The sequence below is a fragment of the Somniosus microcephalus genome, chromosome 29 (genome assembly GCF_052327205.1).
Source record: "Somniosus microcephalus isolate GS21.2 chromosome 29, FLI_Smic_1.0, whole genome shotgun sequence".
Taxonomy (NCBI): domain Eukaryota; kingdom Metazoa; phylum Chordata; class Chondrichthyes; order Squaliformes; family Somniosidae; genus Somniosus; species Somniosus microcephalus.
In genome coordinates, this window is record NC_141015.1 from 31,277,576 (window position 1) to 31,349,664 (window position 72,089).

At 44.4% G+C, this 72,089-nt stretch overlaps 1 protein-coding gene across 3 annotated transcripts; it reads left to right on the forward strand.

Annotated features, from left to right (window-relative positions):
• Positions 1-6,324: 6,324 nt before the first annotated feature.
• Positions 6,325-33,361, forward strand: rgra (retinal G protein coupled receptor a). 3 transcript variants are annotated; one of them, XM_085970529.1, is made up of 7 exons: positions 6,325-6,619; positions 7,335-7,491; positions 13,950-14,071; positions 16,548-16,701; positions 19,504-19,621; positions 31,542-31,655; positions 32,953-33,361. In XM_085970529.1, the coding sequence occupies exons 1-7, from the start codon at positions 6,448-6,450 to the stop codon at positions 33,094-33,096; spliced, it is 981 nt and encodes a 326-aa protein (XP_085826655.1). In that variant the 5' UTR covers positions 6,325-6,447; the 3' UTR covers positions 33,097-33,361. The 3 variants fall into 3 exon arrangements, with proteins under 3 accessions (XP_085826655.1, XP_085826656.1, XP_085826657.1); XM_085970530.1 differs by having other exon boundaries at positions 19,507-19,621; XM_085970531.1 differs by having other exon boundaries at positions 6,325-6,487.
• The last annotated feature ends 38,728 nt before the right edge of the window (positions 33,362-72,089 follow it).

Genomic DNA, 72,089 nt, shown 5'->3' on the forward strand with positions numbered 1-72,089 from the left:
TCCCACTCCAGAGATTTGAGCCCATAATCCAGGCTGGGCACTCCAGTGCAGTACTGAGGGAGTGCTGCACTGTCGGAGGGTTCATCTTTCAGATGAGACTTTAAACCAAGGCCTCGTCTGCTCTCTCAGGTGGGTGTAAAAGGTCCCATGACACTATTTCAAAGAAGAGCAGGGGAGATTTCCCTGGTGCCCTGGCCAATATTTATCCCTCAACCAACATCACTAAAAAAAAATGATCCGGTCATTTACCTCATTGCTATTTGTGGGACCTTGCCGTGCGCATATTGGCTGCCGCGTTTCTTACATTACAATAGTGACTGCACTTCAAATGTAGTTAATTAGTCATAAAGCACTTTGAGCTGTTCTGAGATTATGAAAGGCACTATATAAATGCAAGATCGTTCTTTACTCATTGCTTCTTAGCTAATAAAACAGGTAATTCATTTATTTTATTTTATCCATCCTCACAGAGTATTTGGCAATAAGGGAGCAGGAAGCAGCCATGATTAGAAACAGGCTTACATAGGTACAATATAATTTGTACTCAATTACTGTCAGTTAATGCTGCCATTAACACCATTAATGTATTGGGCAGTTAGTGTCTGGTGAGCATTCTAAGTAATAAAACATATTTTCTGGGAAAAGGAAATGGAAAAAGGGGTTTTAAAAACATTATGGAATTGGATCAGCGCTTATCTGTCTTAAATTGTGGAATTACTTTATGTAGCAAATGGGTCTGATTAAGCTACACGCCATTAAATAGTACATTAGTATCCAATATTTGTTAATATTAATTATTAGACCGAAAATGTGATTTATACTTTAGTGACAATGAATTCAAGCTGCTGATTAAATCAGCCCGCAGTGTTCTCTGTCCTAGGCTAATTTTTTAATTAAAGTTTGTCAGATGTCCATATGTAATTCCAAAGTCTAGGGCTGGGCAGTGGGAGTGAGGCGTTTAACAGTTCAACGAGCAGAAGAAGTCGACTAAATACTCTGATTGTGATTTGATACGCAGCCCTCAACGGAGTACAGTATTGTTGTGGTTATATTGCTGGACTAGTAATTCATGAAGCCTGGACTAATAATCCCGAGGAAAGCAAGTTCAAATCTTACCATGGCAGTTTGAGAATTTGAATTTAGTTTCAAGATATCTGGAAACAAAAAGCTGGTGTCAGTAAAAGTGACCACAAAGCTGTTGGCTTGTCATGAAAACCCAACTGGTTCACTAATGGCCTTTAGGGGAGGTAACCTGCCATCCTTACTCAAGCTGGCCGAAATGTGATTCCAGTTCCTCACCGACATGGTGGGCTCGGAAAGCCATTCAGTTGTATCAAACAGCTACAAAGAATAAAACACTGACTGCAGCACTGCCACTTTCTCAGTGTGACAAGGGATGGGCAATAAATGTCAGCCTTGCCAGTGACACCCACGTCCCGATAATGAATTTAAAAAAAAGTCCTGGCTGACTTACAGGACACTCTAGAAACACGAGGACACTCATTGATGTATTCCTCTCTTCCATGATCTCTGAAAATACAAAACCCAAGACCTGAGGATCGTATGACTACAACATATATGGACTATAACCCCAGCCTCATACAATTAAACTGTAGAAGGCACCCTTTCCATCACCACACGCTGTGTCAGCTGTGGCTCAGTGGGTAGCACACTCGCCTCTGAGTCAGAAGGTTGTAGGCTCAAGTACACACTCCACAGGACTTGAGAACATAAATCTAGGCTGACACTCCCAGTGCAGTGCCGAGGGAGAGCTGCGCTGTTGGCAGGTGCCGCCTTTCGGATGAGACGATAAACCGAGGCCCCATCTGATCTCTCAAGTGGACGTAAAAGATCCCGTGGCACTATTTCGAAGAGGAGCAGGGGAGTTATCCCTGGTGTCCTGGACAATATTTATCCCTCAAAAAACAGATAATCTGGTCATTATCACATTGCTGTTTGCGGGAGCTTGCTGTGCGCAAATTGGCTGCCGCGTTTCCCACATTACAACAGTGGCTACACTTCATTTGGCTGCAAAACGCTTTGAGATGTCCGGTGGCAGTGAAGGGCGCTATAGAAATGCAAGTCTTTCTTCCTTTTATTTAAAGAAGGCATGATTCTTTATTGAGTCCTTGAATATCTCTTCCTTTCTACAATGTTGCCTAAATCGTTTTTTTCCTTGGTTTTGGAAAACGATTAAGCGTTCTAACTGCAGTTTAGCTGAGATTGCATGGCCGCTGGTGGGTGGGAGGTGTTCGGGGTCATGATGCTCAAGCTATGATTGCTAAAGGCATCATGACGATGTAAGGGAGACCTGATGAACCAGCTGGTCTTTTCCTGTCCATTACTTTCATATGTTTGTATAAGTAGGAGTATTGCAGAACTAATAGTTAATTTAGCATTTTGAATTTTTGGTGAATTTTATGTTCATCAAAGCAAGGGATTTCAGTGCTGGGGAACAGTACACAGTTTCCATTTTGGTCACCCACTGTCAGAACCCATGTATTGCTAAGAGACAGACATCTATTTTCAGCTAGCAACAGACTAGTGGCCCGGATATTCCGCTCGGAGGCTTCCCGCGGGCGGAGGCCCCCGACCTGCAAAAAAGAACCGCACCGACCTTAATGCTCTGGGCCCACGTAAAGTTCCATTGTAATCCTGAGGACCCCCGGGCAGCGTATGACGTCACGCCGCCCAGGAGCGCAGCGTGTGCGGAGTCTAGTGCGTCGAGCGTAGGGGAGACCCGCCCTCAAAAGTTATATTTGTATAGGCCACGCCCCCGATTTTTTTCAAATGTTCAGAAGCATTGGAAACTGAACAAAGCTGGAAAACTGCACGGTAAGTTGTTTCTTTATAGTTTTTTGAATCTTTTGCAAACTTTTAGAAACTTTTAAAGACTTTTACATGGATTTGAAGAATCTTAAATAGTTTTAAAGAGATTTGAAGCAATTTAAAGAGTTTTAAAAGCCCTGAAAACGTTTTTTTCATTTATTTTAATTAATCAGCAAAGTGAAATGGCAGGACTGAGCACACTTTGCATCATTAAGAGAGCTCAGAATTTCAGTGACGATGACATCAGCACACTCCTCAATGAGGTTGAGGTGAAGCACCCGCGGATCCTTGGGAATGGGAAGTCCAGGGCGTCGTGGAAAGGACAGATGAAAGCTTGGTCAGAAGTTGGCCAGGCTGTCAGCGCGAACTCCACCATTCCACGGACAGCGGAACAAAGCGCAAAAAATTTAATGATTTAATGTGATCTGCCAAGGTTTGTATAGTTATTAGAAAAGTCAACTGTAATATTTCTTTAAATTTAACTGAACTAGTTTTAAAAAAGCTGTTCGATGCCTGTGTGTTGTCAAGTGACTTCATTATCCAGGCATCTGAGCTTGCCATAACATTTTATGGCTTTGGGGTCAGCTCAGGGCCATCCATTGTGCTCTTATCTTGATTCCACAGGTTTGAGTTGTAAAATTTCAATTAGTGAGTGTAAAAAAAAACCCTGTCTCCAAAGCAGGTTGTGTCCCTGTCTCAAAGAAAGGAACAGACACAATTTAAAGTGAAACAGTGAACTTTTATTGCAGCATCAAAGGCTTTTGAGGTTCAGTTTTGATGTTCTTAGTTTATAACTTTTATAAACATTAACTAGCTATTTTCTACTTTTCAAACATTCGCAAACATATTTTTTTGAATAACATTTGTAAACAGTTTAAAGTGACTTTTTTGGTTTCTTAGTGCAATGAAACATTCAAGATGGAAACTAGCTATTTTCTAATTTTCAAACAGTTGTAATTTTGAATATTTTTGCAAATAAAAAAGTTGACATTTTTTTCCAAAGTGACTAGAGGCTGTACTTTTTACACTTCCAGTCACAAATATATATTTCAATAAAAATGGCAACGACAACATTTAACATTTAAATAAAACGAAACATTAAAGAATTGAATGATTTGCCCCCTCGCATCTGTGCCTGAGGGTCAAAGGAGGTGGATTGTGTAAAGGGTGACAACCTACTGTCTCCTGCGCTTTCCCCTTCCCCGTGACCGGAGCCCTCTGCTGCCAATTGAAAGGCATCCATGTGCCATCTCTTGCCCTTCAGCAACTGCCTCCTGACAGGGTTGCTAGGTGATGAGGGGGGGGTACAAGGTGACACTATCATCACCTTGTGAAGGTGTTGGCTACTAGCAGTTCCCGAGCAGCCTTACCTTCGGCAGCACTTGGCTCCTTCCTATCAGGCCTGGCCACAGGCACATTGGCATCGTCCATGTCCTCCATTTCAGCAGGGAGCTCCTCTGCAGGGTTAAGGGTCGGTCTGTCCTGCAGGGCAAAGTTATGCAAAGCACAACAGGCCATCACAATTCTTGCCACTTTCAGAGGAGAATACTGCAAGGTCCCCACTGATCTGTCCAGGCACCGGAAGCGTGATTTCAGAACCCCGATTGTCCTCTCCACCACTTGCCATGTGGACATGTGTGCCTGGTGGTATCTCTCCTGAGCCTCATTATTGGTCTTGGGGTAGGGTTTCATCAGCCATGGTCTTAGCAGGTAGCCCTTGTCGCCCAATATCCACGCGGATCCTGGAGGCAATTTGCTGAGGGCACTATATAAGTTCGAGTTACGGAAGACGAAGGAGTCATGATCACTTCCCCGGTGCGCTGCATTCACGTTTAGGATCCTGAGGTGCGCATCACAGACTATCATGACGTTCAATGAATGAAACCCCTTCCTGTTGATGTATGTCACAGGTGCATCCAGTGGTGCCTTCAAAGCAACATGGGTTCCATCGACAGCCCCAATCACTTTGGGGAATCCAGCAATGCGATAAAATGCAAGGGCCATCTCCTTTTGATGGCGAGTGGACAAGTCATACTTAATGAACTCTGAACGCCTACGGAAAATGGCATCTGTGACCTGGTGAATGCAGGCCCTCGCAGCATTCTGGGAGATGTTGCAAATGTCACCGGTGCCTGCCTGAAATGACCCACTTGCAAAGAAGTTCAATGTTGTGGTTACCTTCATGTTCACTGACAAGGCAGTGTGGGTCTTCGAGCATAGCTGCAGGTCCTCCTTCAACATGTCACATAGTCGGCCGATTGCCTCTTTACTGAAGCGCAGCCTCCTCACACACAACTCCTCCGACAGCATCTCAAATGATCGCCTCTCCCTGTACACTCTGTGGGGTGGGTAGTTGTTCCTTCTGATCAGGAGACGGTTATGGTTCCTCAATCTTCTACGTTGCTCCCTGGCGTTCCGATTTCTTTGAAGCAAATACACATAGAACATCAGGGCAACATTTCTATAAGAGGGCATGTTTCTCGCTCACAGGACTCCTCACTACACAGACGTACCTGTACGGAGTAAATGGAAATAGTTGTTACAGTTATTTTAATAAACTGAGTGCCTATAACATCAACTCGGCCTATGCCAGGAAGCATGCTTTAACGGCTTGCAAACACATCCTTCCCGCCTGATGAATATCACAGGCCGAGATCCTTTTCCAATAAATTACATTTGCAGAAATTCATCATTACATAAATACATTCATCCACGTACTGAAAGGAATACATACATAAATGCACATCCTTCAAGGAATATATACAGACATACATACAATCATACATATATACTTACTAAAAATAAGATATATTACTGATGACAAGTTCATTTTGTAAGCATTTTATTCTTTTTAAAACAGTCATTTTCACATTTAATAAACTCAACAAATTCAATTAGGCCTTGCCCACAGCCACAATTGCTCCTTCTACCTACAGTACTGAAAAACCGTTTAAAAAAAAAGTTTAAAACTTACCTCAGCCTTTCTTAAAATAACTTTCCTCCCTTTCCCAAACAAAAATCGTGACTTTCAGAAGCTCCAGGATGAAAGACTTCTTCCTCCGCAGCTTCTCGACCAGCTGTACTGCTGCTTTTGTTGATGTGTAAGTTGTGAGGACTGACCCTCACTGAATCCATGAATGAAATCGCCCCATTTCACTGCGCACGCGCTGCCTGTGCAGATCAGGAATGCCGGTTTCCAGCACATGCGTAGTGCATGGCTGAATATCTTAATCACGTTAAGCAATATTAAACGTTTATAAGTGTATCATTTTGACAAACGTGTGTGTTGGTATTTGAAGTAAATGTCATTAAGGGGTAAGATTATTAACACATTTGAGAGAATTGCTGCTAAAGATTGCCTGTATATATAAATAAAAGCAGTACCGTATCTGAATGGATACAAATTACTGGCTGCAACCCTCAGCACGGCAACTTTGAATTGTGCTTCTTCACAAAGACCGTGTTGTAATGTAATGAATGCAGTTCAAAGTCTGCGAATGCGACTTAATGGTCTTGTGTACACTGCAGTCGTGAGACATTCTTTCCAGGATTGCAAAGTGGCTAAAGCTTCCCCTCCCACTCCCAGAGTTTATATAAGCAACTGGCACATGATCGTGCATGATTAATGCCTTTAAGAAGCAACTGTGTTTTTTTTTTGGTAAGCAGTGTGAAAGGGAACAAGTTGGGTTCTTGCGGTGCCGGAGTGTAAAGATGGTAACTTCCAATCCATTAATTGAGGGATTCAGTGAGCTGGAAGTGTTCGCATTGGGAACCGCTCTATTACTGGAAGGTAAAGCTACGGGACGTTCATTTCTGAGCCTCATGTAAAAAAAAGATGTACATTAGTGTTCGTCAGCTCAGCTGTTTATGTCTTCAGTTCCTGCCACTAATATAATATTCACACTTAGTCACTGTGACAGTGTGGTGCACCTGAACGTCGATGTGTGCGAGCATTTCGGCGTGCATGTGATTGTAGAAGCAAAGGTGTATATTTGAGGGTTACGTGAGTCCATGTTACGTGTGTGTGTGTGTAGCAAGAGAAGGGGTGCTTACCTTCCACAGCTGTTGGGTCGGCTCAAAGCTGGGTACAGCCAAGAAAATCCCAGAGCTCCACTGGGACTTTCTGCAGTCGATGACTAGGTTTAGTTTGCATACGGGTTTGAAAGCTGTGTTAGTAGAAAATCTGCATAGTGTAAATGCAATAAGGGTTGGATTAGTTTTACTGTCCCATTGCACAACAAGTGTGATTGTGCGAGAGAACAGGTGCGACAACGAACTAAACGTATTCTGTTTCCGCATTAACCAATACCTTTATTGTTTTTCAGATTTCATAGGTTTAAAGGTGCACGTGTCCAGCAATGGTCAGAAGTAGTTTCTGCCCCGCAACAATGCAAACACAAGTGCCACTGCAACTTTGTAACCAAGTCCCAATGTAACAACTGTACTTTGTGCTTTGCCATTTGAAACCACCCTCATGTTTTTTGTTTCTCTGATCGGCTCCACAGGTGTCCTAGGACTGCTCCTAAATGGGATAACGATTTTGTCCTTTTACAAGATAAAAGAGCTCCAAACGCCAAGTAATCTCCTAATAGCCAGCTTGGCTGTATCTGACTCGGGCATTTGCTTGAATGCATGTGTTGGAGCTTTCTCAAGCTTTCTAAGGTATACATGGTTATCAGTCTTTCAGTTTGGTTTGATAGAATTGCATAGAATGTACAGCACAGAACAGATCAGAGGTTTAAATGCGTGGCTCAAAGAGTGGTGTGGGAGGAAGGGGTTTCAGTTCACGGGGCACTGGCGCCAGTACTGGGGAACTGTTCCGTTGGGATGGGCTCCACTTAAACCGGACTGGGACCAGTGTCCTGGCGAACCGAATAACTAGGGCAGCAGACAGGGCTTTAAACTAATGAAGCGGGGGGGGGGAGAATTCAGGAAAGAGTAAATATAAAAGCAGCGAGAGAAATGTCAAGGCTCTAGAGCAGAGTAGAGTTTGGGGTAAAAATAAGCAGAGTGGGTCAGGAAGGGACAGAGAGAGTAACAAAGGTAATAAGGCATCAGTGACTGAGGTGACATCAGGGAAAAATAGAAATAAGTCAAAGCTAAAGGTACATCTGAATGTGCAACACATTCGCAACAAAATAGATGAATTAATAGCGCAGATAGAAATTAACAGGTTCGATCCAATAGCCATAACGGAGACGTGGTTGCAATGTGACCAAGGTTGGGAACTAAATATTCCAGGATACTGAACTTTTAGAAGAGACAGGCAAAATGGAAAAGGAGGAGGGGTAGCCCTGATAATAAAGGATGGGATAAAGACAGTAGAGAGAAAGGATCTTAGCTCCGAAAATCAAGAAGTAGAATCAGTTTGGGTGGAACTAAGAAACAGCAAGGGGCAGAAAACATTGGTGGGAGTTGTTTATCGGCCCCCAAACAGTAGTTGTAATGTAGGGCAGAGTATAAATCAGGAAATTAGAGGCGCATGTAACAAGGATAATACAGTAATCATGGGGGACTTTAATCTACATATAGACTGGGCAAACCAAATTTGCAGTAATAGTGTGGAGGACAAATTCATAGAATGTATGCAAGATAGTTTTCAAGATCAGTATGTTGAGGAACCAACTAGGGAACAGGCTATTTTAGATCTAGTATTGTGCAATGAGAAAGGGTTAATTAATAACCTTGTAGTAAAGGGGCCTTTAGGGAAGAGTGACCATAATATGATAGAATTTTATATTGAGTTTGAAAGTGATTTAGTTAAATCCGAAACTAGGGGCTTAAATCTAAACAAAGCAAACTATGTAGGTATAAGGGGCGAGTTGGCTAAGGTAGATTGGGAAACTACATTAAAAGGAATGATGGTAGACAAGCAATGGCTAGCATTAAAAAAATTAATACATAATTTACAAGTATACATTCCTTTAAGGCACAAAAACCTCACAGGAAAAGTGGCCCATCCATGGCTAACAAGAGAAGTTAAAGAAAGTATTAGATCAAAGGAAGAGGCTTATAATATTGCCAAAAAGAATAGTAAGCCTGAGGATTGGGAGGATTTTAGAATTCGGCAAAGGAGGATCAAGAAATTGATAAAGGGAAAATAGAATATGAGAGTAAACTAGCGAGAGACATAAAAACAGATTGTAAAAGCTTCTGTAGGTATGTAAAAAGGGAAAGATTAACAAAAGTAAATGTGGGTCCCTTACAGGCTGAGACAGGCGAAATTATAATGGGGAATAAGGAAATGGCAGAGAAATTAAACAAATACTTTGGGCTGGATTTGCTCAGTGGTGTCGGGATGGTGGCGGGACAGCTGTTTGCTGGGTTTTGGACCCACTCCTGGCTGCAGCCGCTCTGTCAACGGGATTTTCCCTTGACTGGCCTTGTTAAGCCCACCCTGCGGGCTTCCCGGCCAATTAACAGGAAGTGGGTCTGATGACGTCATTTGATGATGCATCATCAGCCGGATTCCTTAAAGGGACCATGTCCACATTGAGTTTGACAGTTGTTCTGTCAGTGTTTTACAGCATTGAGGTGCTGCAAACACTGACGAGCACTGCACAGAGGCAGACGGTTGCACCCAGGCTCTCCAATGGAGGGAGTCACAGCATATGGAGGGAGTCACAGCACGCAGGGAGGTTCTCTTCCCTTCCAAGGGCAGAAGAGACCTCCCCAGGACACCAACGCAGCCTGGTTGCACATTGCACAGGAGGGCAAAAGCAGGGATATCGTCAGGGGTCCCTGACTGCAGTGGCGCCAACCTTTCAATGATCTCAGTGGATCACGAACTGTTACTGCAAAGCCACACTCAAACTCACCCTGCTGTGCCATTCAACACGTCCCCATCACTCTGCCTTCCCTACCCTTCTCCTGCACATCCTTACTTACACCAACTTACCTTGCACCTCCACCCAACCCTCTCTATCTACATTATCACTTCCCCATCTCACTAGCCACTCCTCACACTCACCCTCATCCTACTGCAAGCATACCAACTAACAACACACAAGGGTAGGCACTTGAGAGGTTTCGCCAATGTACATGTGAAGTTTCTGGTAATGTGTTGTCATACAGTGAAGTCTTTTTTTTGAACACTGCCCCTTATTGGACAGATCTGTGCGCACCTTGAGAAGTGCCTTACTGAGTTACAGTGAATGTTGAGACATAACTTCACCACCCCCCCACCCCGCTATTGTGATGAGTGTGCATGGAATGGCTTGGACATTAAAGGATGCTTTACGGTGCTGGTGTAGGATGGTGTTAACCTGGCGCATCATGTGGCAGCCAGGGTTTACAGTGTCAAGTGAAGTAAATCTGGCCATGGTGATGCCATCACTTGCCTTCCAGGCAGCAATGTTGTCAGGGGCTGATGCCCTGTGTCCTGTGCAGTATCAGGTGATGGCGGAGAAGGTTGGTGATGTTGGTGCTGCTGGTGTGCCTGGTGATGTTGGTGATGGGGCTGAGCATGGAAGGAATCAGAGGCGCAAGGTGAGATAGTTTCTAGGGCACCAATGTTGCTGCACTAGATGGCAGCTACAGGTGAGATGACAGAAGCGATCTGCCAATGGTGAGAAAGGTTGTTCCAATGAGGTGGCACTGGACATACAGTTGCCTCTAAACACTTGCAAGCTAAAGAAATCTCTATATGTCTTACAAATGCAGTAACCAGCAATTTCTGCGCTCTGAAACTGACCATCTGCAACATGGCATCCTTTACACCACTTCTGCAGCTGTCAGGTTATCAGAGCAGACTCAACTCATGCCAGGGTGAGCTGGCGTGTTCCCCGAGCAGCGGGTAACTCGTGGGGGAGCACATAAAATTGCAAGGAAGCCTCAAAAAACCATTACATTGGCTGTTAATGAGCTCAATTGTCTCCCCCGCCGCTTGATGTCGGGTCAGTTCTCCACTGACAGACCCGACACCTGGGAGACTCGTGTAGAGGCGGGTTGACAGCGGGTTTCCTACCCGCTGTCAATCTTTGCTACTTGGACAGCGGACCCGCATCCAAACCCGCCCTCTGAGTGCCGACAAAATTCAACCCATTGTGTCTGTCTTCACGGAAGAAGACGCAAAAACTTTTCAGAAATAGTGGAGAACCAAGGGTCGAGTGAGATTGAGGGACTGAAAGAAATTAGTATTAGTAAAAAAAGTACTGGAGAAATTAATGGGACTGAAAGCCGATAAATCCCCTGGACCTGATGGCCTACATCCTAGGGTTTTGAAAGAAGTGGTTATAGAGATAGTGGATGCATTGGTTGTCATCTTCCAAAATTCCATAGATTCTAGAACGGTTCCTGCAGATTGGAAGGTAGAAAATGTAACCCCACCACTTAAGAAAGGAGGGAGAGAGAAAAATGGGAACTACAGGCCAGTTAGCCTGTCATCAGTACTAGGGAAAATGCTAGAATCTATTATTAAGGATGTGGTGACATGGCACTTAGAAAATAATAATAGGATTGGGCAGAGTCAACATGGATTTATGAAAGGGAAATCGTGTTTGACAAATCAGTTAGAGTTTTTTGAGGTTGTAACTAGCAGAATAGATAAGGGGGAACCAGTGGATGTGGTGTATTTGGATTTTCAGAAGGTATTCTATAATCCCCTGGAAATGGTGTTAGGGAAATTGATGGGCTTGAAGGCCAATAAATCCCCAGGGCCTGATAATCTTCATCCTAGGGTACTTAAGGAAGTGGCCCTAGAAATAGTAGATGCATTGCTGATCATCTTCCAACATTCGATGGAATCTGGAACAGTACCCATGGATTGGAGGGTAGCTAATGTTACCCCACTATTCAAAAAAGGTGGTAGAGAGAAAACGGGGAATTACAGACCGGTAAGCCTGACATCGGTAGTGGGGAAAATGCTAGAGTCCATTATAAAAGATGTAATAGCAGAGCACTTGAAAAACAGTGACAGGATCGGACAAAATCAACATGGATTTACAAAAGGTAAATCGTGCTTGACTAATCTACTGGAATTTTTTGAGGATGTAACTAGTAAAATAGATAAGGGAGAACCAGTGGATGTGGTGTATTTGGACTTTCAGAAGGGTGATTGGGCAGAAGCATGGCAGATGCACTATAACGTGGATAAATGTGAGGTTATCAACTTTGGTGTCAAAAACAGGAAGGCAGATTATTAACTGAATGGCAATAGATTGGGAGAAGGGGAAGTGCAACGAGACCTGGGTGTCCTTGTGCATCAGTCGCTGAAGGTAAGCATGCAGGTGCAACAGGCGGTTAAGAAGGCAAATGGTATGTTAGCCTTCATAGCGAGAGGGTTTGAGTACAAGAACAAGGATGTCTTGCTGCAGTTGTACAGGGCCTTGGTGAGACCACATCTTGGGGCAGTAATTCCTCCCCAAACGCGTGAGTACGGAAGGGGTACTCACGCGTCTGGCCGGAGGAAATGCCGGTTTTCAGCATGCACAGCGCATGCGCTGAAAACCGGAATTTCCTCTCCTCTAACCCAAGAGGTGAAGAGGCTAGCGCGTGCGCTGTAGGGGGCAGCGCGTGCGTCTTGGATTTCCTCTGTTTTGGGGGATTTGCGCATGTGTAAAGGCCTCCGGTCTTTACGCTTGTAAAAAGCACATAAGTATTTATTTTTACAGGTAAGTGGTGTTTTAGTGCAATTTAGAATTTTTTTTTCCACAGATTTATTATTTTAAAGAATCTACAATAAGGTAAATTTAGTTTTAGACCCTTTTTAGTAAAAATTAATTTTTTTCAAAAAAAAAATTATTGTTTAAATTTTAAAAAAAAACTTATTTATACTTAATTTAATGGCTGGGATGTTTTTTAAATTTTTATTTAAAGTTTAAATAGTGTTTTGGGCCCCCGTAGTTTTCATGAGTTTGACAGCTATTACTCTCAAACTCATGAATGAACCTTCCCCTCCCCTGATTGGTTGTACAGTGCTCACCTGATCCCAGCCGGCACATCGCACTAACTACGCCGCTGGATCAGGTAAGCACTGCGCGCTGACATCTGAACCGGGTCAGGGACAGGAAATGCAAGCAGGCCCGGGCTTCAGATGTCAGCGCGCCGGGTGAGTGCAGATCGGGGGCTTGCACGCGCGACAAGCCCCCGATCCTAATTTCAGGGCCCTTGAGTATTGTGTGCAGTTTTGGTCGCCTTATCTGAGGAAGGATATTCTTGCCATGGAAGGAGTTCAGCGAAGATTCAAAAGGCTGATACCTGGGATGGCAGGAATGACGTATGAGGAGAGATTGGGACGATTGGGCTTGTACTCGCTGGAGTTTAGAAGAATGAGAGGTGATCTCATTGAAACTTATAAAATTCTAACAGGACTGGACACACTAGATGCAGGGAGGATGTTCCCGATGGTCGGGGAATCCAGAACCAGGGTCACAGTCTAAGGATAAGGGGTAGGCCTTCTAGGACAGAAATGAGGAGGAACTTCTTCACCCAGAGAGTGGTGAACCTGTGGAATTCTCTATCACAGAAGACAGTTGAGGCCAATTCATTAAATATATTCAAGAAGGAGTTGGATATAATTCTTAAGGCTAAAGGGATCAAGGGGTATGGGGAGAAAGCAGGGTACTGAACTTGGATGATCAGTCATGATCGCATTGAATGGCGGAGCAGGCTAGTGGGGCCGAATGGCCTACTCCTGCTCCTATCTTCTATGTTTGTATAAGGTGCCACACAAGAAGTTATTAAACTAAATTAGGCTCATGGGATTGGGGGTAATATACTAGCATGGATTGAGGATTGGTTAACGGACAGAAAACAGAGAGTAGGAATAAATGGGTCATTTTCGAGTTGGCAGGCTGTAACTAGTGGGATACCGCAAGGATCAGTGCTTGGGCCTCAGCTATTCACAATTTACATCAATGATTTTGATGAGGGGACCAAATGTAATATATCCAAGTTTGCTGATGATACAAAGCTGGCTGCGAATGTAAGTTCTGAGGATGATGCAAGGAGGCTTCAAGGGGATATAGACAGGCTAAGTGAGTAGGCAAGAAGATGGCAAATGGAATATAATGTGGAGAAATGTGAAGTTATAATGTAATAATAACTCAGGCCTGAGCAGGCAATCCATCTGGAGTTAAAATCGGGGCCTTACATTTTTCACTTGCTTGCTTCCCTCCCAGGTACTGGCCTTACGGATCTGAAGGTTGCCAGACTCACGGTTTCCAAGGATTTCTGACATCCCTGGCCAGCATTAATACATGTGCAGCCATTGCCTGGGACAGATACCACCTGACCTGCAGCAGTAAGTAATTCCAAGCAAATTCCTAAACACAAAATGCACAGATTAAATTGCCTGTTGACAAGAGTCGTGTTTGCTATATTATTGGCCCGTATATTCCGATGCCTGCGGGTGTGTGTGGGCTGTGTACCCACCCATAGGGATATCGGAAATGCAGGTTTCAGGCGTGCGAAGCGCATGCGTTGAAAACCGGCATTTCCGATTTGTCAAGAATGCTCTTGACAGATCGGACGCCTGCCCTGGAGAAGGGCCTCTGCGGGGGGAGAGTTCCGCTTTCTGGAGAACCTCCGCCCGCAGAAAACCCTCAGAAATCTTACGCCTGGCAGAAGCAGGAATAAGGCAAAAGATTTGAAAAAAGTAAAAAAAATTTTTTTCACTCATTTAAAAATACTTTTAAAAAAGGTAAGTTTATTTTTAGCCCTGTAAAAAACTTTAATTACTTTTTTCAAAAAATTAAATTTTTGTTTAATTGTAATTTCAACTAATTTTAAAAATGTGATTTTTGAAAAAAAAGTAATGTTGTAACATGTTTTTGGGGGTGATTTCCATTGATATATTTGACAGGTCTATCTGTCAAGTGTATGAAGGGAGATTCCCTTCTGTGATTGGCTCCCCATGGCCCACATGATCCCAGGGACGCTTGCGAACCGCATGGGCCTCTGGGATACGTGGGCCCTGCGCACTTCGAGTTTGGAGAGGCCTAGGAGCGGAGGTGTCTGCACCTCGGGAGCCCTCAGGTAAGTGCGTAGATTTTTTTCCCGATCGGAAGCCTCCGATCGGAAAATACGGCCCATTGTGTTTTCTTTTCAGTTTGCGGAATAAATTTGAGGGGGAAAAGTTCAGGAAATTCCCAAACTTAAAAAAAAAAGGTGGCAAAATATTTCCCCTTTTATTATTTCACCAAGCGATTTAGACTTGGAAAGGCATGGAAAACCTTAAAATGTAACGCAAACACTTGCAGGTGACTGTCCGAGTTGCCTCATTGAAACCTCGGGTAAACAAATAAGTTTATCTGAATGTCAGCGATGTGAACAAACTGTAAAATGTAAAGCAGAAAGAAGAATTCCAAATCCATTTGGAGCCTATTGATGTTGTGGCCAGCTCGTCTTTTAAAATGGACGTCACTCAGAGGCTCATTTGAATGCAGCCTTTGTGGAGAAATTAAGAATTAGTGAAAGACTGACTATGGCACATTGTGGAGATGGTCTTTGTTCTTGTAATCTCTGGGTTTATTTTTGCCAAGAAGATGGAAGTTCTACTTATTTCAGTTTCTTCCTTAGCAAAGCGGTATAAGCAATGTAATTTCCAACAGTCTGAATGCTGTTTAGTTATGTAAGAATCTGTGGAAATAATCCCATTCTTGAACTAAGCGGATTACTAAAGCTGATTTTTTTTTTTTTTTAATCGTTACAATTCTCCTCTCCTCCTAACCCGAGGATGCTGATTCCTTGCTGAACCGTAATTCCGCAGGCACCCAAGTGGCCACTATTCCCGTGAGAACTGCGGCAATGAAGCATTAGCAAGCTACTTAATCAGACGGACGGCGCCGTGGCCAACCCTGAAACTGCCCACAGGTGCACTTTTTCTAGAAAAAGTCACTGGAGAACAATTTGGGGGTAAAATGAATCCTGGCTAATTTCGCCTCACCTAACCCTAGATAATCAGGGATCAAGTTTGAGGCCTTTCTGGTATATGTGGTTCAGCTGATGGGTGAATAAATTCACTGAGCCATTGGACTCTGTTCCTCTACCTTGATGTATCTGAATTATGACAATAGTTGGCCCATGGCCTGAAAATAAAGCATGACATGCGCAAGCTATGATGTTAAAGTTTATACATTTTTGTAAGTTAACTAATAAAATGCTAACTGGTAATCTTAATGGCATTTATATATTTAACATATACAGTAAACTCTCGTTTAAACGGCACTTAATTATCCGTAATTCTCTAATAACCGGCAAAATTGATACTCAGAAAACAATACCTCAATAACCGTAAATGTTGCCGAGTCCGAGTCTCCCGCAGTGGCCGAGTTACTCAGTGGGGGTAGTTCTCCAAACTGCCACTACTCGGCTTCTTGGCGCTGTCAGAAGTCTGAACACCTCAATAACCAGAAATGTTGCCGAGTCTTGAGTCCGAGTCTCCCGCGGTGGCCGAGTTAGTCAGTGGGGGTAGTTCTCCAAACTGCCACTACTCGGCTTCTTGGCGCTGTCGGAAGTCTCTACCGATCCAAACACCTCAATAACCGGAAATGTTGCGGAGTCCAAGCCCGAGTCTCCAGTGGTGGCCGAGTTAGTCAGTGGGGGTAGTCCTCGGTAGATATACCTCCCCGTTATCCGGAATTTTTAATCAACCGGCGCCATCCTGGTCCCATCGGTGCCGGATACGAAAGAGTTTACTGTAAGTTGGTTGAACTTAAATTACACACATTGAAGACGAAAGAGCTAATTGATCTACAAATTGACATCCTATATTATAGGGTCAAGATTACAATGGAGCAGTACAATGATGGTTCTATTAATTATCTGGGCACTTGCTGGATTCTGGGCTGCTATGCCATTGTTGGGCTGGGGTGAATATGACTACGAACCATTGAGAACTTGCTGTACTTTGGACTACTCTAAAGGTGACAGGTGTGTATATGAACTTTTTTTAAATGTAATTCATTCTCAGGATGAGGGCCTCGCTGGCAAGGCCAGCTCTTATTCGCCACCCCTAGTTGCCCTCAGAAGGTGGTGGAGGATCTTATTCTTTGGAGCAGTTTGATACAACTGAGTGGCTTGCTAGGCCGCCTCAGAGGGCTGGTAATGTGGCCATGGGTTGGTGTAGGACTGGAGTCACATATAGGCCAGACCAGGTAAGGACGGCAGGTTCCCTTCCTTAAAAGACATTAGTAAACCATTTGGGTTTATTATGACAATCCGACAGCTTCATGGTCACTTTTACTGCCACCATCTTTTTATTTCCTGATTTTTTTTGAGTTGAATTCAAAGTTTCGGGTGACCATGGTGGGATTTGAACTCAAATTCTCTGGATTATCAGTCCAGGCCTACTAGGATTACTAGTCCAGTAACATAACCACTACACTACTGTACCCTTGGAAGTGTGGCACCCTGAGACTGAAACCATTAATACAACACCACTAGAGACGCCAGTTCCATCATACTACATCATTTGTGTCAATGAGAAGTGGTTTCAGCTTCTCATTAGCACAACCTGTAGGACCAATAATGTGATTAGAGCTACCTGAAGTACCATAGCACCTCGAACACCAGAGCCCCATCTTATTGGCTGAGGCTTAGGGGTTGATTTTCATTCAGCAGTCGGGAAGGAGGCGGGACTACAACTTTCGGGTTTTAGTCCCGCCTACATCGACGTCCGGCCAATCCACGCGATTTTCCCTTGATTGACCTTGTTGAGCCTGCCCAGCGGGCTCAGCAGGCCAATTAAGGGCCACCCGGCAACAGGTGACGTCACAGACTGAAATTTCATCTGTCAAGAGTTTTTGACAGATGAAATATCAGTGTTTCACAGCTGTTTGAAGCTGTCAAACACTGACAGTCTGACTTCTAACCTGAGTCCTTCTACACAGACTCAGTTAGAACTCTCATTGGCAATGAAAGCTGAAGGCTGTCACTTTTGACAGCTCGCAGCCATTTTGCTTTCAGTGCCGGCTGAGTGATGGACTCCCGAAACCTAGAGGAAGAAAGGCTGTTAAGGTAAGTACAGGTAATTTAAACTTCTTTACACACTTTAGACACACCAAACACTTACCTTTGCACTCATGCACCCATCACTCACCTGAACACTGACATCGCGACCCCTCCAACTCCTTCAACCCGACGGCCCACCTGCTCTAACCTGACGTGGTTTGGAGCCGTCGGGAATCCCACACGACACCCCTCAAAATAGGGATTAGGCTAAAAACTGCCTGTTAACTACCTGCTAACAGGCAGTTAATTGGCACTAATCTCTTCCCGCCTCGGGTCGGCGGGTCCCAATGTGGGGCGGGTACCCCGCCTCCTTTGAAACTTACGTGGAGGCGGGTTTTGGGCGGGTTGGTGTCGGGACCCCCGAATTCGGGATTTTTGACCCCCGCACGCCTAAAAGCCCGCCTCACGGCACACTGAAAATCAACCCCTTGCTCTTTGCCTGAAGCGTACTGTACTTGGCAATACTACCCAGAATGTACAAGGACCACTAAGGTCTCAAATTTCGTGAAAATTTCAGGAAAACCCCATAGCCTTCCAGATGCTCAGAAACCATTTGCAATGAGTGCTTCAAGGGAGACAAGGTTTAAAAGAAAAATTGCAAGCTTGGTTCATCGCTGGACTTTTCCTCAAAACATGTCCCCCCTTTTCATTGCAGGATGCCCTGCACCAGGGTCTCCATTGCCTGATCACTAAATCAAGCCTTTTTAGCAAAATCCATTGGGGGAAAAAAAAGGCATGGCTTTAAAAGCAGCCCTTTAACAGCTTCTGGTGCCTGCTAACCTGCTGTCATAACCTCGACATGTCACATGCTATGGGCCGGGAGCACTGTCTAAATATGTAAATGAGATGCTCTCACTGCCCTACTTTCCATGCATTTTAGGGGAGTAACTTTCTAGTCTTTGTTAAATCATTGTCCTGTGTAGTTTATCTGAATGCTGGCTCCATTGAGTGTGTTTGGATATTATGAATGTTTAGAGTTTCTCAGTGTGTGATTATCCATCTGAAAGAAAGAAAGACATGCATTTATATAGCGCCTTTCACGACCATCCACGATGCCCCAATGCCCTTTACAGCACGTTTAAAGTGTAGTCACTGTTGTAATGTAGGAAACACAGCAGCCAATTTGCGCACAGCAAGCTCCCACAAACAGCAATGTGATAACGACCAGATAATTTGGGTTTCTTTGTTATGTGGGTTGAGAGATAGATATTGGCCAGGACACGGGGGATAACTCCCCTGCTCTTCTTCGTAATAGTGCCAAGGGAACTTTTACATCCACCTGAGAGAGCAGACGGGGCCTCGGTTTAACGTCTCATCTGAAAGACGGCTCCTCTGACAGTGCAGCACTCCCTCAGCACTGCACTGGGAGTGTCAGTCCAGATTTGTTGTGCTCAAAGTCTCTGGAGTGGGGACTTGAACCCACAACCTTCTGACTCAGAGACGAGAGTGCTACCCACTGCTGACACAGATGTCTATCTGTCATAAGTTCATAAAAATCAGTGGTGGATCAAGGCAATTCAGCCCATCAAAGGTTATCTGTTCAGTACACTAATTCTCCCATCATGGCATCCAATTGTACTTTGACTAAAGGAGGTTGTCCTAATATCTGTTCTAAATTGATTTTTCACACATGCTGCAAAACTATTTAGATAATTACTTTGTGAAACATGAATTGGAGTCGAATGTATAATATTGTCTATACTTTTATTTATTTTTTACCAGAAGGTTTATCTCGTACTTCATTCCGATGGCAATTTTCGAATTTGTCATTCCACTTTTCATCTTGGTAACTTCTTACCAATCTTGTGCGAATAAATTCAAGAAAACGGGACAAGTCAAGGTAAAAAATAAAATGATGTAATCTTATTAAGAACGCAACAGAAAATCCTTCGAGTTTTTCATTGCCGCAACTACACATTTTCGGTTTTAAAAATGATTTTCTTGTCTGCTCCTTGACTTTACTGTACATGCTTTTGTTATAAAGCTCACAATTCTATCAGATCGAAATGAAGTGATGTTTTTGGCTCGTATTTTCAAGCTCCACTGAATGATATGAGAACATAAGACATAAGACGTAGGAGCAGGAGTCGGTCATTTGGCCCCTCGAGCCTGCTCCGCCATTCAATAAGATCATGGCAGATCTGATCTTGGCCTCGACTCCACTTCCCTGCCCGCTGCCCATAACCCTCGACTCCCTTACCGTTCAAAAATCTGTCTATCTCCACCTTAAATATATTCAATGACCCAGCCGCCACAGCTCTCTGGGGAAGAGAATTCCACAGATTCACGACCCTCAGAGAAGAAATTACTCCTCATTTCTGATTTAAAAGGGTGCCCCCTTATTCTGAAATTATGCCCCCTAGTTCTAGATTCCCCCATGAGGGGAAACATCCTCTTTGCATCTACCCTGATAACGACCAGATAATTTGGGTTTCTTTGTTATGTGGGTTGAGAGATAGATATTGGCCAGGACACAGGGGATAACTCCCCTGCTTATGGGGGAAAAATTCGGTTGCTTTGCACCTCCCTAAGAGGGCGCTAACGGGGCGCAAAGCAACTAGCATCCGGGCGATGCCTCCCACGAAATTCAGCGGGAGGTTAGCGATGGCGGTAACCGTTAGCACCCCATGGCACTGTGCCGTCGGCGATGGCGTCATTGCCGTGCGCAGTGCCCCGCTCGCGCCCCGGCCGCGATCTTCGGTAGCGCCCCCTGACTTACCGCCGGACGCTATGCTCCATGAGCCCGGCACTTCTCTTGAGTGCCTGGCTCTTTTGCCGGCACTCCGATCCCGGTGGCCCAGCTGTGCAATGCCCCTCCCCTTTAAGAAGGGGAGGAAGGCCTACAATACCGCGGCGTGACATGCCACAGTGCCGCGATATTCCCTTGCAGCGCCCCAAGAGGGAGGCGGGGCGCTTCCAGTAGCACCCCACATCCCTCTTGGGGTGCTACCATTCAATTTCAGCCATGGCGGTGCTAATTTTTCTGGGGCGCTAACCGGCAAAGTTAGCGCCCCAAAGGGGGCTCGACTCAATTTTTCCCCCTAATATGTTTCACTAAGATCCCCTCTCATTCTTCTAAACTCCAATGAGTACAGGCTCAACCTGCTCAACCTTTCGTCATAAGACAACACCTTCATCGCTGGAATCAACCTCGTGAACCTTCTCTGAACTGACTCCAATGCAAGTATATCCTTCCTTAAATAAGGAGACCAAAACTGTACACAGTACTCCAGGTGTAGTCTCACCAATGCCCTGTACAGTTGTAACAGGACTTCCCTACTTTTATACTTTATTTGAAATAAAGGCCAAATTTCCAATAAGTTTTCAAATGACTCTTTTGTGAGTATTGCAAGAGTCAGTCAATCCTGAGGAATGGAGGTTTTTCCAGTTTAGGACCCAGCATTTCCCACTCCAAGATTAGATACAGCATGTCGAGTAAAGATCTCTCTACCGAACAGCATTCCTCAGAAGAAGGAATCTTACTGTGCCAAGGCTGGTCTTTTCTCATCAACCATCCTGTTGCCTCTCTGAGTGAGACCGACAATGTAGTGCTGTACCGATTGATTAATTAGCGGGAGATTTTGTGCAGTTGGCCCTTTTATGCAGGTGAGAGTTTCAACCCATTAATCTGGGCTGAACATGGCTCCCAATTCCGGAGGTGAAAGACCAGTCCTGAGCCACTGCAGATCCAAGAGGCGAAAGCCAAACATCAAACTGAGCAGCACTCGGTTTTCCTATTTGCAGTTAATGCATGTGTAACCCCTTCACGGTTCTTTAGATATATGTGAGATGTGGTCTCTGTTGTAGACAGTATTCTATAGTCCAGTAAGGAGATCACTACTACAATGGCTTAATTCTAACTATCTTACTTTATAGTTTTAACATCAGACAGTATAAGAAGATTACAGGTCAATGAACTAAATTAGACATTTGCATACATTAGAATGACTCTAGACATAATAAACATACATTCTCCATTTACATGGATTCAAAGGACTGTCCCTGTGTCCAAATTCGAGTGCACTCTTTCGTTGGCGCGCTTAAGTTGGAGCTCATGGTATGTATAATGTCTGCAAGACTTACGACTCCGAACCCCTTCGTTGAATTCTCTTCACGATCACTGAATCCCACTTTGAGTTCTGGATGCAGAGCACCCAGCAGCCGCTGGAGTTGGTGACTCTCTCTCTCTCTCTCTCTGCAGCTTTTCCAAGTAGCTCCCCATCAGCACGAGGCAAGCAGCTCTCCCCAGACCTCTGCCTTGCAGATCTGGGTTCAGACGACGATCCCCCGGTACTGGTGACTTGCAGCCAGCCAGTTCAGGATGCAGTGCTACTAATACGAAGGGCGGCGGCCGAGTTTGGAAGCCCGGGACGGGATGCGGCAGCCATTTGCCTCCTGAGCCCTCTTTTCAGAGCTCCTGCCCTCCTCTCTTCCAGTCGCTCTCTGCAGCTTTTCCCGCTCGAAAAACCCAACTCCACCCCTTCCTCCTGGGGTTTCTGCCTGGAGACAGCGCAGCCTCACTGTCTGCAACAGTTGATACTGGTGCAGAATTATGGAAAGTCTGCTCTTAGTCACATTGTGTCCTTAAAAGTTCTTGCCGTACCTTCACATGGCAACTTTAACCCAGGGATTTATAACAATGATAATACAGTGTCTAAGTTAAAGATTGATAACCATACTTAGCGTACATAACATTTCCAGTGGGTAACACCGTTTGACGTAAGAAAACTACTAGGCACTTGGGCCTAGAAATTCGGTAGGCTTAGCGCCGCTTTTGAGGCGCTAGAGGGCCTAGCGCCGGAGTTATGGCCAGTTTGGAAATTGAGTGGGTCCCTAAATCGGCGTTAGGCCGTTAGCGCTGCGCCGGCACCGATGACGTCATTGGTGTGCGCAGCGTCCCGGTTGCCATGGTAACCCGCCCGAACTCCGAAATTGACTTGCGGCCGCCTCGCCCGTGGCAGCCGCAAGCAACGTTCTGGCAGAGGTGCCTTACTGGACTTTGCGCCGGCGCATTAAAGGCCCCGTGGCGGCCGGCCGCTTTCCCGCCGGCCGCCTGGCCGCAGCTCCCTCCCCGGACTTCTCCCCCCCCCCCCCCCCCCCCGGGACAGATGCAAGCCCGGCACTTGTCCGAGGTGCCGGGCTCATTTTTACAATGATTTTCGCGGGCCGCGGCCGGGTGCAGGCAGCTCCTCCTTAAGGGAAGGAGGAGGCCTGCACTTCCCGAACCTGCCGCACCGCAGCGGGCGCCGCAGCGCCAGAATAGCGCCGCAATTCAGCGCGTAGCGCCAGTTTTCAGGCGCAAACAGCTTTCAGCAGCGCCGGCAGCCGTTTGGGCGCAGAACTAGTGAATTTTTGGCCCGCCCAGCGCGACTTAGCTCCGGCACTAACTTCCGGCGCTAAAGCCGTCGCTGCGCCAAAACCCAATTTCTAGGCCTTGGTCTAAGCATTAAAGCTTTAATCAACTGTTTTGCAACATGGAGGTCTAGTTGTGTCCTTCACTAGTTCCTGTTAAGAATGTCCTGCGCAAGCTGGGCCCGTGCCCGAGTATTTATACTCTCCCTGGACAGCGCCACCCGTAGGCCGCTCAGTATTATTTCATAAGTCTTTCTTTCATGAATGACTGCTTCACGTCACCGTTCAATACAGATTTTTCATGTTACATTGAATTCCAACCTCAGTACATTTTTTCCTCCTCCCATGCCTTACTCTAAAGTCAGGAAATACTTCTAAATTTAGCTAAATGGAACCTAGTATGTGCATAGTAAAATATATAACTGAGTGCCAAATAAAGAATGCTAAAGGATAACTGAAAGAGCAAAGACATTGAACATATAAACATAGATACCAGCAAGGGACTGCATCATGCAGTAAATTAGCGTAGTATCCTAGGATATACTACTGCTGCGCATGTCATGGGTGCATGTCATATTTCTGCTCACGGAGGCATACGCAGACACACAACAATGAAGCCTGCACAATATTACAATCACCACATGGGGATTTTTGCAAGCTGGTGCTTTCCACCTCTGACACAAATGTCATATGCACGCTGACAAGGGTTTTCAATGGATGCAGTCATAAGAACATAGGAACATAAAAAATAGGAGCAGGAGTAGGCCATACGGTCCCTCGAGCCTGCTCCGCCATTCAATAAGATCATGGCTGATCTTCACCCTCAACTCCACTATCCCGCCCAATCGCCATATCCCTTGATTCCCTTAGAGTTCAAAAATCTATCGATCTCAGCCTTGAATATACTTAACGACTGAGTAGCCAGAGCCCTTTGGGGTAGAGAATTTCAAAGATTCACAACCCTCTGAGTGAAGAAATTCCTCCTCATCTCAGTCTTAAATGGCTGACCCCTTATCCTGAGACTATGCCCCCTAGTTCTAGACACTCCAGCCAGGGGCAACAACCTCTCAGCATCTACCCTGTCAATTCCTTTTTTAGATTTTGAAACGCCTTCACAAGTTAATTTCCTAAGTCCGATTCCAGCCCAAACAGACCGAATGGAGGTTTCCTCCATCAGACTATAGGGAACCAACACGTATTTAGTTCAAAGATTCCTTCTGGCCTCAAACCCCTGCCACCTCCTTCTCACTTTCAACTTCCTTGCACAGTCTGTGTTGTGAATCAGTGATCAAATGCAGCGAAGGGGTGAGGTGATTGCTGATGAAAGATAATTAGATGGGGGGTTTTTTCAGATTGGTGGGCTGGGCTGTATCCCAGGGATCTGTTCTGATGTTTTCCGGTTACGTAAATGATTTGGACAGAGACACAAAATGAATGATATTGAAGTTTGCTTGTGATACCAAATTAGGAGGCATGGCAAACTGAGAAAGAATACAGAAGATTGAAAGAGTATATAGACAGGTTCATAGAGTAGACAGCTAGCTGGTAGGTGTAATTCATCACCGAGAAATGTGAAGTACAGTAATATGTTTGGCAAAAAGAATTGGGAAATGATCTGCGTCATAAATAAGATTCTGAACAGAGTGGAGGAACAGAAGGATCTATGGGTGCAGATTCATGAATCTTAAAATGTGGAAATGCATAAACAAGAGAACTAGATTCTGGAAATACAACAGAAAATGCTGGAAAAACTCAGCAGGCCAGGCAACATCCGTGGAGAGAGAAATAGAGTCAACGTTTCGGGTCGAAACCCTTCGTCAGAACTGAGAGAAAAGGCAGGAAATGAAACAAAAGGCAGTTTGGGGGCTGGGAAATGGGGGAGGGGAATGAAAGAAGAGACATTGAGAGATATTCAAGGTGAGACGAGATGGTAATAGGACAGGTAAAGAGACAAAGGATGGCTCTGGATGAAGTGTGAAATGCGCTGGCAGAGTGAAAGACAGCTGCCATGTGGGAGAGAGAAATAAAGGAAAAGTCACAAACCAAAAGTGTGGATAAAAAATATAAAAATATAATAGGGGCCGAGGTTATGATCTGAAGTTGCTGAAGTTCTGGGATTCTATAGCAGGCCAGTGAATACAAAAGCAAGGATGTGCTGCTGAATTTAGTTGAAATATTGCGTGAACTTCTGGGAGCTCCATTATAAGAAGGACATTAGATCCATGGAAAGTGTAAAAGCTCTGGGTTTTGGTATTCTGACAAATATATGCCAGGGAGCCAGACTGAACACTCTCGCTTAACGTCTCACTAGGAGCCATCTAGGGTTTAACCATCCAGTTTTAGATCTAGGAGTGAGTAATTCCAAACTGCCTTCCATTTAACCAGTTTGAATCGAGTTTGTAGGTTATCTTTCACCAACCCTCGGTTAGAATGCCGACAAGCTACTGAGTGAATGAATTAACACTTTCTCACCAAATCATCAACGATGTATTGTGTGGCCCAGCCGTTTGAATCGCAAGTCATTAATGGAGAGAATTACTTAACAAAATGAGTAACAGAGGTTGTCAAAGTAATTCAGTGTAGTCCTGTAAATTAGCATTAACAGATGCTGAGAATTAAAGCAGTGATCAGAGGCTGAGATTATTGCAATTGGTGGAGTTATTTTAGGGTTAAATTCCTAGATAGCAAACAATCTGACAGCATTGGTCCATTGAATAGCTCAGGATCTATTGGGGTGACTTCAATGGAAAAGAAAATTGGGCAGAGTGTAAACCAGGCTGCTGATTCGCTATTGCCCATTTTGCACTACTGCCCAAGACACATTTCACTCCCTATGTCTATGAGTAGCAATGTTCCAGAACTTACATGTCCATCTCCTTATGAGTGGCGTGACTGAGTCAACCTCATTCCTTCCCGGGAACACAAGTGTTAGTTTCAGGAGCGTTGTGTCGATGAGCCCGTTCGGAGGCAGGGTTATCTGTCCCACTTGGATCTTCTCTCCGGCTGAACCCACCTTCTGCACAAGCACTATCTGAGCTAGCTGGTTTGCCTCTCACCTCTCTTAATCTCCCAAAAGGCATTTGAGAAAGTGCCACGTAATAGGCTTGCTAGCAAAGTTGAAGCCCATACAATAAAAGGGACAGTGGCAGCAAAGATACAAAATTGGCTAAGTGACAGGAAACAGAGAGTAGTGGTGAACGGTTGTTTTTCGGACTGGAGGAAGGTATACAGTGGTGTTCCCCAGGGGTCGGTACTAGGACCACTGCCTTTCTTGATATGTATTAATGACTTGGACTTGGGTGTACAGGGCACAATTTCAAAATTTGCAGATGACACAAAACTTGGAAGCATAGTGAACAGTGAGGAGGATAGTGATAGACTTCAAGATGACATAGGTAGGCTGGCGGAATGGGCGGACACTTGGCGGATGAAATTTAACATGGAAAATGTAAAGTCTGTGGGTTGTGCAGTTAATAAATACACAGACTTCAGAAGTAACAAACAAACAGGTCTTTACTATTCGAAGGTCCGGGCGAATCTGCCCCAGCAATCCTGCCACAACACTTATATACTGGTGTGGTCACTATCGGTATTACAGTATACAGAAGCCAAACAAATAGTGCCACACCTAAAGTAGTTCTCTTAAAGGTGAACGGTTACATTCAATAGTTCCCTTAAAGGTAGACGGGTACATACACTACAATCCTCCCTTTTTAGCTTATTACTTACAGAGTCCCCGTTAAACATACATATCTTCAACTTACTATAAAACAAATTACAGATATAATCTCGGTGGAGTCAATGTCATATAAAACAATTTACAGATATAATCTCGGTGGAAACAGTTCACAGGTTCAGTCTCTGCGGAAACAGTTCATAGATTCAGTCTCTGATCTTGACTCGTTCCGAACAACATTTCTTTGGTGTAGCCGGTTCACCTGGCTAGCGTGACTCCTCCATAGCCTTTTTCTTGACGTAACAGCTTGAACTTTCGTCCTGTTGAACCAGCAGTGCGGACTTTTACAACCAACTGGCTGTCTTGACATTTTCCAGTTTTTCAACTAATTTAGCTCCTTTCGTAATGTCCCGCCTGGGATGGTAGAAGTGCTAATATTTTAGACAGTTATTATCTTCTGCTTCTTCTTTTTCTTTTCTGCCTTTTTGAAACTCTCGGAGCTCCTTTCTCGGCTGCCAGCTGTAGCGCCACCAACTCTCTATGTTCCTTAGACCTTAAGTGCTTCATCCGGATTTCAGCACTTTGGGAGTTTTCATCACAAGCTGGGCAGACCACATCCTCGTAATATTCAGTGTCACTCAATAGGTCATGGTAATATTCGGGTTCGTCCTGAGTTAGGCCAGCGAGAGAGCCTTCTTCTTCCTCCTCACCCGTCTGGACGTTAGCTGACGGTGGTTCCTTCCCTAGACATCTTTCTTGAAAAGACTTCTTCATGCATTCATATTCATCCCGCTCTTCCTGGGTTATCTGCCATTCCTTCACGACGGACCTCATTTGTGAGTTCAATACCTTCCCTTCCATCGGGAATTGCGTTATCAGGCTATTTAAACCTTCTACTGAAGTAACGGTTTCCACATTCTTCTGTTCACCTTGACGTGATTCAACGTACTTTTGGCATCCTTGTAAAATTTGTGTTGCCACCTCAGCTATCTCCGTGACTTTTGAGAGCTCCGAACTCGTTCCCCCTGAAGATTGAAGCTCGTGTTCAGATGGTTCCCCTTGCAGAGTCTTGTCCTTCAGCATATGAAGGAGTTGGCTGACCGTTAACTCTTCCCTGGGAACACGGTGGATCAGAGTCTTCTCCATTTCATCCACCTCTTTCTCCAATACTTCCACCTTACGTTCCTCTTGAACTTTGGCTTTCAGCGCTCGGAAAAGTTGCGCCCTGATTCTCTCTAGTTCATGTTCAGGGACCATTCTTACAGTCTCTGAGTTTCTTACAGTTTCCTTTTCTTCCACTGAAAGGATTCCCAGTTGAATCTGTTCTTCAAGTTGTTGAACCTCAGTCATTGCCGCCTCATATTTGTCTTGGGTGTCCTTCAATGTTTTTATGAGTTCTTGGACATCCTGTCTTTCATGCTCTGCCATGTTTTTCACCTCTAATTTCTCATCTATGGATGGAACTTCTACCGATGAGTCTGTCTTGGCCTTGAGCTCATCAAGAATTTCCTGCAGCCTTTGGACTTCTTGCTCATGTTCAACCTTTAGTTGTTCATATGCTTCTACTGAAACTAGCTTTTCGGAGGCTGCCGAGTTAACCCCCTCCAGAATTGTAGCCTGGGCCTGTTCATACTGTTCTTTCAACTTCTCACACTCTGCTTGTAAGGAGTCGTAGAGAAGAACTGGAATAAAATCCTGGCTTCCTAAAGATTCCTCTTCCTTTGGTTCGTTCTGTAAATATTCTAGTTCCTGAACAGCATCAGGGGAATGTGATTGGTATTTGACCACGATGGCTCTATGGTCGCTCTCTGCTTGAGCTAGCTGTCTCTGTTGTCTTTCCAGGTTCTCCCATTCGGTGTCCCAGAACTTTTCCATATTTTTCATCTCTTGTACGAGACGGTCACTCAACTGACTTCTAACTAACAAAGAGAAGCTAAGAAAGTCTAAGAAACACAATAGAAATACTGTAATAACAACAGAAAATGCTGGAAAAACTCAGCAGGCCAGGCAACATCCGTGGAGAGAAATTACAGTCGACGTTTCGGGTCAAACCCTTTTTCAAAACTGGAAGGGAAATGAAATAGATCGAAAGGCAGGGCTGGGAGGGAACAAAAGAAGTGGAGAGACATTAAGAGGTATTCAAAACGAGACGAGATGGTGATAGGGGACTAGTGGAGACAAAAGACGGCTCAGATTAGGTGTGAAATGTTCTGGCAGAATGGGAGACAGCTGCCATGTGGGAGAGAGAAAAAAAAGGAAAGGGGGGGGGGGAAGGGAGAAACCAAAACCAAGGGGTGGATAAAAAATATAAGTAAAAATGTAATAGGGGCCGAGGTTATGATCTGAAATTGTTGAACTCGATATTGAGTCCGGAAATACTGTTGTCTGCTTCTATTGCTATTTCTACAAGAGACAGAGAGAGACTGACTAGAATATAAGAGAGTCTAACAATGTCGGATACTATTAACTGGAGAGAGGTGTCAAGCCCTCTATTTTTATACAGTACCTTAATTTCAAAGAAAAGCTCCTACATCCCATTAAGCGGTCTGAGTGACACCTTTGTCAAAAAGGAAAGGTTCTGTAAGATGTCAAAACGTCTTGGAGAAACATCTCGGAGTCCTGGGGCTACCTTTTAATTGGTGAAGCGTGGATTCTTGAGGATTTTGGAACTTTGTGTCTTGTTCTTGTTCCCAGCTGATCCATCAAGGTGTTCGACACGATTTTGACAATTTGATGTTTCACTGAGTATTTCCCTTGGGTCTGATTTTTTTGAAATGGCTAATGACACCAGTAAGGAATGACTATTTGTGCACACAAGCTTTCATGGTGTGATTAACTTTGAATCTTTATGTCCTAATTAGCTGAGAAGACTTGTGTTCGCTAAAAGCCTTATGGTTTGATGGTTTGACTTAGCCTGATTTCCAGCCTCTTCCCAGCATTCAGTTCAACCACTGTCTTTATTTTGACTAAGCAACTTTCAAGCTGAAACTCCATTTTGAGCACATCTCAAGCAATTGACAGGGCATTTTCCTTACAGAAGGGTATTGTGAAGATTCAATAGAAATGAGAAGTAAAGCTATGAAGAAAAGTTTAAAAATTAGGGTGTTCTTTACTGGAACAGCGAAGGTTATGTAGACATGCAGAAGAGGTATTCAAAAGATGATAAATAGTGAAAATCTGCTAGTTAGTGAATTGGTACCAAGAGGGCATAAACTCAGGAAGAAGGAAGAAATAATTTAGAAGAAATTTGTTTCACGGTGATGCCTTACCACAAATACCTAATTGAGAATGATTTCAACATCATCAAAAGGCAATTGGATTAATATTTGTAAAGAAAGAATATGAAAGGATACAGGGAGATAGCAAGGAATGACCTCCATCTGTTATGTGATTTCTATTATTCTATGAAGAGGTTTCTTTCACTGATCCTGAGAATGCCAGGATAGCCTACCCTTTGTCACTGCAAGAGTAAGATAGAAGCTACTTGGTATCATAGAATCACAGAATAGGACAGCACAGAAGGAGGCCACTCGGCCCATCGAGTTTGCGCCAGCTCTTTCGAAGAGCAATCCAGTTAGTCCCACTCCCCCACTCTTTCCCCATATCCCTGTGATTTTTTCTCCTTCAAATATTTATCCTTTTGAAGACTACTACTGAATCTGCCTCCACCACCCTATCAGGCAGCGCATTCCAAATCCTAACCACTCGTTGTGTAAAAAAGTTTCCCCTCATGTCGCCTCTGGTTCTTTTGCCAATCACCTTAAATCTGTGCCCTCTGGTGATCGAACCTTAAGCCATTGGAAACAGTTTCTCTTTGTTTATTCTACCTAAAGCCTTCATGACTTTAAACGGTGATAGCTCTCATGTCGGACTGGGTAAACCCAGCGTGTTAGTGAACTATACAGATCAGGAAAATCCGCAGTTTGATATCTGGTCTGCGTTTAGTTAGCTGATCAAAGTTGTGCAGGGTAGGGGCACTACAATTTGTTCTTTGGCCCCAAGCTAAAGAAGGAAACAAAAAAAAAAGCCAAATAATCTCACTTCTGATTATTATCCAACCCCAGTTGTGGGAGGTGATCTCAGACAAGCCCAATCATCATCCTGTCATCATTCAATATGCAAGAATGGCCAGTTCCAGCAGGGGCTACTGGATAATGATCAGAAGAACCTGGTCAACTTTGCTCTTCCTAGCCCAGGGATGCTGAGGCCAATTATTAGCCCCCTGCTGCTGCCTCTCCTGAGATCAACCAACTGAATGCAGATCCGACCTGGAACCTCCTGGTCTGCAGGGCACAGCCACTCACAAGCTGAACCATAAGGGGAACCCATGAACGGGTTTTAGGAGGCTCAGTGAATCTTTGAGGATCTTTGAACCAGTGCAGGCTCGATGGGCCAAATGGCCTCCTTCTGTGCTGTACTCTTCTCGGAACCAACACTCACAGAACCATAATCCAGCAAGGAATCAATACTGTAAAAGAGATGGGGAAAGGATAGAATTGGCAGCAAAAGCAGTGAAAACTGCTGTAGGGTCGGCCAAGGATGGTGGGTTAGGGAGTTATCTCTGATAAATAAAGAAGTATAGGGGGGTTGGGGGATATCATAGGCACAGAGTGGGCAGTACTTCCAGTGGGACCTGCTGGTTTAACAAGTAAAAAGATGACTGTAGTGTTGTGATGATGCAATCATTGCATGACTTGAACCATTCTAACTCAATGATTTTGTTTCCGCTCAGTTTAATACAGGACTGCCTTTTAAAACCCTACTAATTTGCTGGGGACCTTATAGCCTGTTGTGCATGTATGCTGTCATTGAAGATGTTACCATCTTATCTCCAAAACTGAGAATGGTAAGTGACAATAGCTAGTGTTATTTTCAGAAGGGCGTGTGTACAAGGATGAGTGGGGGGAGGGGTGGGGGGTGGTGCGGGGTGGTGGGGCAGCGGGGAGTGACATTACACAAATTGTACTAACTTCGCTCAGAATGTACCAGGGTAATTTCTTTTTGAGTTTTGAGTTTATTTTTTAAATATTGTACTGATTACAGCCAAGCGGCCAATTATATAATGGCCCAGAAATTTGGGTCTCCACGGGTGAGTACGCACAGGGTACTCACCCGTAGGCCCAATGGAAGTGCCGGTTTTGTGCATGCACTGCGCATGCGCGGGAAACCGACACTTCCATTCCCCTGAAAGAAGGGGTTGACAGGTGAAACGCGTGCGCCTGAGAGGCAGCGCGTGCGCATCTAACTTACGTTTTTTTTCCAGGTTTCTCCGGGAGGGTAAGTCTCCAGCAGTTACACTTTAAAAAAGCAGGCGTAAGACCTGCTTTTAACAAGGTAAGTGCTGAATTAATTAAAATTAAAACATTTTTTCCACAGGTTTATTATTTTTAAACACTTTAAAGAAAGGTAAGTTTATTTTTAGACTTGTTAGAAAATGTAATTAATTTTTCAAAAATTTAAATTGTTTAAAATAGTTATTTCATGTAATTTATAGTTATTTTTAAAATGTGATTTAAAAAAAAATTATTTGAAGTTTTAGTGATGTTTTGGGGCTTATTGTATTTATAGGTTTGACAGCTCTTCCTGTCAAACTTATGAATGAAGCATTCCCTGCCACCATTGGCTCTCCATGGCCCACGTGATCCCAGTGGACGCATCGAACTAACTGCGCCCCTGGGATACGCAAGCACTGCACACCGGCAGGTGGAGGAGGCCCAGGATCGGAATCCCACGTGGGCCCACAGCTCAGCGGCCGGCGCGCTAGGTAAGTGCAGGTCGGGGGCTTGCACCCGCGGGAAGCCCCCGACCCGAATTTCTGGGCCATAATATAAAATAAAAACAGAAAATGCTGGAAATACTCAGCTGGTCAGGCAACATCTGTGGAGAGAGGAACCAAGTTAACGTTTCAGGTCGATGACCCTTCGTCAGAACTTTGTCACAATTATATTTTAGTCTTTTGTTTCGAGATAACATTGACAAGGAATCTGGAACGTACTTTACTTTTGGGTCTGGGGGAGGTGCAGATTTGCGACTATTGATTCACGTGGCGTCTCTAGATATTTGCTGTTTCTATTACTTAGTTTAGTGAATTTGAAAAACTAATGTCACTATAATATGGTTTCCATTTACCTTTCTTTTTGCAGCTTCCTGCCATCCTTGCAAAGACTTCCCCCATAGCCAATGCCTTTGTCTATGCTCTAGGGAATCCGAATTTCAGAGGAGGGATCTGGTCCTTTCTAACGGGACAAAAAATGGAACCCATTGAAATGGATGGGAAAGTTAGATAACTAAAATACAACCATTTACAGAACAATCATTGGAACATGAACGGAAGAACAGAGTGAAACTATCAACCAAACCTTTATATTAAGTTGTTTCCACACTAGAAGCATACCCTATCCTGTACAGAGCAAGAGGTTAGAATGAATGTACTGGTAGTTTATAACAACACCTGAATATATGCATATACAGCTTTTGGCTCCAAACTGCCTTGAACCCAAAACATTTGGAATGATGTCCACTTGTTGCAAATAAATGATGTTCTATATTTTACTTCGTGTTCCGGTCCCTTTTGTTGTATTGTAGTTCACCTGTCCTATAAAAGATGAAGAATTACTGAAATGTTTTTGTCTGTTCAAGAGGAGCAATGCACGATTAGAAATACACAACTTGGTTTAAAAAGAAGGTAAAAGCAGCAGCATAAATAGATTCAATTCTGCATCAGAGGAGGTGTGTTTATGTGGAACTGTTGAAAGTGAAGGAAATCATAACCGGAGACAGTACATCAATGAAAGAGATAAAAACATTCTAAATCATCGGTAAACAACTCCTAAGTATAAGATCCCAGAGAGACCCTGGTTCCAAATGATTCGCGGTTGATCCGTATTGGGGACAGTGATTTAACTTTATTCAGCACAAGCATGACTTAATACATTACAGTATTAGGAGCGGCAGTTTACAGAGTATAATTGAGACTTATATTACTCCTTATACTCTGGGTAGAAACCGCAGCCGTGAGAAAGCTGCACCCTGTGTCTCTCATCTCTTTTCATCTCCCGGGTGTCTCCTTGATTCTTCCTGAAATCTACTCTTTCTGAAATCTTCTACTCTTTGTGGCTGTTAAGACCCCCTTCTTATACCCTTACTCTCATTCAAAACCTATGGGGGGAAAAATTCAGTTGGTTACGCCTCCCGTTAGCGCCTTAAGAGGGCGTTAACGGGACACAAAGCAACTAGCGCCCGGGCGCGGCACTGCCCATGCCTCCCGCAAAGTTCAGCGGGAGGTTAGTGGTGGTGCTAACCAGTAGCACCCTGTGGCGCTGCGCCACTGGCGATGACGTCATTGGTGTGCGCAGTGCCCCGCTCACGCCCCGGCCACAATCTTCAGGAGCGCCCCCTGACTTACCGCCGGACCCTATGTCCGACGGGGTCAGAGGGGCATACCTGCGGCCGGGGAGGCGCAATTTAAAGGCGAGGTGCGGGGCGGCCATTTTTGTTGCTGGCCGCCTGCCAGCACCTGCCTGCGCTCCCGTCCCAGACCTCCTGAAATGCCCCCCCCCCCACGGAGTGCTGGCTGCGCTCCAAGAGCCCGGCACTTCTCATGAGTGCCGGGCTCTTTTGCCTGCACTCCTGATCCCCGGGGGCCGAGCTGGGCTCAGGCCGCGCTGCACAAGGCCCCTCCCCTTTAAGAAGGGGAGGAAGGCCTGCAATACCACGGCGCGACGTGCTGCAGCGTGTGGCGCTGCGGCACATAACACCGCAATATTGACTCGCAGCGCCCCAAGAGGGATGCGGGGCACTTCCAGTAGCGGCCCGCTTCCCTCTTGGGGCGCAACCACTCAATTTCCGGCGCGGGGACGCTAATTTTTACTTTTAGTTCCCCGGCGAAGTTAGCGCCCCAATTGGGGCTCCACTCAATTTTTAGCCCATGGAGTCTCACTGAATCAATCACTCCAACCAAAACTCCAAAATCCAATCATAAAGGTGCCACATCGGCAGCACCTTGGCTCACGCGGGTTCTAGCCTTATGACACCCTTACATCGTCCGCTTTTAACTATCGAGACTCATATCTGGGGTAGTTATTTGATGCGAGCAATCCTCTTTCTCACCCCAGGCTGTCTGGTTACAGCTTACTCACAGACTTTTAATTATAAGCAAAAGGGTTACATGTCATCTATAATTCAGGCTACCACTGCGTACAGTTGATGATTACAGACTTCTTTATATACACGATTATAAATCCATTACTGATGATTATAAGGTAGTAAAACAAGTATTCTAAAAAAACAACTGATCCATGATAATCTTGCATAAGTAACGCTTGCCCATTCCAGCCTGAATAAATGTTATCTATTATTCCTTGTACTTTTATATAACACTAATCGATTACCCACAGAGAACAAGTGCAGTCTTCAGATGAGGTGGGGTTAGCGTGCGGGGATAATTGGTCCATGGGGCACAGGTGTAATTCAGTCCCCCATTTTAAAGCCCTACATTTTCTTGATATGTTTATATCATACTTTGATTTTAAATTATTCCTTCTCGTTAAGTAGCAAAACGTTAGGCAATTTGGGAAGCATGGTTGGTTAGATCATAGGAGTCTCTCTGTGATACAGTCTGAGGAGCCGGGGGTGGGGGGTGAAAACCTGAGGAGCTACAGCACCGCCACTGGCAGGAGGGCATAATTACAGCCTGACACATTGGGTCAGAAATTCGGGTCGGAGGCTTCCTGCGGGCGCAAGCCTCCGACCTGCACTTACCTAGCGCGCCGGCCGTTGAGCTGTGGGCCTGCGTGGGATTCCGATCCTGGGCCTGCTCCAGCTGCCGGCGCGCAGTGCTTGCGTATCCCAGGGGCGCAGTTAGTTCGAAGCGTCCCCTGGGATCACGTGGGCCATGGGGAGCCAATCGTAGCAGGGAATCTCTATTCATAGATTTGACAGGAAGAGCTGTCAAATCTATGAATAGAAATCGGCCCCAAAACCTAACTAAAACTTCAAATAAATTTTTTAAAAATCACATTTTTAAAGTAAGTATAAATTGCATAAAATAACTATTTTAAACAATAATTTAAATTTTTTAAAAATTAATTACAGTTTTTAACAGGGCTAAAAATAAACTTATCTTTCTTTAAAGTATTTTAAAATAATAAACCCGTGGAAAAAATGTTTAAATTTTACTTAATTCACCACTTACCTTGTTAAAAGCAGGCCTTGCGACTGCTTTTTAAAAGCATAGCTGCTGGAGACTTACCCTCCCGGAGAAACCTGGGAAAAAAACGGAAGTTCCAGGCGTACGCGCTGCCTCTCCGGCGCACGCGTTCCACCTGTGAACCCCTTCCTTTAAGGGAACGGAAGTTCCGGTTTCCCGCGCATGCGCAGTGCATGCACGAAACCGGCACTTTCGTTGGGCCTACGCGTGGGGACCCAGCGCGTACTCACCCGTGGGGACCCGAATTCCTGACACATTAAACATTGGCAGATTCCATTTTGAATGTGGACATAGGAATTTATTGGCGCAAGAGGGTGACAACAACATGACAACAGGAAGTAAGGGTTTGTTGCTAGGTAGTGTGCACAGTCACAACATTTTTAATTAGGTTTATCAATTAACATAAACATCACTTGGCTTGAGGATGCTAATTTGAGCACAGATTCCCATTTTCTTGAAATATTGTATTGATATTTTCTTCAATGCAGCAGCATTAGAGCAAGCTTGAGAGCAGGTTACCTCCTTGCACTTTCAATCACTGATGGCATCGCTAGAATGTGTCCTAACCCTTACTGGGAACAAGGGCCCTCAAGCTTTATAAAGTGTTCATATACTGGTATTGGCATCACCTTAGTTACCACTGCAATATTAATTCCACCTTCAGTGTGCCAGTGCAGCCTTCAGCCGCCTGAGGAAGAGAGTGTTTGAAGACCAGGACCTCAAACCCGGCACTAAGCTCATGGTCTACAGAGCAGCAGTGATACCCACCCTGTTGTATGCCTCAAGAGACATGGACCATGTACAGCAGGCACCTCAAAGCACTGGAGAGGTACCACCAACGCTGCCTCCACAAGATCCTGCAAATCCATTGGCAGGATAGGCACACCAACACCACTGTTCTTGCTCAGGCCAACATCCCCAGCATCGAAGCTTTGACCACGCTCAATCAGCGCCGATGGACGGGTCACATTGTTCGCATGCCCGATACAAGACTCCCAAAACAAGCGCTCTATTCGGAGCTCCGGCATGGCGAGAGAGCCCCAGGTGAGCAGAGGAAACGCTTCAAGGACACCCTCAAAGCCTCCTTGAAAAAGTGTAACATCCCCATCGACACCTGGAAATCCCTGGCCCAAGACCGCACCAAGTGGAGGAGAAGCATCCGGGAGGGCGCCAAACACCTCGAGTCTCTTCGCCGGGAGCAAGCGGAAGCCAAGCGCAGGCAGCACAAGGAGCGCACGTCAACTCAAGCACCCCACCCACCCGCCCCTTCAACCACCGTCTGCCCCACCTGTGACAGAGACTGTAGGCCCCGCATTGGACTCATCAGTCACCTGAGAACTCATTTTTAATGTGGAAGCAAGTCATCCTCGGTTCCCAGGGACTGCCTAAGAAGAGAAGATTCATTCCATTACAGTGGCAGGTGTGGCCTGAGTTATGTGCAAAAAAAGTTACACTAAAGGCATGTTGACCTTCATTGCAAGAGGATTTGAGTACAGGAGCAAGGGTGTCTTACTACAGTTATACAGGGCCTTGGTGAGACCACACCTGGAGTACTGTGTGCAGGTTTGGTCTCCTTGCCTAAGAAAGGATATACTTGCCATAGATGGAGTGCAGCGAAGGTTCACCAGACTGATTCCTGGGATGGCAGGACTGTCGTATGAGGAGCGCTTGGGTCGACTAGGCCTGTATTCACTAGAGTTTAGAAGAATGAGGGGGGATCTCGTGGAAACATATAAAATTCTGACAGGGCTAGACAAACTGGATGCAGGGAGGATGTTTCCCCTGACTGGGGGGTCCAGAACGAGGGGTCACAGTCTCAGGATACCGGGTAGGACATTTAGGACTGAGATGAGGAGAAATTTCTTCACTCAGAGGGTGGTGAACCTGTGGAATTCTCTACCACAGAAGGCTGTGGAGGCCAAGTCACTGAATATATTTAAGAAGGAGATAGATAGATTTCTAGACACAAAAGGCATCAAGGGGTATGGGGAGAGAGCAGAAATATGGTATTGAGATAGAGGATCAACCATGTTCATATTGAATGGCGGAGCAGGCTCGAAGGGCCTACTCCTGCTCCTATTTTCCTATGTTTCGATGTTTCTAATCTTGTATCATGTTAACTGAGGATTTGCCTGTTTGATTCTTCTGCCACCGAAGCCCTGATCATGGTGGACTTGACCTTTGTGGCTCCGTTGGACACCAGCACATCGTGGCTCACTGATACAACTTACTGCGCATGCTCAGGAAAGATAATGGAGCCTGCTGACTCATGCAAATTGGAAAAAGAGTGCAAACCAATCTGAAGACTGAGCGGTTGTTGGAGAAAGTGTGAAAAATATCCTTTAACATTATAGATGCGTTGTGAGGATGAGGCATGACACCATTATTTTGTAATACCCTTAGTTCCTTTTCAATTAGCTTTGTTCTTTTTTTTAATGCTCCTTAACCTTCGCGGCACAGCACAAACTGGATGATCATCTTTTTGGCAGAGTGTTTTACTTTAACTTTTCCATTTTAAGCATCTCAGCTCGAGGGTTTAATGTTAGATTTAATTTTAGATGTTCATAAGCCCACAGAAATCCCATGCTAAGTGGTGTAGGCATTCTGATGGAATTCAGAAAAGATTATTCCGTCACTTATATAAACCCCAGAGCAATTGAAAGTGGAGCTTTAAATTGTTGACCTCTGACCTTTTTTTAAGTTGATAAACAAAAGTGCCACACACTGATCCTCCAATCTAGGTCTGCCCTTTGGGTTCAACCTTAACCAGTGTGCATAATTTAGACATTGTTATAGCGAATAACAAAGGCATTTTGTTTCCATATTCAAGGATTAACATTAATATTCTAGTTGCTGAGGTTTAAAAAGGGATATTTAATTACCCAGTGCAGCAGTGAACCATTGTAATCCTTTATCCTTAGCACAATGTCAGCCTAAGACAAAGCCTGGGGATTTGTTTCGCAAAAACCAAATGCAAAAACAAATTTGTTGGCAGAGTTTCATTAGTTCACCTTGGTTGAAGAATGATACTGTAAGCGAGGAAAATCTGGATGGTAAAACAGAACTAACAGACTCAGGTGTTACCCAGATCAATAGTTTTATTACGCGTGCACACGGGAGAACTACCTCAGCTACTCTTAGCTAGAGGCATCGTTCTCAGAGGAAAAGTGACAATACAGCTTAGTTTATACAGTTTATTAGACAACACCCACTTATTACTAATGGGGTGTATACATGGGAATATTGATACTTCATTGGTTTACATGGTTAATCAATCAACTACTAAGCCTGTCCTTCGAACTCGAGTACCCCCTGAATACGTCAGTAAAAAGCTTGTCGACTGTAGGAGGCTTCATATTCATGAGCTATCTCTTACTCTTGTTATCAGTATGGGAAAGTATTTTCCAGCAGAGACATGGCTAGCTGGATACAAAGCCACATTGAATTATGCAGCTGGCTGACTACTCGTCAAGGCCTTATTTGCTGCTACTCCTTAATCGTGCCTTTGTACTCTTATCTCTTCCAAGAACAGGCTCTTTCTAAACAGTTACCAAGTTGCAATTACAAGCAACACTTCAGAATGTCTTTGGTCAGCTAATTTTTATTTATGTTAGTCTAAAAAGGGTTAATATAGCCAAGTATCCCATGGTGCTTTGCGTTTGTTTTCCAGCCTAACAAGACTAAATGGTACCTTTCAGACAGTTTTATACCGGTCGAATATTGAGGACCCCTTTATATCCCTTAAACCAAATTTTATCCTAACAGATACTATTAACGTCTTGTTACTTTACAGACAGGGATAAGGGAGGACTGTGTTAGTCTCAGAAAACTCAAAACATGCATGTCATTAATAACAACAAGGTATTAATTCATAACTCAGTATTAAAATTCCACAGAGGGTAAAATTTGTGGAAATTACAACTGTGAAATCATGGCCACTATTGAATACTTTAGCACCCCCGTCACTACATTTAATAAAAACTCGTCATCAGGTGAAAGGGGATTTGAGATATTTCGTAAGAACATAAGAAAATCTGAATTGACCGTAGGAACTATGTTCGTATGAAAGCAGTTCCACTGTTCCTGAGCATGATGAACGAGGCCGCAGGTTCTGTCCTTCATGGGTCAAGAATGTTTGTACATTTCACACATCTACCCTGCCATTCACTCATTAACTTTGCAAGGACCAACACAACAATCCCCAAACACAACAGGGTTACAATGTCCTCTTCTTCTGCTTGTTCTTTTAAAGAAAGATCTTACTTCTCCTTTCTGTCTCGTTTCTCACTATTTCTTAATCCACTCTCTTTCTTTCCCTCTCTTTATTTCTCTTCTTGTCTCTAATTTAACTCCAATTCACCCTATTTCCTTCTCCATCATCCGCTCTGTTTCCTTCTCTATCCTTTTCTTTCATTGGTTAAGGAGACAAGCCATTGGGCACGACATTCATGAGGTCCCAGATGTGACATTGACATCACTGCGCCATTATCGGATCAATGTTCCAACAATTGGCAGCGCAAATATAGTGTGATGTCAGTGGTGAGCTAAAAAGTCCAGTCAACATCATTCGCTACTAATCTGCCATTGCAGCAATTTCTGGCTCAATATCACCTCCATAGGAATCCCAACCAGCGGAGATAGGGCTTTGAAGGTTCCTTCAGAATAGAAGTGCCTTCATTCTGATAGCTGTCATGGCCATACCATGAAATGGCTTTAGGGCAATCTCAATCCAGTTCCTCGTGGGCATGCCTCCACATCCCAAATCGCTATTAATTCAACAATAATTAACATTACAAATGACAATCTTACTCAGAAAGACCTCCAAAGTGGTAGAGTGGGAAATGGAATATTCATACTGTGCAGCAAGGGTTCTGAGGTCGGGGCGGAGGGCAGAGGGAACTTTAGTCTGCAACTAACATGACAGCTATCAGAATTAAGGCACTTCTATTCTGAAGGAACCTTCAGAGCCCTATCTCCGCTGGTTGGGATTCCTATGGAGGTGACATTGAGCCAGACCTCCAAGCTAGGGAGCCATTCCCTCCAATTCCATTGATGGAGCATGGATGCACTGTGAGAGGCAGTATCCACTGGCTTTACAAGCTTTTTCTAGTGAGTGAATGTGTTTGGGAGAGCTGTGAGTGGTTTTCTCTTGAGTGCCAAAAGTAAGCAGCATTCAGATCCTTCAAAGCTACTTTTGCATGTGAATATCAAAAGTGCATCCCTCAGCGTTGACTTAAAACATGAAAGTGGATCTGTGAAACTACAAATTGGCTAGCTTAGAAAACCTAATCAAAGGCACTCGGGTGTGGCTTTAACTGCTTCTGGTGCCAGACCCGACTGAGCATAGAGACTCATTCATTTACAAGTTGGCAGTCTTATTGCACAAGCTCTGCTAATGCCAGATATTAGACATCTATGATGTACTCTCAGATTTGGTATATGACACATGTTAGTTGCAGACTACAGTTCCCTCTGCCCTCCGCCCCGACTTCAGAACCCTTGCTGCACAGTATGAATATTCCATTTCCCACTCTACCACTTTGGAGGTCTTTCTGAGTAAGATTGTCATTTGTAATGTTAATTATTGTTGAATTAATAGCGATTTGGGATGTGGAGGCATGCCCACGAGGAACTGGATTGAGACTGCCCTAAAGCTATTTCATGGTATGGCCATGACAGTTATCAGAATTAAGGCACTTCTATTCCATCAAGTTGAGCTGGATACAACATCAAGTAGCAGAGTTGAAAGACTATTGTGTTATAGTGACTGCTGACACACAGAATGTTAAACACTTTGTGTAATTACGAACTTTAAAAACCAAACCTATATTGAAAAAAATATAAGCAATAACACAACTGATAAATCAACACAAAGGCCTAGAAATTGGATTGTGCGGCTCCTGTTTTCCGGGCGATAGATGGATATTGAAGGGCCCTTTATGGCCTGTGCATGTTCAGTCCATGCCGGGAGAGCATGCCAAATTGGTTAGGTCACCCTGGAGTCATCCAGGTCGCCCGCCTGAAATGGGCTTTAGCCCCATTGCCTATGCAAATGGAGGGTCCAACGCCCATTTCAGGCCCCTTTGGGAAATTGGATGTCGACCGACCACAACATGTGACTTGCATGCTGCGGTCAGTTTTCTCAGTTTTCTAAAGCAGCGAAACCAGTGGTTGTTCAAAGGGACCATTGGAGCCTGCCACCAAAAGGTTAAGCAACCTACCTGAATATGGAGCCATGAGGAGCAGCGATGCTCCTCCTGCCTCCACCTTGAAACTGTGGGCCACTGCATGCCTCCCCCCCGATCTCCTTCCCTCCCCGGACTTACTGTAGGTCCAATGCCAGCATCCTCGCTGGCCGACTTTCCTCCTCTTCCTGACCTCTTGGCATGTAGCCAGAGCCACCCGTCGCATCCCAATGACGCAAGAGGACCAATCTCACGTGGTCCTCTTGCGCATCCGTTTCCGCACGGAAGTCGTTCCTGGCGCTGGGCTCGTGCCTGTATTTGGGCGCAAACCAATTTCTAGGCCAAATTGTCCTTTTTAGATTGTTGAGTTGTTTTTACATCTTTTTAACCAAAATTAACAAAATACCTTACTAGAGAATACGAGATTTTAAATATTGTAATAGGTAAATAATTTATTGTACACGTATTTAATCCACATGAACCATGAGTTCCAAAGGAGAGCAATTAATTAAATACAATTACATAGAATGTACAGCACAGAAACAGGCCATTCTATTGGTCTATGCCGGTGTTTATGCTCCACACGAGCCTCCTCCCTCCCCTCTTCCTCTCACCCTATCAGCTTAACATTCTATTCCATTCTCCCTCGTGTGTTTATCTAGCTTCCCCTTAAATGCATCTATACTATTCGCCTCAACTACTCCTGGTGGGAAAACAATTCAAATCAATCTGTTTTCTGGGGTGGGTAAGAAGTGAGCATTAGGAATAATGGAAGATATTGTATGAAGAGCTCGTTCCATCCTTGAGTTAGATTGGTTTGTAACAGTCACTGTAAATATAATACCAACCCTGCCCTCTACTGTGTGAAAAGCAAAAATGCCTTTTCTATTTTATACCCTTTTAAAATCTTTTCCTGTTTCTAAAAGTCATTATAAACAGCAGTTCAAATCACATGAATTATAGGTTGAATCATAGAATGGTTACAGCACGGAAGAAGGCCATTCGGACCATCGAGCCCGTGCCGACTCTCAGCTAGTCCCACTCCCCCGCCCTTTCCCCGTAGCCCTGCAATTGTTTTTCCTTCAGATACTTCTCCAACTCCCTTTTGTAAGATAAGATTGAATCTGCCTCCACCACCCTTTTGGGCAGTGCATTCCAGATCTTAGCCACTCGCTGCGTAAAAAGGTTTTTTCTTACGTCGCCTTTGGTTCTTTTGCCAATCACCTTAAATCTGTGTCCTTTGGTTCTCGACCCTTCCGCCAGTGGGAACAGTTTCTCTCTACCTACTCTGTCCAGACCCCTCATGATTTTGAACACCTCTATCAAATCTCCTCTCAATCTTCTCTGCTCCAAGGAGAGCAACCCCAGCTTCTCCAATCTATCAACGTAACTGAAGTCCCTCATTCCTGGAATCATTCTCGTAAATCTTTTCTCCACATTCTCTAAAGCCTTCACATCCTTCCTAAAGTGTGGTGCCTAGGATTGGACACAGTACTCCAGTTGGGGCCGAACCAGTGTTTTATACAGGTTCATCATAACTTCCACACTTTTGTACTCTATACCTCTCTTTATGAAGCCCAGGATCCCGTAAGCTTTTTTAACTGCTTTCTCAACCTGCCCTGCCACCTTCAATGATTTGTGCACACGTACCCCCAGGTCTCTCTGTTCGTGCATCCCCTTTAGGATTGTACCATTAATTACTTACACAGTGTCCACAAATCTATAATCGTAAGGTTTAATTATTCTTACAAATCTCCCCTTCCTTTTTACCTTTAGTTTGTAATTTTTCATACAGACTAGCAGGTCTCCTCTGGCATTGCTCACGGGGAGTCAGTGGATAAGCCCAATTGTGACATTTGAAGTGTGACAGGAAGTATGTATAATAGTTGCAGGAAGTAGTCGCTATATGCAAGATTTGTAATATATTACTATCAGATCTGTCATACCATTGCTTATGGTATGCTGGAATATATGCAGTTTTGTAACAGACAATTTAGCAGGTTTGCCATAACAAAGTGTGTGAAAGTCTGTTTTATTGCAAAGTATTCTGGGAATTACAGTAATATTTTCAGAGTCAAATTAAGGCAACTCTGATTAATTTTCCATGATAATCATAAATTAGTATTATGTGGTCCTTAGTCTGTGCATTAAATGTTTATCTCCTACCATCTTTAAAGCCAGGATACAATGGAAGATGTAGAAAGATGTTCACAGTTCTAGGTAGGTAGTTCTATAGTAATAGTGGGGGCTGGGAGTGCAGGACAGTTTATGGGGTTTGGCAGTGGTGGGGGAGTTGGGTTTAGGTATTCTAGAGGTAGGTGGTGCTGGGTTTGGCAGAACAGGAGCAGTATAGAGGGGTCACGTTAGAAATGATAGGGGCGTGGCAATGGGTTTGGCATTAGTGATGAGTAGAGCTGGAGCCTAGCAGTACTATCAGAAACTGAATATTCTGTCCACCTTCAGTCAGGATATTGATGCTCATTTCTTTGGCTTCGGCGCATGGGCTTCCTGAAAGATTAACACACGCGCCCTCATTTTTCGCAGGTGAGTTGTTGCATTTAGGACAGGAGGAGCAAAGGCTAGTAGGGAAGGGCAGAAATAGGGGAACATATGGGTGCTTGGGGTAAGAGGCAATAGAAGGGAGTGGTGAGTGACAAAGAATGTGGGAAGCCGTGAACATCCAAGATGGGAGTAGCAAAAGGTGCTTGGTGATTTTAGAAGTGGGTGGGAGGTTTGGGTGCTTGGGGCAGGGGATGGTAGGAAGGAGTGGTGGGAGGGAATTGGTTTTCAGAGTGGAAGAAGGAAAAGGTGGGCAGAATGCACTGGAAACCATGGGTGTTTGGGGTTGAAGGCGTGGGAAGGCGTGGGAAGGTGTGGGAAGAGTGAGAAGTAAGAAGATACAAGTACTAAAAGCAGGAAATGGGAACAGGGAAAGCACGGGCAGTCAGTATAGCTGAGATTAGAGCAGAAAAAGCCTCTTAAGCTTTCAATAACCCTTTCTTCCTCAGATTTGAGAAAGGCTGAGTTTTTCAAAGCATTTATACAGGAAACTTTTTTTTATCCGGCATTGACGGGACCGACGTGGTGCCGGTTCATCAAAAATTCCGGATAACCAAAAGCTATAGTAAAAGATACGAGAGCTAAGAGCTCCATATAAAGCAACAAACCCCGTTGCTTAGCAACAGGTTCAGAACAATGGCCACAAGTTCCAAGCATCTCTGTAGCTTAGCAACAGCTGCAGCCACACCCTTGCACAGCAACAGATCTGAGGAAGGCAGAAGCAAAACTTACCTGAACCTACTCCTGAATTTTGCCGGTTAACCGAGATTTCCGGTTATTTAGGTGCCGGTAAATCAAAAGTTTCCTGTAGTTTAAGTAACAGGGGTTTTCCCCAACATTGTAGAGAAGCTGACTTGGGAACCCACCTCCACATTTCAAAATCCAGTTCCCGGGTAAAGGCCAGTAATCGACTTTTGAAGTGTATTGTTGGTCAGTACTATTTCATAGAAGTATAGGAATAAGACCATCAACAGATGTAGCCAAATGAAGCAGTAGCATCCAGAAATAAACTATTCATCAACTTAGTTTCACTTCAAATAAATTTGAGGAAGTATAATTCTGTTAAGTCTATCAAACACAGTCTTTAAATGCTAGCATGAGGCTCGCTAAACCACATGTTCCTATATCAGGACATTGTTCCCGAGGCCGCCATTGAATGTATTCACTGTTAAGTCTGTGTGTCCCAGTTATGCTTATTATAAATCACTGGACACAGACCACAAGAATAACTTTAACAGGTCTTTACTATTCGGAGGTCAGGGCTGAACTGCCCAGCAAATCCCTACACAACACTTATATACCGGTGTGGTCACCACCGGTATTACAGTATACAGCAGCCAAGAGAAAGTAGTACATCTCTTAAGGTAGTTCTCTTAAGGTGGAACAGGTTACATACACCACAATCCTCCCTTTTTAGCTTAACAGTTATATCCCCATTTAACATAACATAATAACATATATATATACAACTTCATGCAAAACAGTTCAAAGATTCAGTCTCTGAGGAGGTCTCTTGATTCGAGTTGGATAACGCCTTTCAGGGGTCTCTGATTCTCGTTGCTGGGGTGACTCATCTAGTTGGTCTCTTATGGATTGGACATCATCATCAGGTACATTCACTTCTGAGGTAGATGCTTCAGGTTCACTAACTTCTTCCACGGTTGTCTCTGCCGTAACCATAGGTTCGACCCTTGTTCTCGATTCTACCAGTTGGTCAGCATGACGCCGTATTACATTTTCACCAATATCTACCGTGTACATCAGGGGTCCTTGTCTGGCCCGAATTGTTCCAGATTGCCATTTCTCGTTTTTATAGTCCCGGGCTAACACTGGTTGTCCTATTTCGAAACTCCGAGTGGTCTTGTTATTTATATGCTGGAACTGTTTGTTTTCAGCTTCCCTCCGCACATTTGGTTTTAACAAGTCCAACCTGGACCGCAACCTCCTGTTATAGAACATCATGGCAGGACTTTGGTTTGTCACTGCATGAGTGGCGTTTCGATATGCCAGTAGGAATTTGTCCACCTTGTGTTGTAGTGGAATCTGATCTTCGCTCATGGCCTTTATTGCTTTTTTGAACGTTTGTACAAATCCCTCGGCCAACCCGTTTGTAGCCGGATGATATGGGGCAGAGGTATAATGTTTCACTCCATTCTTCTTCATGAATTTCTGGAATTCTTCTGACATGAACTGCGGTCCGTTGTCTGAACATATTTGTTCTGGCAATCCATTTCTTGCAAATATCGTTCTTAGCACCGCGATCGTCTTTTCCGAGGTAGTGGTAGTCATCTTAATCACTTCTGGACATTTAGAATGTGCGTCCACCGTAATTAAAAACATGGAGTCCATGAATGGACCAGCAAAGTCAATATGTACATGTTGCCATGGGGTTGAAGGCCATTCCCATGGATGCAGCGGTGCAATCGGAGGTGCATTTTGCACTTTTTGGCACCCTGAGCAGCTTTTCGTCAGATCCTCTATCTGTTGGTCGATACCCGGCCACCACACATAAGCCCTAGCAAGGCTTTTCATCTTGACTCCCCCCAGATGACCTTCATGCAGTTCCTTTAGAACTCTCTCTCTTAACTTAGGAGGAATAATCACCCTTGTTCCATACATCAATGTTCCTTGACAGACGGACAGCTGTTCTCGTCTTGCTGAGAATGCCGGTAACAGTGGATCACCATGTGCTGGCCATCCCTTCACTGTCACTTCGTAGACCCGGGACAGTGTCGGGTCGTTCCTGGTTTCTCTTTCAATACTTGCATTGGTGACTGGTAAACATTCGATGATGGTCGAGTGAAATAACTCAACAGGGTCAACCGTCGGTGCCTCCTCCTCTGTAGGTAGTGGCAGGCGCGACAGCCCATCAGCATTACCATGCTGCTTTGTACCTTTGAATTCAATCTGATATTGATGTGCCCCTAGGAAAAGGGACCATCTCTGGAGTCTCTGTGCTGTCATCACCGAAACACCCTTCTTAGGGTTAAAAATGGATACCAACGGCTGGTGGTCTGTCAGAAGCGTAAACTTTTGGCCCTGCAGGTAATGATTAAACTTCTTTACTCCCCACACAAGGCTGAGAGCCTCCCTATCTATCTGAGCATAGTTGCGCTCAGCGGAGGTCAATGATCTGGATGCAAATGCAACTGGCCTCTCCAGGCCATTTGGCAACTTGGGTGAGAGTACTGCCCCAATACCATATGCAGAAGCCAAACGAATAGGCAGCATTGGGTTGAAGTGAGCCAACACTTCCTCTGAGGTGATCAATGCCTTGCTTTTGCGAAAGGCCCTCTTACAGTCCTCGCTCCACTTCCATGGTACTCCCTTCTGCAAAAGAGCGTTCAGCGGGTGCAGCACCGTGGATAAATTTGGCAGAAACTTATGGTAATAGTTAATCAACCCTAGGAACGACCTCAACTGGGATACATTATCCGGAGCGGGAGCCTTCACAACAGCTTCGATCTTGTCAGGAGACTTATGAAGCCCCTCCTGGTCAATGACATGACCACAGTACGAGATCCGCTTCTGAAAGAACTCACATTTCTGGCGATTAACTCGAAGTCCATATTCTTTCAATCTGGTGAGCACCAGTTCCAAATTTGCAAGGTGTTCCTCGTCATCATCTCCTGTAATCAGAATATCATCCAGGTAACATTGTGTGCCTGGAATTCCCTGTAACACCTGCTCCATGGCCCTCTGCCAAATTGCTGGAGCCGATGCCACTCCAAAAACCAGTCTATTATACCGGTACAAGCCTCTATGCGTGTTGATCGTGAGATACTGGCGTGACTCTTCTTCAACTTCCATCTGTAAGTACGCCTGCGCCAGGTCTATCTTGGTGAAGTGTTTCCCGCCAGACAACGAAGCGAAGATATCCTCAATCCGCGGAAGCGGATACTGCACCGTGTGAAGCACCGGATTAACAGTGATCTTGAAATCTCCACAGATGCGAACCTTCCCCAGTTCCCCCGGCTTGTTGCTCGATGAACGCTTCATGACGGGGACAATGGGCGTGGCCCACTCACTCCAGTCTACCTTAGACAGTACTCCTGAACGTTCTAGCCCTTCCAGCTCAGCTTCCACAGCAGGTCATATCGCATAAGGTACCGGTCTGGCTTTGAAAAATTTCGGGTTTGCATGTTCTTCAACCTTGATGTTTGCCGTAATTCCTCTCAGTGTTCCCAGTCCCTGTTGGAACACCTCTTTAGCATCGTCCAATATTCTGGACAATCGTTTAGGTTTGACATCTTTTTTACCGGAATCTACCGTTAGTGCTTTTAAGGAATGCCAGTCCATATTTATTTTCCTAATCCACTCCCGTCCCAGTAGTGGTGGACTTCCCTCAGGTAGCACATATAAGTCCATTCCTCAGCTTTCTTTGCCCTTGTGGACCACCTTTACCTCTATCTTCCCGATGGGGTATACTCTCTGCCCCGTGTATGTTTTCAATACAATCTCCGTATCCCGTAGGGGAATATGTGGGAATAACCTTTTGTAATCTTGCTTATTCATGACCGTCAATGCCGATCCAGTGTCCAATTCCATCTTCACTTGGACTCCTGCTATCTGAAGTGTGACCCAGATTGTTTGGAGGTCTGCTTCCTTACCAACATTGTGTACTCTTAGACTACCCAGTTCATTACTGCTGGAGTCTGAATTTGACTTCTGTTCGTTCGGACTGTTCTCTGTCACCTTGTGTACCTTTCTGTACTTTTCCTGCGGTGACTTTTTGTTGCTGGTCTTCTTTCCTGACCAGCATACTTTAGCTATGTGACCAAGCCTGCCACATTTTCTGCATTCCTGATTTTTGAACCAGCACTGGTTCTGATCATGCGTTGTCTTTCCACAATGATAACATTTTACTGTACCCAAGACCATTTGATTGGTGCTGAGTTCCGGTGACCGTAGCTGCATTTCTGCAGTGCCTCTCGCTGCGGCTTCGTGCGATGCTGCAATAGTGACAGCTTTATCAAGCGTAAGATCATTCTCCTCAAGCAGTCGCTTTTGTGTCCCTTCTTTTAACAATCCACACACAAATTTATCTCTCAGCGCATCTGCTAGTCCTGTTCCAAACTGACAGTACTTTGATAGCTTACGCAGTTCAATTAAAAATTCAGCGTTGCTTTCGTCTTTCAGCTGCGTTCTTCTGTAAAATTTAAATCATTCCGCTATCATCAGCGGCGTGGGGTTTAAATGAATTTTCAGGACAGTAACAATATTCGCGAAAGTCTGATCCACCGGTTTATCTGGTGACAGAAGGTGCTTCAATAGCCCGTATGTCTTCGCACCCATTGAGCTTAATAAGGTTAGTGCTTTCTCATCATCTGGTACCTTATTTGCTTTACAATAAACTTCCATGCGTTCTACATACGTGGTCCAATCTTCGATATCACTATCAAAGGTATTAATGTTCCCATGTTTAGGCATCCTTGCAAGTTTTTAAATTTTTCTTTTTCTCAAAATGGCGGCTTCCCGCGCTTGTCTTCTTCCCCCGCCTACTCAAATGGCGGCTTCCCGTGCTTGGCGGTCTTTCCCGTGCTCGTCTTCTTCCCCCGCCGACTACAATGGCGGATTCCCGCGTTTGCCTTCTTCCCCCGCTGGCTGCAATGGCGATTGCCGTGCTGCTGCCGTTCTCGCCTCCCCAGCGGTTCTCATGCAGCCCGGTCCTTTACACCGGCTGCGTTTGAGTTCTCCGCGGCTCTCGTGCCTTAAGCTGCCCCAGTCGCTGCGCCTCTCGGCCTCGATTGCAGCCCGGCCCTTTTCACCGGCCGTGGTCGAGTTCTCCGCCCTTTTTCCTCCATTTTCCCTCCCCCACTCCACAGTCAACGCGGCCGACTTTCTGCTCGTGTCGCTGATCGGCTTACCCACCACCGTGGTAGAAGGGATGATCACTGCCTGTCGCTGATGGAGGGCTTCGTGGTCAGAATTATTCTTTTTAACCCGGGTTCTCGATGCCTCCCGTGCGATGGTGCTCAGCAGGATGATGAGGGCGGATGCTTCTTCTCGACGCCCGTTCTGAGGACGAAGCTGCCTTGGATGTAAAACTGCCGCAGGGTAAGATCGGACTCGTCGCCACTGTTAAGTCTGTGTGTCCCAGTTATGCTTATTATAAATCACTGGACACAGACCACAAGAATAACTTTAACAGGTCTTTACTATTCGGAGGTCAGGGCTGAACTGCCCAGCAAATCCCTACACAACACTTATATACCGGTGTGGTCACCACCGGTATTACAGTATACAGCAGCCAAGAGAAAGTAGTACATCTCTTAAGGTAGTTCTCTTAAGGTGGAACAGGTTACATACACCACATTCACCTTTAGCGTAAACTATGCAATGCACTGGGTGGAGTGATAGGCAAAAATGTGTTGCAATGGGCAGAGCTAATCTCAGATTTGCATACACACCCTGAACACATTCATGTCACCAGCATCACATACTGTGTGGGAATGTGAGGATTGATGGACACATACAACACTGGTAAAAAAAAAGTAATTTATACCAGACTTTAATTTTCATAAAATAAGATCAGATGCTGTTCTTGACTCCTATCCGAAGTAGGACGAGAGTCCTTTCATGGTTTAGTATCTTAATTTTAGTTTTGCAACAACAACTTGAATTTGTATAGAACCTTTCACAGAACAAAACATCCGTAGGCACTTTACAAGGGGATCAGAGGGTGTGAAGCAGGGAGTGGGAGAGAAGGTACAGGAGATGATCAAAGGGGAAGGCATTTGGAGGTGGGGACAGAGATAGAATTGTGTGTGAAATTGAGTTTGGAGAAGAAACCAGCTCCCAAGAAAGACACGAATAAAGTGCCAGCAAAGGGCGGCAAGAAACGTAGGAAGTCGAGGAAGGAGGTCCACCCTGACACTGGCATCTCCTCCAAGGCCATGAGCATCATTAACTCCTTTGTCAATGATATTTTCGAGCGCATCGCTTCTCGCCGGGCCCATTGCAACAAGCGCCTCACCATCAGCTCCTGGGAGACCCAGACTGCCGTGCGCCTGCTGCTGTCCGGGGAACTGGCCAAGCACGCCGTGTCGGAAGGGACAAAGGTGGTGACCAAGTGCAACAGCTCTAAGTAAAACTCCACAACGCGCTGACAAGAGATAGAATGGTGGAGAAATGTACGAAGGGAATTCCAGAGTGCAGGGGCAAAATGGGGGAGTGTTCTGTCACCAATAGTGGAGCAGAGGAGGGGGAAGACATGCCATAACGTAGAGCTGGAAGAGTGCATGATGTAGGATTGAAGGAGTTTGCAGAGGTAGACTGGAATGAGGGGTTTGAAGGAGTTCAATATGCGGACAAATTGCACAATAACTATAGTATCTGCTGTATGCCATCATCTGTGTGCTCTTATCAACATGTCCAGAGTGGAGCACATGCAAAAATGCTCAGAATGCAAACTAACCTCTGGATATGGAGCAGTAAAATCAGCAGTGACCATAATGGATAATAGGGAGCGAAGCAAAAACAGCTTTAATAATCAATGGTAATAAAATAAAACTTCACCAAACACCATGGGCTGGGTTTTGCTGGGGGTCAGTGGGCACGATCAGTGGCGGGTTGGGTGGGAAAGTGTTTTTTTCCCCCAGCGGGTCGGGACCCCGCTGTGAACCCACCGCCGTGCGCCTATACCAAATGTCAGGTCTGTCAGTGCTGATAAGACCCGACACGCAGCGGGAGAGGAGGCAATTAAAATCATTAGTGGCTTGTTTACAGCCACTTATCAATGGTTTTTTCCCAGCTTTTGGATTTGACAGGTCGCCAACCGGTTTCCTGCTTTGCCTAGACCTCGTCTGTGAAGCTGAGACGGGAGGTCAGTGGCCATTGAAACAGCTGATGAGTTGACAGCTTCAAATGTCAAGTCAAAGCTCCCAGCTGATTGAGATATGTTCCCTTAACCACTAACTTCTCTAAACTGCATTTCCACTACAGATTCAGGGTGCTGCAAGTCTTTACACAAGCCTCCATCCAGTCTGACCTCATTACCTCTCCCATCATTGACAGATCGCTTCTGTCATCTCTACCTCATCTATTCCATCAGCATGGGTGCCCTTGAAACTCTCTCACCTTGATCCTCAGAATCCCACCACGATCAGCCCCAATACCAACATCACCAGGCACACCAGCAGCACCAGGCACACCAGCAGCACCAGGCACACCAGCAGCACCAATAACAACACCAACCTTCTCCGCAATCAACTGATGCTGCACAGGACAGAGGGCATCAGCACCCGACCACATTGCTGCCCAGGAGGCCAGGGATGGCCTCATCATGGCCAGATTTACTTCACTTGATGCTGTACACCCTGGCGGCCACATGGTGTGCCAGGTTGGCACCACCCCACACCAACACCATAAAGCATCCCTACAATGCCCAAGCCATTCCTTTCACACTCATGACCATTGCAATAGACAATAGAATGACAATTGATAGAATTATACCATTATGTCTCACCATTCACTGCAACTCACTAAACCACTTCCAAAGGTGCACACAAATCTGTCCACGAACGCAAAGTGTTGAAAATAAAGGTTTCAATGTTTGACACCACATTAACAGAAATTTTACATGAACATTGCATAAAACACCCAAGTGCCTACCTTTGTGTGTTGGTAGTTGATATGATTGCACTAGGGTGAGGGTAAGTGTGAGGGGTGACTAGTGCGGTGGTGATGTAATAATGTAGATAGAGAGGGATGGGTGGAGGTGCAAGGTAAGTTGGTGTGAGTAAGGATGTGCAGGAGTAGGGTAGGGAAGGCAGAGTGATGGGGATGTGATGAGAGGCACAGCAGGATGTGGTGGAGTGTGGCTTTGTACTAACGTTTCCTGATCTACTGAGATCATTGAAACGTTGATGCCACTGCACCCAGGTCCTCCTGGCCACATCCCTGCTTGTGCCCTCCTCTGCAATGTGCAACCAGGCTGTGTTGATCTCCTGGTGCGGTCTCTTCCACCCATTGCATGCTGTGACTCCCTCCATAAGCCTGGGTGCAGCCCTGCACCTTTGTGCAGTGCGTGTCAGTGTTTGCAGCACCTCAATGCTGTCGAACACTGACAGCACAAATGTCAAAATAAATTTGGCCATGGTTCCTTTAAGGAAACCGGCTGATGAAGTGTCATCAAATGATGTCACCAGACCCGTTTCCTCTAATTGGCCGGCAAACACACTGGGCGGGACTTAACAAGCCCAAACAGGGGAAAGTCATTTCAGAGGCTGGGATGGAGCCAGCAGCGGGGTCGGGACCCGACACCGAAATCATAAAATCGCGGCCCATGTCCCTAAATACATTTATCACCAAAATAAAATTGATTGAATTATATCCCCTGGGGTTTAAGTAATGAAAATATATTGATTAATTTTGATTATCTTGATTTGGTGTAGTATTGAGGGAAGTTTTACATCTGATTCAAGTACTTACCTTTTAGTAATTTTATTGACCAAAGCTCAATAGATCATCCCTGCTTCTTTATTGTATATGGCAGTGAAAAATATGGACTGACACACACCTTTTAGTCCCTCAAACTGCTTTGTTTTGTAGCCCTCTGGCCTTCTTTATTTAAGCATGTCCCCCCATGGATGTGTCTTCTCTAAGGACAGCTGATCCCCATGCCAGTCATCAGATGCTATAATTCCAATGAAAGTCTGAGCTGGACAATGTTTTTTTTCCCCTAGCTCTAACTCACGAATGCAATTCCCTCACTCCCAGGCAACCCTGCATTTAGTATCAAGAACAAGAGCATCGGAATTTACTAAATGGGGGCAAGTGAGTTTGAGCAACATGCAATATCTGCCACTTCATCTCTTGAACTACTGGGTGAGAATGAAGTGATTGACAACTTAAGTTACTGGCTGTCCTGAAGGAATTATTTCACAATGTGATAAAAAAAAATACTTGCCATTGCCCACACACGCACGCCACCCACAAACACAGGCCACATACACACACGTATGCAGACACCCCCCCCCCCCAAACACATGCATACACACACATACAAAGCAAAAGATAATCCACCAGCTTCAAAATAATTAAATTATTACAAGTTTAATGAACCCAAAAGAGGTACTGTTTTAATATATTTTTGTTATTGAGCTTAACTTGTTCTGTTTCCAACAGTTCATAACTGATCAAAATGTCTTTGCTAGAAATTCCTCTGAGATTAATAATTAGCAAAGTTATCCATTTATCTTCTAACACACGGTGTTGTGTCATAGAGTGTTAAGAAATGGTTTAATATTCCCAATTTTCCCATCGGAAAATATTCAGTTCCTCAGAATGGAAGGAACAGAGCAGAAGCCTTCCTCATGACAGGGGTAAACAATCGAGGGAGAATCACCACAATCCACTCTCTCACACATCTCATATTGGCCACGCCAAGAATGGATCTGGTTGGAACCTGGGGCCAGATCGCTTCACTGCCTGGCGTCAAAATGCCTTGAGGGATTCTAAAAGAGAGACAATAAATGTAAATATGAAAAAGGTTTAACCAATCCCTTAAAAAGCTAAAAAAAAAGGTATGGCCATTGTACACATCATAGAATCATATAACGATACAGCACAGCAGGAGGCCATTCAGCCCATCATGCCTGTGCTGGCTCTTTGGTAAAGCTATTCAATTAATTCCACTCCCCTGCTCTTTCCCCATAGCCCTATAAATGTCTTCCCTTCAAGTATTTATCCAATTCTCTTTTGAATGTTACTATTGAATCTGCTTCCACCGCCCTTCCAGGCAGTGCATTCCAGATCACAACAAACCGCCACACAAATTTGTTATTTATTGCAATGAATTATTGATCGCCTTCTTCCCTTACTATGTATTTTAACTCAGAAGATTGCCTTTTGTAATAAATTATACATAACAATAAAAACTCGCTACCACAGGGAATAGTTGAGGCGAATAGTTTAGATGCATTTACGGTGAAGCTAGATAAGCACATGAGGGAGAAGGGAATAGAGGGTTACGCTGATAGAGTTAGATGAGGAAAGGCTCGAGTGGAGCATAAACACCGACTGGGACTGGTTGGCCCAAATGACCTGTTTCTGTATATCCTATGTAATTCTATGTAAACCACAGAGTGAGTTACAAGCTATAAATTAAACAAGGAATTTAGAATATATCTGAAACTATTTTATAGTTTACACATGACTACTAGTTTACTCGACTTGGCAGGTGTACCGGACCAGCTACCTGGATATTATTTTATATAAAATATGTTTTAGCAATTTTTAAAGGTTAGAATTTACAAATAAGATTTTCCACTGACATAGGAGTTCCAATATCTAACTACTATAAGTGATGACACTCATGAGACTATTCATCTCCACGGTGCCATCTTTATAGCTGTATAGCCAGGGAAATATTCACAAGGTATCACAAGGAAATTATATTCACAACATACACTATTTTGTTTCATAGGTTACTAGGAGGCTCTTTGGTTTTGCAACTTAAAATTGATACCATACTATGTCCACATACTCTCTGCAGCATTCTGACTCAAATTAGTATTCTTGCTTATTTTACAAATTCAAATTTACCCGAGTAAAATCCAAGTCTATTCAAAACTTGGAATACTTCTCGCACTCTTTGACAGAATGCAAGAGAAAGACTGTTGTATTATGACACTTCTTTCAGGCCAAGTCTCCAAACTCTGCTTCGTTTGTGCAGCTTTTCTTGTATTTTTCTAATGCACCAACAATATTATCGTCAGTGGTTCTCTTAATGTTCCTTTTTTTGTTCTTCTGACTTTTCTTCCTTATTCCTACTCAGCTCCAGCAGGTACACCCCAATCCTTCTTCATACATCTTCACTGTGTTGAAATGAAAACTCTCTTCTACTAGTAATTCATTCTTTCCCAGGGCCGATAAACTCTGCAATTCCTCATCTCCACTCAGTCCACCCATCAGCTACAGACTTAAGAACATAAGAACATAAGAAATAGGAGCAGGAATTTGGCCCTTTGAGCCTGCTCCGCCATCAATAAGATCATGGCCAATCTTCCACCTCATCTCCACTTTCCTGCACTATCCCCATATCCCTTGATTCCCTTAATATTCAAAAATCTATCGATCTCTGTCTTGAATATACTCAATGCGGGGCAGCACGGTGGCATAGTGGTTAGCACTGTTGCCTCACAGCACCAGGGACCCGGGTTCGAATCCGGCCTCGGGCGACTGTCTGTGTGGAGTTTGCACATTCTCCCCGTGTTTGCGTGGGTTTTCTCCGGGTGCTCCGGTTTCCTCCCACAGTCCAAAGATGTGCGGGTTAGGTTGATTGGCTATGATAAATTGACCCTTAGTGTTAGGGGGGATTAAATATGTGGGGTTATGGGGATAGGGTGGGATATGTGTTGGTGTAGGGGTTATGGGGATCAGGTGGGATATGTGTCGGTGCAGGCTCGATGGGCCGAAATGGCCTCTATCTGCACTGTGGGGTTTCTGTGATTCTGTGAATGACTGAGCCTCCACAGCCCCCTGGGGTAGAGAATTCCAAAGAGTCAGCATCTTCTGAGTGAAGAAATTTCTCCTTATCTCAGTCCTAACTAGCCAACCCCTTATTCTGAGGCTGTGACCCCTGGTTCTAGACTCCCCAGCCAGGGGAAACATCCTCCCTGCATCTACCCTGTCAAGTCCTGTAAGAATTTTGTATGTTTCAATGAGATCACCTCTCATTCTTCTAAACTCTAGAGAATATAGGCCTAGTCTACTTAGTCTCTCCTCATAGGACAATCCCCCCATCCCAGGAACCAGTCTGGTGAACCTTCGTTGCACTCCCTCTATGGCAAGTATATCCTTCCTTAGGTAAGGAGACCAAAACTGTACACAATACTCCAGGTGTGGACTTTTAAAATCCAGGCTTGGCATCAGCCTATCACTGCTTTCTTTTACTCTTCTCAATTCAGTGGTGTTCAATGTTGTGGGCATTGGTTCTTCGAGTACAATTCAAAATGTTCAAAATGCAAATTCTGCACTTGAACAGGACAATTAGAGTTGTTTGATTTTGTAATTGAGAATACAAGTCTGAAAAACCAAAAAGTTCTTTTCCATTTAAATTAACAACCATTATTTCAAAGAAAAATAAACGCCAATGGAAATGTGTGAGCTCGTTGGTGTGTTGATGCCACGGAATAAGATGTCAGTTATCTTCTTTTACCACATGGGGGCGCTCAAACCTCATGGAGCTGTCCAGCGTTTGAAGAAGCGGCAACTGACGCTCTCCGTGGTGCTGAATCCGCCTAGGTACCAAGTTCATCTACAACGTGGGACAGTGCAGCTGCAACCCTTTCCTTACACAGCTCACCAGAGATTAATTTGTTTTGGAAACCAACACTATAATTTAATGCCCATGATTATATTGTTGCTTTAAAACAACTTTTGTAAAGAAATAGTTGGCTTTTTCAATCGTATGGTGCATTTTATTTCAATCGAAACCTATTTGCATACACAGTATTTGAACTGTGGGATTCACTTAAATCCGCAATTTCTGAGCAGATTGTTAAAATTGTTAAAACATTTTAATAACATGTCTCACAGGAAACCTGGTTACCACAGAGGCAGCAGCTAACATTGCATACACAACACAGCGTGTATTTAATATACATCATACCTTAAGGGGAATCTAGATATGTACATGAGGGAGAAAGGAATAGAAGGATATGTTGATAACGTGAGATGAAGAGTGGTGGGAGAAGACTCGTGTGGAGCATAAACACCAGCATGGGCCATTTGGGCCGAATGGCCTGTTTCTGTGCTGTAAATGGTTTAGAGTAAAAATATGACCAACTTGCCGAAGGGATGACCAGCAAGTGTGGTGGAACAGGAAACTATGAGAGGGTTCCAAAAGGACTGGACATATCTCTCTCAGCAAATAGCATTCAGGGTTATTAGATTCCAGATTCGTTTTATGGGAAATCGGCAATGGCATAACCCTTATTAAACATGTGCCGAGACAGACATTAAGCATCACAACACATTATAATTTGCTAAACTCTATGCAATCTGAAAATGCACATTTAAAAACTTACTATTTGTTTTAACAATCTAACGACTAAACTAACAACTTTGAGTATATCCCGAAATGTTTGCAGATTTTAATTCGAAGTGCCTCTTTTTCACAGAAATATCGCAGAATGTGTGGCTCGCTCTCCTGGTATTATTTCTATTTTGGGTGGAACTGGTGCAATTAACAAAACACGAATTGCTAATCTATCAACAAGTGGGAAAAGCACCTCGTTGGCATATTTTGCTGAAATATGTCGATTATTGGAGGGGAGGAGGGGGGGGGGGATTTTCCAGGCTGTGAACAAAGACAAAGACAAACATCAATCCCTGGCCCGAGTGCGTTGTTTAATCATCGTTAACCGAGGGGTTTGTAATTAGATCCACCCGAGGCTGTCAGCGTTGCTTTGTGCGGAGATCTCGTTAATTTGTGTTGATATAAGAGAGGGTCGCGATTCATTACGTCTCGCTGAGTCCAGTGGAGTCTGTGCTGCAAACAGAATAAAGGAAACGGTGTTTTTTTTATCTTAAAGCACTGGGGAGGGGGGACGAGGCCGCAACACTGGAATGAGTAAACCAGACTGTTCTTGCCCACTGAGACAAGATTGATAAGTGTAATATAATGACAAAGCAAAGGCTTAAATGACAAATTGCATCAATTTGATCGATTTGGGTTAATTCTTTTAATTGTGCTTCCTTATTTTCATTTGGCTGAGGTAGCCTTTTTTTTAAGTGGACGCGAATTGATTTATGACCGCAATCGAGCTCGTTCAACAGCCTGCTGCTACCCAATTAATGAACTCGGTATGAGATGTACTGTGTGCATGCGGGGGAAACGCGTTGTCTTTAAACCCGGAGTGAGGGGGAAAGAAGTTAATGTTATACTTGGAGCATTTGCACTTGTCTGTACTGGACAATGGGGCGTACACTGGGGTCACAACTAAAACCACTTTCGTCACCAACATCAATAACCACCAGTGAGGATTTAACTACACTGTTAGTTGTGAGATGTGGAAAATAGCAAATTATAAAATGTGTTGTGATGCTCAATGTCTGTCTGGGAACATGTTTAAGGGGTCTGGACAGGGTGGATGTGGAGAGGATGTTTCCTTTTGTGGGAGAATCTAGAACTAGGGGTCACTGTTTAAAAATAAGGGGTCGCCCATTTAAGACAGGTGAGAATTTTTTTTCTCAGAGGGTCGTGAATCTTTGGAACTCTTCCTCAGAGGGCGGCGGAAGCAGAGTCTTTGAATATTTTTAAGGAAGAGGTAGATAGATTCTTGATGAGCAAGGGGGTGAAAGGTTATGGGGGTAGGCGGGAATGTGGAGTAATCGGATCAGCCATTATCTTATTGAATGGCGGAGCAGGCTCGAGGGGCCGAGTGGCCTACTCCTGCTCCTAATTCGTAAGTTCGTATGTTCGCTGGATTGTGCCATTGCCCGCTTTCCCACAAAATTAATCCAGATTTGAATAACCTTGAATGCTACTTGCTGCTACCCAATTAATGAACTCGGTATGAGATGTACTGTGTGCATGCGGGGGAAACACGTTGTCTTTTAACCCCGTGCTAAATCTGGAGAGAGGGGGGAAAAGTTAATGTTATACTTGGAGCATTTGCACTTGTCTGTACTGGACAATGGGGCGGACACTAGGGTCACAACTAAAACCACTTTAGTCACCAACATCAATAACCACCAGTTAGGATTTAGAGAGCCATGTCCAGTCCATTTGGAACCCTCTCATATATGGCCCCGATTTTCGGCTTGTGTGGGAAATGGTCGGATTTCCCCGAATGTGGGGTTTCTGACACACATAAAAAAGTTTCAGCCAGCCCCATGCAATTTTCCCTCAATTGGCCAATTAATTCCCAGCAAGTGGGAAGCCTTGCTAATTGTCTAAATCGAGTCAGAAATCCCCACAATATGATGTCATCATTCGTGGTGCTTTCAAGGTCCATGGCAAGTACTGCATCCTCTGAAGGCTTCCAAATGAACCATACAGGATGGCATAAGGAGCCTGCAGCAGCTGTGGCCAGTGCCATACCCCGAGCTGCCTTCAAATTCGACGAGGCTTCACTGCAGGCATTATTGGATGGGGTTAGGGCCCACAGGGAGGTCCTCTTCCCTAGGTCAGGGAGGAAGAGGCCTCCCACTGAGACCAATGCTGCATGGATGCAGGTGTCAGCAGATGCCAACTCGCTGGGAGTCACCAGAAGAACCTTGGCATTACATCTCTAACTCCTTCCTTTACTCCCCCACAGTACCATCCAGAGCCCCTGTCCTCACTATGGAGGAGGAAGAGGCTGTGCAGCCAGACTCCTCAGAGGAAGCTCCAACCTCTGAGGGTGCAGCGTCAGCAGAAGTAAGCGCACCCAGCACCAGCGCAGACACTCACACCTCGGGGGGACCTTTGGGACATAGAGTAGTGTTGTCACCTGGTGTTTCACAGCTGACAAGTGAGCCTCAGCAGATTCTGGAGACAGGGACAGCAGTGGAGAGTCCTCGTCGGAGGGCGCAGGGCTCTGCCAGCTCAGTTCAGCTGCGCTGCATCTCGACCCTCTGCCTCTGGGTCCATCCACAAGAGAAGAGGTGATGGATCTCCATGCACAGATGCAGGAGTCTCTGGCAGGTTTTGTCTTCAGGGTCGCTGCAAGTGTGGAGCGAATGGAGGAGTCCATAGTGACCATGAGCAGAGCCTTTGTGGAGTCATTGGTGCATGAACGCAGCACCATGGAAAGGTTGGCAACCTCCATGGAGGAGATAACTCGCCAGGGTACGGAAAACATGGTGAGTGCTCATAAGAGAATGACATCTCTTGAGGAGCGTTGGCCATCTGCTGAACAGAGAAACCAGACCTTCATGGAAGTCCTTCTGAGTAGGACTGCCAGTGCAGAAACGGGTCCCACTGGCCCCCTAAAGCGCAGCAAGGTGCTCTCAAACCACTTCCAAGCACTGGCCCCTTCTGGCTTGTGCAGCTTCAGGTGAGTGAGCAGCAGCCTGGTGCTCCTGGTGCTCATCCTGCTGTTCCTGGTTCTGCTGCTGCCGCCTCTGCTGTTGGAGATCCTCTAATGCCAGGAAGGGAAGGTGCCAAAGGCCTCCCATGCTTCTAGCAGATGCCTCGGTTGAGGAGGTCCTGAGTTAGGGTGGTGAGAGGGGCTTCCCAGGAGCTCACACTGAAGAAGTGTGTGAGGCTCCAACTTTCTGCAGCTGCTCCTAAGGCTTCAAATAGTTCCCCCAAGCCTTGATCAACAAGGTCGTGCAGCCTGCAAATGCTGCCTCTTTAAATCTCTTCAGCCCTCAGCGACCTGCTGCTGCAAGCAAGCAAGCCAGCTGTTTTCACGCCAGCTCTCATCGGAGGGGTTCCCCGCAGGCGGGTTTCAGGTGGGGAAAACCCCAAAGTCGCAACGGCAGGGGAAAATCCACTTCAACGAGCGGATAATTGCTTGTTAGTGCTCCGACGACCAGTCCCGCCAGCGGCGGCCGGGACTGAAGCGGGGCGCGCGGAAACGGCGGTCCGAAAGTCGGACGGGGCGGGGAATCAGGCGGGGGGGTCCCGACCCGCCTTTTCCGCGATTTTCGGATCACGGCCGCATGAAAAGCCGCCCGACAGCTGCCCGAAAATCGGGGCCATGTTTCCTGTTCCACCACACTTGCTGGTCATCTCTTCGGCAAGTTGGTCATATTTTTACTGAAAATTATTGCACCAACTGGCCCTTTTGTGTTGTCCTGAACTTGAAATCATTCTTGAATTTCGTACAGGGCTTATCGTGATGGAGATTCTTCATACCTCTCATCATTTTGTACATTCCCAGTTGCATTATGTGTCACCTAAGAGAAACGGACAAAGTATTTGAGTGTTTGCAAACGAACACAATGGTGTAAGTGAAAATATTGATACAACCAAATAAATGTGCGCGAATTATTGCACTTTATACACATACCAATGTGCACAATGCGAATTTATACCGTAAATTTTTACGTTTCATTTTTTAAGTGGTGTCTTTATGTAATTTTTGATCTTTAAGACACAGCTGGTCCTGCCCACATACAAAGTCCTTCTGACACTCTCGCAGTGGTAGATTCACCTGTATGCAAGTGACATTTAATTCCATCGGTGTGCTAAACGAGAAGTGGGTTGCTGGTTTTAGAAGAATTTAAAGGGGCCCTGGTCAGAAGATTGTGGAAATTACCTAGCAAGTACAAAGGCTTGATTTCTGATTTCTTCTTCCGTGCTCTGCGTCAAAGGTTTCGTCCTCTTGTATTTCATTTTAGACACAGGAGGAATAACCGTGTGGTTCCAATGCATTCTTTTCACAACCTATCACGCGCATTTCACCACGCAATTCAAGATTATTGCAACAACATGCATTTATATAGCGCCTTTAACGTATAAAAAAGGCTAAAGACCCTTCACAATGAAAAATAAATGGGCTCCCAGCCAAAAAACGAGATATTAGGAAAGGTGGCCAAAACCTTGGCCAAAGAGGCGGGCTTTAAGGAGGGTCCTAAAAGTGTAGAAGTGGAGGGGTTTGGGCAAGGAATTCCAGAGTGTCGGGCCCAGGTGGATGAAGGCAATGCTGCCAATGGCGGGGTCAAGGGACCAGACACCAGAGTCAGAGTAAGAGAGTTTGAGGGGCTGGAGAGGTGGAGGAGATTGCAGAGCTAGGCAAGGCTATGAAGGGATTTAAACGGGAAGTTGCAATGTTTAAATTGGAGGAACCGGGAGCCAATGCAGATCCGCAAGGACAGGCGTGTCAGGTGAGCGGGACTTGGTATGGGATAGGCTATGGGCAGCAGAGTTTTGGATGAACTGAAGCTTAAGGAAGCTGGAGGATGGGAGGCCAGCCAGAAGAGCTTTGGAATAGTGAGGTGACAAAGGAAAATGGATGGCAGTGGGGTGGAGACAGGTGATAATAGAAGTGGAAGCAGAGGTCTTTGTGATGGCGAGGATTTAGGATTAGCAGCCCAGCCTCCTCCAAAGCCACATTCTAACCACCCTCTGTATAAAGAACGATTGTGGACCTTCTCCTTTAATTCTTTTTGTAATTATCAGATTAATAGCTCTCCCCACTGTCTCACCAACCAATGGAAAGAGTTTATAACTATTTAGCCCATTATAGCCCTTCATAATCTTGAAGGCCTCTATCAGGTCACATCTCAACCCTCTCAGACTTCACTGAAAAAAAACACCAGTTTCTCAAATCTATTTTCATAACTGTAATCCTTCATCCTTGGTAACATTCAAGTGAATCTATGCTGCATCTTGTCCATTGCTCTAATATCCTTCCAATAATGAGGTGCCAAAACTATATTCAATACTCCAAGTTGGCACAATTAAGAGCTTGTAATAGTTCAACATTGCTTCCTTGCTTTTGTATTCTATACCTTTAGATACAAAATGAAGGATGCAGTTTGTCTTTTTATGGCTTTCTCTAGTTGCACTTCTGCCTTTAATGACCTGTGTGTCTACACCTAAGGGCCCTCTGCTCCTCTACTCCATTGAAAGCCCTACTATTCAAGGTGTACTTTCTTATCCTATTATTATATCCAAAATGTATGCTTTGAACTGCATCTGCCCCATCTCTGCCCACTCTGCCAGCCTATCTACATCCTCCTGGAGCGTTTTCACAATATAATGAGAGAAGCTGATTTCCACAATTTGAAAATGCACTGATAAAGTGGTTTAATCAAATGAGAATTAGGAGAAACTCCATTTGAGGCTGATTCAAACCGGTCAGTGTTTATACAGATACAAAACTGTAACACATTGTGAGAGTACTGCATTTGAAAGTGTTCATTTTCGTTTTTTAATTTAAGTTTTGTTATTTTATATAAAGCAATGTTTTTTTAATTGGTTTGCAGAACAGAATATCTGTACTTTTACAACTTGAAGCATATCGCTAAATTATGAATTGCCACGTTTTGAACCAACCTATGTTATGCATAGGTCAGTCTTGCCAAGTATTAAATGTTTTACAATAAAATACAAAAAGAGAAAAATCTGATTTAGAACTTCTTATTATTCAATGGCATTTTGCATCAATGCATACTGTTTAGTATAACTGGCCGGTTAAAGGCAGGATTGGCTGGCGATGGAATTCCAAGCAGCACATACTTTAGTGTTTCAACTGATTAGGAATGAGGCCACCAACCCTGTTACACCAGGAATGATGGAAGAATGCTGCCACAGTTATATTGTCACTGTGTACTGTCAAAAGGATGATTTAAACGCAGGCTAGTTTGACTTGCTTTACTAACTCTCGTGAAGCCCTTGGCGGCAAAGGGAGAAACTTTCAGGCTGAAAATCAACAAACAACACATGGCAGCACAAGCTGGAGAAAAGGCTTCCAAGTTACATTGGCAAATCTGGGAAACGTTGATTGTTGAAGAATGTACACACACTACCAATGAGACACATCGCAACAAAAAGGCTTGGACGACAGTAGAACATCTGACTCTGAGGGTCCAGGAATTTGACAACAACATAACAAGATATGAAAGCAAGATTACTTCAGGGGTTTTCAAACCTTTCTGCATGGGGGCTCCTTGCAAATATTGAGACACTTCTGGAGCTGGAGGGCTTGTTTGTTTTAAGTATGTAACTCTCCTGCTGCAGCACACATGGTAGTTTATTTTATTAATCTTTGGTCAGCTGGAATTGAAATTACCAACACAATCTCAGATCTTGCAAGAGCACAGCACTGCCATAGAAAAATAAAACACAAGTTTATTTTTAAAGTCCAATCCTGTTGTTGGTGTCTTCAATCAGCTTACAGCATAACAATCTAAAATAAGGGCTTCAGCCATGTTAATAAGGATGGCACATATCTGCTGAAATCCTGGAACTCTGTAACATTCTTAAATATTTGGAATTAAGTAACTGTACACAACAGGGTACACTTCTTAACTTACAGTAGTCAAATTAGAATAATTAGACTAATAAAAATTAGAAATGAGAAGCAGCACTCATCTTTGTATCATTTCATATTAAAGATTCTGAGTATATAGGTCATTTCAATTAACTCTCAATTTTACCAAATTACACTTTTCCATATGGTTCCATACTAGCATGTTGTCCTGAACTTTAACATAAGAAAAGGGAAGGCAACAATAGATGCATCAGTAGAAATGCTTGATGGTTAACTTGAAATGAGCAAGTATTAACTCTGCTGGTGGCTGGGGGAGAAGAGGGAACATGGACAGTTTCACTTCGTAATTGCAACAAACTGTATCTTGACACAGAACCGTAAATGCATTAGTCCTCTTCAGATATCTGTATTGCAGTATTTGGCAAAAATACAAAGATGGGCATCATACTCCATCATTTCAATTACCATCTAGAGATTTGGGTTGATGAGTCAAAAGACATGAGCATGCAGCTCTGCAATTCTCATAGTCTTTGGACCTGTCACAGCTTATTTTATAATTCAGCACTCATTCATCTAACTAGCCAAATCTATCAGACATACATTCAGTCCCTAGTCAAGGTAACCTTCATGTGACTGTCATTCATCCACCTGCGGTAACTAACTATTGTCTTGTCTCTGTTAACAAAAACATTATACCAACTCATAAAATCCATCAGCAATCTAACCCAAGGGATGCAAAAACATGAGCCTTCAAGCACATTGGCACACAAAGTTGATGTACCATATCTGAGGAACTGACAATACAGGGAAGCATCTTTTCAGCAGCCACCCTGAGGTGACACAGTAAGGCCTTTACTCAAGAGTAAAGTCTATTTCCTGATTTCTTGGCTAATCATACTTCGATGATGAGGAAGTTCCTCATATTGAATTAGGACAATAATTGCCTTCTCACTCAGGCAGAGACAACTAGCCCACACCTCACTATTAACAACTGACTGGTCTCAGCATGAAAAATGGGAAATTTGGACTCTAACAGCTGTCATAATAGCATGCTGGCTGAAAAAGTGATAGATACTCAAACGGCCAAAATGCATGAATGTCCTAAAGTTAATTGCATCCATGCTGCCACTGTCCCTTTAATCCCATGGGCTTTAATTTTGCTAACAAGTCTATTATGTGGTACTTTTGAAGGTCCACATACACAACATCAACCGCACTACCCTCATCAACCCTCTCCGTAACTTCATCAAAGAACTCGATCAAGTTAGTCAAACATGATTTGCCTTTAACAAATCCACACTGGCTTTCATTTATAAGCCCATACTTTTCCAAATGCCAATTAATTTTGTCCTGGATTATTGTCTCTTAAAAGTTTCCTCACCACCGACGTTAGGCTGACTGGCCTATTGTTGTCGGGTTTATCCCTCTTCCCTTTCTTAAACAGGGGTGTAACATTTGCAATCCTCCAGTCCTCCGGCACCACCCCCATATCCAAGGAAAATTGGAAGATTGTAGCCAGAGCCTCTGCAATTTCCACCCGTACTTCCCCAATGCATCCCATCCAGACAAGGTGACTTTTCTACTTTGAGGACTTCCAACCTTTTAGGTACCTCCTCTATCTATTTTTATCCTATCCACTATTACTACTGCCTCCTCCTTTACTGCTATATTGGCTGCAGCCTCTTCTCCAGTGAAGACAGGTGCAAAGTACTTATTTAGTACCTCAGCCATGCCCTCTGCTTTGACAAGAAGATCTCCTTTTTGGTCCTCCACCTTTCCTTTGACTACCCTTTCACTATTTACGTGTTTATGACAGGACTTTTGGGTTCCCTTTTAGGTTAGCCGCTAATCTGTTCTCATACTCTCTCTTTGCCCCTCTTATTCCCTTTTTTTTTTAGATCTCCTCTGTACTTTCTATCTTCAGCTTGTTGCTTCATACCAGAAATCTGCTCATATTCCATTACGGCAGTCACTGTTGCATCCAGGGCATGTAAATCAGGCTTTTAAAATTTAACATTGATCCATTGCTCGCAAAAATGCACTTTCCATGGCAGCATTAATGAACTTTTTGGTCATTTATTCCAGCTGAATGGCTCATTATAAAAGATTACTGAAGGTTGATTGTGATTGGTTGCCTTTCTTCATTCCTGCTAACCCAATTACATGTTCAGGCGTTGCACATGTCTGAACCATGCGTTCCCACAATTCCACCAGCAGGTTATAAAATTCCGATTAAAATGGGCATTTTGCCTGTTTTTCTCAAACAGAAAAATATGACCTCAGAACTTGAGCTGATAGCATTTCTTCATATTGAAAAACCAAGGTGTAGGACACCACTGAAGAGGGGGGCAAACCAGGAAGTAGTAAACAGAAGAATCAAACTTTGGGTTATAAATCCCTGGAGATTTTAAGAGGAAGGAAAGATTAAAGGTGGTAAGGAGTTCTACAGTTTTGAGATCTTGGGAAAAATGAATAAAGTAGAAGACTATACCATGTGATTTCAACACAGAGGGAAGTATATTGAGGAGGAAGAACATGTAGAGCAACGTGTTTGCAGCTTGGAAGGAACAAAGGGGGAAAAGTCATATGAACACTGACTATATTAATATTTCTAAAATAGGGAAAACATATGTTACAATAGAAGATGCAGGAAGCTAGAAGTGAGGGAGGAATCACCTTATCAAAGCATAACCTTTTACTTCGAGAGAGATTTGTCAGAGTGATGAATATTACTGATTGGGTAAATGGGGCAATTTTTGTTGAAATTCTTCATAAAAGTGTGGAATAATTGGTGGAATATTTATTTAGTAATAGTGTAGGAATAAATTGATGGCAAAATTGCAAGAAGAATAAGGTGGCAGGTGGAGTATAATGTGGGGACATGTGAGGTTATTCACTTTGGTAGGAAGAATAGAAAAACAGAATATTTTTTAAATAGTGAGAAACTATTAAATGTTGGTGTTCAGAGAGATTTAGGTGTCCTCATACATGAAACAAAGAAAGTTAGCATGCAGGTACAGCAAGCAATTAGGAAGGCAAATGGCATGCTGGCCTTTATTGCAAGGGGGGTTGGAGTATAGGAGTAGGGAAGTCTTACTACAATTGTACAGGGCTTTGGTGAGACCACACCTGGAGTACTGTGCATGGCTTTGGTCTCCTTATCTGAGGAAGGACATACGTGCCTTAGAGGTGGTGCAATGTAGATTCACTCGACTGATTCCTGGGATGAGAGGGTTGTCCTATGAGGAGAGATTGTGTAGAATGGGCCGATACTCTCTGGAGTTTAGAAGAATGAGAGGTGATCTCATTGAAACATATAAGATTCTGAGGGGGATTGAAAGGGTAAAAGCTGAGAGCTTGTTTCCCCTGGCTGGAGAGTCTAGAACTAGGGGTCACAGTCTCAGGATAAGGGGTCGGGCATTTAAGACCGAGATGAAGAGGAATTTCTTCACTCAGAGGGTTGTGAATCTTTGGAATTCTCTGCCCCAGAGGGCTGTGGATGCTGAGTCATTGAGTATATTCAAGGCTGAAATAGATCGATTTTTGGACTCTCGGGGAATCAAAGGATATGGGGATCAGGCGGGAAAGTGGAGTTGAGGTTGATGATCAGCCATGATCTCACTGAATGGCAGAGCAGGCTCGAGGGGTCGTATGGCCGACTCCTGCTCCTAATTCTTATGTTATTAAGAAAGGCTTTGAAATAATTTACCAAATGTATATTTGAATTCCAATTTAAAAGTGATATTAAAACATCTTTATTTCAGCTGTAGTTTCAGAGCAATCCTGTGTAAGATGTGCCTGCTTGTATATGTGAGGGGCAAGTAATCCTTGTGCTGTATTGAAGCTCGGATCTCATATCTAAGGTTAAACGTAAACCAACAAAATCTTCTACCAAGTGGTTGCCTCATACCTTGTTCAGCTCCTACCACAGAAGGACATAGAGATATAAAAATGCAATTACGAAAAGACACTTTGTCATAATTTAATCGCCTGTTATCAATGGCTTGAAGAATCAAAATTAATTTCAACCAATGATTATGAGTCATGTCCTGTTTTTCACAATGCCAAGTGCTTTAAATTTTCCATTTTGAAAATGAAAGGAGTCAATGTAATGACGGCCAGGAATATTTATACTAATTATGCACATATACTTGACCCAGCTGAGTCTGACGCCAGGAGTAATGTGCTGGCCCCAGAGAAATGTAAAAAGCTTATGTTACTTTGCTTTTGGCAAGCTGCGATGTCAATAAAGTCCATTTTGGAAAGTAAATTGGCCATATAGTTGATTAAAACTGATACGCAACTCAGACAGAATATCGTTTATATTGACTCAGGCACAAAATCAAAACAGACTGAGGTCACATTGATCTTACCAAACCGCAGACTGCAAATTGCTCCCAAGAAAACGCATCCGTGGCTCTTACCGTCGCTATACTTCGAATGATAATCTTCAAATGATTGTATCTGTATGGACACTTGTTAAGTGTTTGTGTGGTTTTACTGGTTTGCCCACATCTGTGTGCATGTATAAGTGATTGCAAAAGGATGTACAGATTCGTACCTGCGTGTTTCTGTATTTGTACGGTATATCTTTGTGCCTCAGTACATATGGGAGTTCAGTGCATAAATTACAAATACATGTGCACACACAATATACAAACATTTGCACGTGGTTCCCTCGCCATTAAAAACTCGCGCGTATCAAAGGGTGCGTGTGTTTCCGCCCGGATCAAAGGTTCCTCCAAGTGTTAAACCTCCTGACACAATAAAAAGATGTCCCCTTGATTTAACACCGCCGCCAGTCAGTCACTTTCAAGTCGCCTCGCTCTGTTTGCCAAACTGATTTTCCAGGCACTTCTGCAAGAGCAAAACGTCAAATACAGTAAAAGAAATAATTTGCATTTAGATAGCGTCTTTCACAACCTCAGGACGTCCCAAAGCGCTTTACAGCCAATGAAGTACTTTTCTGAAGTGTATTTCACTGTTGTAGTGTAGGAAATGCAACAGCCAATTTGCGCACAGCAAGCTCCCACAAACAGCAATGTGAGAATCTGTTTTAGTGATGTTGATTGAGGGATAAATATTGCCCAGGACACCGAGGAGAACTCCCCTGCTCTTCTTCAAAATAGTGCCATGGGATCTTTTACCTCCACCTGAGAGAACCGACAGGGTCTCAGTTTAACCTCTCGTTGGAAAAAGGGCACCTCCGACGGTGCAGCGCTCCCTCAGCACTGCGCTGGAGTGTCAGCGCAGATTTTGTGCTCAAGTCTCTGGAGTGGGACTTGATCCCACGACCTTCTGACTCCGAGATGCCCCCCTACCAATGTACAAGCAGTGCTTTAGAGATCTACAGGATAGTTTCCTAACCAGAATGGCCTTCCATACATACTATTAAGTTAATCGGTGTGGGTAGTGTACTGCAATTGGATTGTGAATCATTAGAAATATCGAGAATAAAAACAAACTCGTGCATTTTCCAGCCTTTAAGTGCGGTCCAGTTGTTTGGCGTATCTGTCAGATTCAGTTTGCGTTGGTCACTTTCTCATGTGATAGGGGTTCCAGCTGATGCAACATATTATGCGACAAAATGCCAGTCGTTTCAGTCTGGAGCTTGGAGGAGTTTTGAGAGGTGTGATCTCAGCGATTCTATCTATTTACCTCTTTCTCTCCTCGGTCCCACTTACTGCCAATAATTCCAACTGAAGGAATCTTAAAGCAACAGCATAACATCGTGATTCTAACTTATTGCCCACAAGTATGGAACACCCTTGCAAGAAACCACTAATGTTATCTCTCTTGACCGTCCAAGTGGGCAATTGGCTTGCTGTGAGTGAACTCAACCGCGGCTTAAAGTGGGAGAACACGGTCGAGCGCTCACCGAATGGAGAGAGAACTTTCACCATTTCCCTTTTAAATCGGGTTGTTATAAAATAAACGACTGCAGTTAAACCAACTGACCTCCAGTTTCAAACGTTCTAACACATTTTGGGTTCCAGCTATAACCCTGAGTGAATAGAAAAGGTTAACTTTTAACTGCAATTATTAGTCATGTTCCTTTATTGCGTCCTGCTACCGAAACAGTGATTGGCTGGAGAACAATCCTGCGTTTGAAAGTAACTCCCACTGCGACAGCCAGTAGTCTCGAGTGAGTGGAACTGATGGGGGATGGACGAGTGACGGCAGTTTTGAAGCTACAGCCCTTAATCCAAGCAGATACTTGGGATGTCAAACATGATCAGTTCGAGTATAAAAGCAAAATACTGCGGATGTTGGAAATCTGAAATGAAAACGGAAAATGTTGGAAATACTCAGCAGGTCAGGCAGCATCCGTAGAGAGAGAAACCGAGTTAACGTTTCAGATCGATGACCTTTCATCAGAACTGGAAAAAGTTAGAGATGTAACAGGTATTAAGCAAGTGCAGGGACAGGGAAAGGAGGGAGGGAGGAAAGAA

Coding starts and splice junctions, on each gene's coding strand:
- rgra (XM_085970529.1), top strand. CDS start 6,448: ATGATTAATGCCTTTAAGAAGCAACTGTGTTTTTTTTTTGGTAAGCAG. Junction 14,072..16,547: donor ATACCACCTGACCTGCAGCA/GTAAGTAATTCC, acceptor CCTATATTATAG/GGTCAAGATTACAATGGAGC. Junction 31,656..32,952: donor TATCTCCAAAACTGAGAATG/GTAAGTGACAAT, acceptor TTCTTTTTGCAG/CTTCCTGCCATCCTTGCAAA.